General features: G+C 36.3%; 1 long non-coding RNA gene across 1 annotated transcript; it reads right to left on the minus strand.

The window, feature by feature from the left end:
• Window positions 1-12,356: 12,356 nt before the first annotated feature.
• Window positions 12,357-42,687, minus strand: LOC143382815 (uncharacterized). Its single transcript, XR_013089043.2, has 3 exons — window positions 42,572-42,687; window positions 21,899-22,013; window positions 12,357-12,494 (listed from the first exon to the last, which is right to left on the minus strand). It is a non-coding gene; the product is annotated as an uncharacterized LOC143382815 (long non-coding RNA).
• Window positions 42,688-72,089: the final 29,402 nt, after the last annotated feature.

Here is a 72,089-nt window from a genome sequence, read left to right on the forward strand (position 1 = left end):
AACTTCAAACATGATAAAATCAAGTCAGAATTGCCACTTTGTAGGTTATTGCTTCCGTCTTACTGCTCTTTGAAATAACTATTCTGACTTTAGTGCATGCTCTAAGATGCTTTTTTATCCTTTAATGATACTGTTTAACTAGAATATGCCAAACTCTATGCCAGATCCTGAAAGCATAAGGACAATTATTGTTTTGTGCCTGCTTCTAAGATCTTAAGGAATAATAAGGAGGCGAGACCTATAAACACAGACTTCTTTGTGATATTCTAAAGTCAGAAATCTGCAAAGTGTGCAGTGCAGGTAACAGAAGAATAGCACAGAGCAGCAATGGGAGAGGATGGGATTTGGGGAAGATTCTCTGGGGCAATTGATACTGGAGGTAAATGTTAAAAGAAGAGGAAGTAACTTTTCAGACAAAGGGAATAAGACTGTGGGGAGTGAGTTCCAGGTAGTATAAGTTCCAAAGGGTTCGAAAGGGTGAGTGTATAGTAACCCAGTACTCCCACTCAGTTTTTTTCCTTTTTTTCTTTTTAAGATAAAGTATGAGTTATGAGTGATAGGTAAAGATTCTGGAGAGGCAGAAAGGTCCAAGGGAAGGAAGACCTTGTAAACCATATTAAATATTTGAATGGAAATAGGAAAGTGGTAATCATACCCAAATTCTAGGAAAAAAAATTGTATCATAAAATTAGTAGCATTTGCTAATGGATTGGTTGCAGGAGGAGAGGTCAAATTTGAATCTTTGTTTCCTCCCTTAATCGATTAGGAATATAGAAAGAGAAGAGTATGCTTGAGGTGAGGTAGTACTCTTCAGTTTGAACATGCTGGAGAGGTTCATGAAGCAATGGTGTATGTGGTCATATGTCACTCAGGGGAGGAACTTCCACCAGAAAGTGTTAGAAATGCCATTTGATAAAATATAGGTCGGTAGCATTAGAGAAAAGAAACTGCTCTGACAACTTCACAAAGAAAGTCTGTCTGTTCATTTCCAGGAAGGCATCTTCTTTTTCCTTGGAGTGATAAACTTTGATCTCAGACACCCCCAGGTTTTTTCTCCTTATATTTCTCTCTGAAGTTTTCATTAAATTATTATAGTAAGCTAAGAATATCCATACAGTATGGATTCTTTCTTAAGCAAAGTGAAACTTAGTGAGAATAATCAGGTTCTTTAATCTTAATGAACCTTCTCAGTTAATCTGGAACCACACTAATTGCCACCAGAAAAAAGGAATATGTCAACCAATTGTAAGTGAGACCCAGCTGACATTGTTTTCGTACAACTTTGATTTTAGTGCATTGCATTAGTAGGTTAAAATTAGCCCTGATGGAAGTATTTATACCATAAAAACTGGCTGCAATTGTTTTGCTGTTGTTTTGTCCCCAAGAAAACTCATAGAATGAAAACCTAATCACAAACGCAGCAGTGTTGAGAGGTACAGTTTAACAGGAAGTATTCAGGTCTTAAGCCCTTATGAATGGATTAATGCTACTATAAGGTCTTTCAGAAGTGGGTTGCTTCCCTTCTGGTCTTCTACCATGTTAGGGACAGTGTTCCTCCCTCTTAGAGGATGCAGAGCTTAAGGTACCACCTTGGAAACGAAGACTGGCCCTTATCAAACACCAAATTTTCCTGTACCTTGTTCTTAAGTGTTGCAGCTTCTAGAACTATGATAAATAAATTGCTCTTCATTACAAATTACAAAATCTTGGGTATCTAGTTATAGCAGCACTACTCAGATAAGACATTGGCTAATGCCATAAATCAGCACCTGACAATATTTTCCCTAGACAGTCAGTCAGTCAGTCAGTTTTTACCAGCATACTACTGGCTCTCCCATATGGATAGAGAGTTCTCAAAAAAAAAAAAAAAAAAAAAAAAAAAAGACTGTCAAAGGTATCAATGCAAAGAGCAAGAAAAACACTGGAAACAAGTCTAGAAGACCATCATAGTGGGAAAAAAAAGAACCAAGAACCATAGCAAGAATGAGTATATATGGGTTTCCAGTTGGTGGTTTTATAGATTGATTGTCTAAACAGAAAACTCTCTTGACATCTTTATGTCTGAGTATTATTATCTGTCAGGGGAAAATAATGATTTACAAAGAAAATAAATCTTAAGAGGCAAGTGATTATTTGAGAAGTTTGACATGCTAGGAACATGTGAGATATTGTTAGTAACTCAAAAATTTGAACATTGACAAATATATTCATTCTTGAAAGTCCTCACTAAATCTTGCCTTTGGCAACATTTGACTTCATTTCAATGCTCTAAACTTCAGTAGTCTACAGGAAGTTAAGTAACTTTCTGTGCTTTCAAATTTTAATATGATCAATCCTTTTGTCTGTCCACATATATTAAGTCACCTCTGTGTTGGAGTTGGCTATCTGATTTATGATTACAAAGAGGAAGGAAATCCTTTCTGATATTTTTGCTTGGGGAATGTAGGATTCTGGATGTAATTATTTTTTAAAAAGGTAAGAGCAGACATTGATGATTTTAGAGTAAAACCAAATTATGTTTAAGTATGTAAACATGAGTGTATTCTTAGGGTCAGTTTTTCTAGTTCAATTTTTAGAGCAGTGTTGTCATGCTTAAATGAGCCAATGGTCAATCCAGATTAAAACATAGGTCTCCTGGACCCTAGGTTCACCCTTTGAAAATAACCTGTTCCACCTTCAATCCTTAAACAGAACATATTTAAAAGCTAAGTTTCAAGTGTTTGTAATCAGAGTTGACTGTTCCTCTTCTCTCCCCTCACCCAAGGTCATGTGCCTTCTAGGTGCAGTTTTAGCCACACCTCCTACAGGTAGTTACTCCAATAATCTCTCCATGTTTCTAGAAACAGCATGGCATTAGCATTTGATTGAATTCTAGCTTGTAGCACATGTGTGAGCCCATCTCCTCAAGAAGAATGCAAATTTCTTGGTAATAATGACATCTCTCCATTTTTCTGCATTTCTCATAATGTGTGGCATAGAATGGGCCAATAATAATTTCTCTGTGAATACTTGCTAATAGGTATAAGTAAATGTGTGCCCAGAAAATCCATACTTAGAGAGAACACATGTTCCATACACATTTGGACAGATAGATGATGAAATTCAAAAACATATGTGGCCCACTCAATATACACATGATGGGATGATGTATTTATAGAAGAGTTTTTCTGAGAGTTAATTTATGTGTACTATATTTGAACCTCTAGTTTCTTAGAAGGCTTTCCCCTGTCGCCTGACGAATATCTAATTAGTATGCTTTAAATTTAGAAAGCATGAATTAATTGCTGAGAACATTTCGTTAGAGAATTGGTACTTAAAAAAAAAATTCCCTGAAATAAACAAGATTTTCAAATGAGTTGTAAAGATGCTTAGCCAGCCCTGTTGCTCATTGTCCTGATAGGAATGTTGTGCATTCTTTTGTTATGAATCCTCTTTTAGTGAGTGTTTTCTTTTTTAAAATCGTCATTATTTGGAGGAACAAAAACTTCCAAACAGCAATTCCTATGGCATTTACCTCACTCCTGTGACTAAACTATTTCAACCAGTCTGAAAAAAATGGCCCAGAAACACATATGGTTTTAAGGACAGGGTGACTACTCTCTGGTGCCTGGAATCTGAGTCATATCCTTACACTTTGATAAAGCAGAAATGTGACTATTATCTTGTCCATGTCCCTAACTACCATCGTCATCCAGAAATTGTATGTATACTTGTATTAGAAATATAAAACAATAGTCATTGAGCAGATCTTCATTAATTTATGAATTTTCAATTATTCATGCATTTATTCAACATTCTCTCTGTATGCATTCTGATATTTCATGTGCATCCCCCATCCCCTGTCTTGGGAGAAAAGTTAAATACCAAATGTAATTTGAATATTATGATCTATTAATTTAAATAGTATCAATTCTGGAACGAAAGTTTTTTTTTCTCTTAGGCAAACTCCTCCTGATGTGTTCCTCAGGATGGAATCCATGGGAATGAGAAAAAGATTGTGTGGTTTGTGTCACCATATGTCCGTGGGATGAGGTCAAGAGAGTCGCTAGGCATGTGCCAGTTCCTGGTGTATCCTCATCTCTCATCTACCATATATTTTTCACCATAATAGGTTCTGATGTTGAAGCCTATGACTGATGAAGCCACGGTGCATTCTTCTGCATAGGACATTGCTTCAGAAAAGCATTCACCTCCTTCTTCCTTGTGAACTCAATGTTTCCTGGGTTCTATGGACTGTAAGTCCCTGAGCCCTTGCTTTGTCTGATCCTGTATCTTCCACTAGGGAGGCACTTCACCTTATAGACAAGGCTCCATTAAAGGCCAACAGTCTTCCAATTTCGTGTTTCTGCCAGCCACAGAGAAAATTAAAACAGCTGTGGAAATAAATGTCAAGCCCTGCATCTGCTTGGTTATGACAAGTTGTCAGGTTGACATGGATGTGGTGTCTCTCCAGGTCTATCTGTGACAGCATTCTCCCAGAGGCACAAACAGGTAGCAGGGCAAGCCCTGAAGCATATTACTGACTCCGAAGTCCTTTCCCCAACCTCCAGAGCTGAGTGATCCTGTCCAGATACACCGAAATGGTCCAGCTATACCAGAGGAGGAAGAGGGGTCTTCTCTGTATTAACAGCTAAGCCCTCCGGGCTAGCCCCTAATATGATGAGTGCAGGAAATTAGGACACTGATGTCATTCCCTCTACAGTGAAAATCATTGCTTTGTTGTTTTTCATGTGAGAAGCTGTGTATTATCTTGATACATCCTTTTACATTTCATCTTTTGCAAAAAATGTTAAATCTGCCACAAACGATACCTGACATGAGACCAGACAAAGATCTGGAACTCAGGCAACTAGAAGAGGAAATCATATTAAAATATTAGTCCCCTTATATAAATAATTAAAAATTATGATAGGTTCTACAGATAGAGGATATTTAATTGAAAGTAAAATCTACCATGTACCATATCTCAACACACTTTCTGTTATGCCTATTATAGCAAATCATCCCAATTGTTCAATCAATCTCATCATCTCAAATGCCTCAGTGAAATCTTATTTAGTGATGCATTGATAATCTGGCTGTTACATGCCTTTGAGCTTCACGGCCTTGTTATACATTCAGTCTCTAAATCAGTCCTCTCTCTGCTTAAGTCATCAGGGACCTCCACTTGCATTTACAAGGAATCAAAATTCTAAACCTTCCTATCTCTTCTCCACATCTCGCCCTGCTCCAATCTGCCTTAATTTCTTCTTGTTTCTTGGTTGGGTCACTGGCCTATCAAAAGCTTTATGTTCTTCCTGCAGCCTGTAATAGACATCTGGCTCATGTCCACAGGATTCACAACCTTGATTCTTTCAGGTGTCTAGTCAAATATCACCTTAACACTCACAATTTTCCGACTCTTGTACCTAAAATAGTCTTTCTGTCTCTTTTCTGTCTATTCTTTATCCCTTCTATGCTTTATTTTTCTTGGTAGCACTATGAAAATCTTGCCATTTATTCTCCTCTTTATCTGGCTATTTTCTCTTCCCCCTTCCCCTTGGCACATGCTATAGTTAGGCAGGGGATATTGTATTGTATTCACTGTTGAATTTTCAGTGACTAGGATAGGGTGTGTCAACACAAAGATGTTGAGTGAATCAATAGTGGAGAAAGCAGTTTATTCCAAGTTCCCTCTAAGTTGCAAATATAGCCATTCATGCATACATACATGCATACATACATACATGCACACATACATTATGCATACACATTTATGCCACAACTTGCTGCTTTAGGGAATCAGGGAATTGATGACAGAATAAAAAACCTCCCCACTCAAAAGGAGGGAACACTGTACAAAAGTAGATTGTCATCAGCTGGGCACGGTAGTGCACGCCTGTCATCCCAACAGCTAGTGAGGCCGAGACAGGAGGATCACAAGTTCAAAGCCAGTCTCAGCAAAAGTGAGATGGTAAACAACTCAGGGAGACCCTGTCTATAAATAAAATACAAAATAGGGCTGGAGATGTGGCTCAATGGTCCAGTGCCCCTGAGTTCAATCCCTGGTACCTACCCACCCCCCACCAAAAAAACAAACATAAAAGTAGATTGTCATCACAGTTGAGGGTCATGAAGAATCTAGTTATGTTTTTTGCTTAGTTTAAATGGAACACAGATAATTAAAATGTAAGCAACAATGGTGAACTACATGAATCCTCAATGCAAGGAAGAACGATCATTAGTTCAGTGTCCACTTCTCATATCTTGAAGGAAGAGAAAGTTCAACTCAAGGCAGAAGACAAAGAAAAGTTATAGAGATTAACATGTTGTTATAATTACATTATAAAGACAGGATTATAGGAGATAAACAAAAAAAGCACATGGAAAATGCCACAATTTAATTATTTAAAATAAAATTTCATGGTAAAACCAACTAGATAGACTTTCATATTGCTGAGTATTACATAGTTATGTTAGAGTACTTTTTATACTAACATTTTTATTCTGATAATATTCAAATATATATAAAAACAGAATAAATACTATAAAGAAACCCTCTGTATCCAATATTCAGTGTTAACAATTGCCAACATCCTGCACTATCATAGTACATTTTGATATTCTTTGGGCATACAAAAATTAATAACAGTTTTCTTTGCATTATTTACATGACAGTGAGAAAATGTTCATACATGTTCAAAATTTCCCCAAAATGTTTACTTATATTCCCTAAATACCTAGAACACTCACTGTATGTTTAAATTATATGGAAACAATTCAAGAAGAGGTCAAGTTTACTAGGTAATTGTTATTACCCCTATTTTTGAAGATTAAAATGAGCATTGGGTTTTGGAGACATGTGTTCAAAGTTATAAAATCAATGATAGATATTTGAAATAATATCTTTTAACTCTATGCCTAAAGTTTTCTTCAGTTAAACAGGAGAGTGAATGGAAGTTTGATTCCTGCTTTGTTCATAGAATTTTTCCTCATTAAATCTACCTTTACACTTTCTTGAACTACTTTGCACATTTTGTTGACTTTGGACATATAAACTGACTACATTTAACTCTATATAAGTTTTGTTTATTCTGTGTTCAACATAATTTACACCAGGGGAAGTCTTGTGTCTTATGTTGTTCCCTTTAACAAATGTAGGAGCTAGAAAATAGTGCATTTCAAATGCATATTTACAATCCCAAATTATTATTTTCTAAACAAATACTACTCCAAAAATTATCACATAAAGAATTAGTTTTAATAAAATAACTTACTACTATCATGAAAGTTAGGAGAAAGCCATTTGTTTGGACAAAAACTAACCACTAGTATATCTTCAAGATGTAACTCAATATACTGAAGGGTGGACTATGCATAGATTCCTTCCAATAAAAGTGGCCAACCATGTTACAAGTGTCCAGATTAATAAGTCTAAAAACTCTATCATTATTCAGTAGTTTTAATATTTTAGCCTTGGACAATGCAAAAAAATTATTCTAAAGAACCTGTTTATATAAAATGTGGGAATGTCAAATTAGACAATATAGACATAAATTTGTTAAAAACAATGAATTGTATTCATACTTTCTGTTGATTTCACTCAAACAGAATTAGAATGTGACTAAGAAATTTTAAAAAGTTTGAATAAAAATAGAAAACCAATTGCCCAGGGGATGACTCAATTTCCATATTTGAAGGATATAATGAATTAGTAACTATATAAGTCCTGCTCTTATGGTCACAGTGTTGTCCCCACAAAATCCACATATTGAAGGCTTATCCCAATTACCTCAAAATATGATTGTATTTAGAGATAGAGCTTTTAATTGAGGCAGCTAAGCTAAAATGAAACCTTAGGGTAGACCCCAATCCAATCTGACTGTGGCCTTATTAAAAGAAAATTTGAACATACAGAGACCATAGATGAACACACAAAGACCATGTAAAGACCCAGTAAAAAGATAAGTCAAGGAGATAGGTCTTAGAAGAAACCTAATATATCCATACCTTGACCTTTGACTTCTAGCATCCAGAACTGTGAGAAAACAAATTTCTGTAGCTTACATTCAGTTTGTATTATTTTGCAGACTAGCAAAATGACATTGTACTACACTTTGGATCTGGAATATTCCCAAAAGACTCATGTGTTGAAGGCTTGGAGCCAAAATAAGTCAATGTTCAGAGGTGGGGCTCTTGGGAAGTGATTGGATCATAAAAGATCTGATTAACAGATTAGTCCAATGAAGGATTCATAATTTGAATGAACTTTTGAGAGGTAGTGGAATGTGAAGAGTTGGGGCATAGTAGGAGAAATTAGGTCCCTGGAGGCATTCCCAGAAAGGGTACTTCTTAATCCGTGCCTTGTCTCCCCTCCTCTCCCTTCCATTCTTCTCTCTTCCCCTCCCCTCCCTTTCCTTCTTCTCCCCTCCAATTCCTTCTCATTTCCTTCCCTTCCCTTTCACCGTCCCCTACTCTGCTTCTTAGCTGCTAGGAGTTCAGCAGATTTGATCCTCCATACCATTCCAACATGATAATGTGAGACTCAAAACAATAGAGCTAGCCAGTCATGGACTGCAACTTCTGGAACCAAGAGTGAAAATAAGTCTTTTCTCCTTTATGTTGTATTTCTCATATATTTGTCACAGTAATGAAAAAGTTGACTAACACACCTACTCACTACTTATGACAGTCATATAACTTCGACATATCAGACACTGGACAAGAATCCTATTCTGCCAATGAAGTATGGGTTTAGTGGTGAATATTTAATTGCTAATTCTCAGGGTATTTTTCTTTTCAGTTTAGCATTATCAGATACACATGCAGACGTTTCTTTCTCATGCGGTCTTGCACTACCTACCCAAATCTATATTCACTTTTCTAGAATTGACTTGTGTCTTATGTGAGGGTCTGCTTGGGATATATTATTGATTACATAGGATAATCAGAAAGATTTAACTCGGGTCAGGCTCAAGGATGTTAACATAGGGAGAGTACCATCGGGCATCAGTGGGAGAAACAAGTTGTCTTGTCTATGAGGAAAGGAATGGGAGGTCTATAGGTATTGGAAACTGGAGTCCACATCATTATTCCAGGATCAACCAGGACTTTTCAGGACTTATCCTTCTTTGTTCTTTGCTATCTTCTTAGTGGAACCTTCCATGTTCTATTTCCAAATTCTCATTTAATGAATTTTCCCCAAGGCTACTCTTTCATTACACATTTTCTGAAACTCTTTACTACTTTTCTTTGGAACGTTCTCATTGGATTTTATGGAACCTACTGAATCCAGAGTCTGGATCATCAGCAACCACATCATTTGAGGACACAAAGGAGTAACCTCTTAACCCCCAGAGGTAATGAAATATATCCTTGGATTTCATTCTTCTAAAGCAGCATGGAGACAGGGAAGAACAATCAAGTTTATTCATCAAAGCAAACTTATCATTGAAATTCAGAGCTAGTTTTTGCTTATGTAGTATAATTACAGGAAGGACAGAACCCTTCCCCCCACCCCACCCCCCAAAAAAAAACTTCTCTTACATGTTTTTTTTCCACAGTGGTATGAAATGATTTCATTTAAAATATTTTCCTTTTTATTGTTGTTTTTAACACAGGATTTATTGGAGAAGAAAGGAGGAGAAAAAGGATAGAAGAGTCAGCCACTGTATTTCTAATATCACAGTGGTAATGAATTCCTCTGAAGAGGTGCTTATAAAGAGGAATAATCCATCATGAAGCTTGACTTTCCCTCCATCTCACACACACACATACACACACACACACACACACACACACACACCCCTACACACCTTTCCACATACCATAGGATCCTGAGTGAATAAGGTCTTCGGAGATAAAAACAAATAAATCACTTATCTGGGAAACCTTGAACTTTAGAGTTAACACATTCACAATAACATCTACTCACCATGTAGTTTGTGGTATAAAGTTTATATGACTTATAATAGCAGAATCTGTTAATATCTTGACTTCTTCAACCATTAGGTGTGAAAACCTCAAGAAAGTGTACCATAAGATTCAAGCAATAATATTACTAAATCACTGCCCTCTACTTACAACTTGTTGCCTACCATTGAACAGTCACATAGAATAGCATGGATAGTGAGCTATCCTAACTGAGGCCAATCATTTGCTCATTCAATAATGAGGACCTACTAGGTGATAGACACTGCTATTGACTGTTATTGAGAATTTCAGTAATAAGTAATGTTCCTGGTTGACTTGAAGGAGACAGACAAGACTACCTAAGTTTAGTAACTATAAAGAAGTTATATTGTGATATAACTATATTTTATATATATATATATATATATATATATATATATATATATATATATATATATAAAAGTATGTGATACTAGAAAAATTCTGAAATATCCTAAGTTTAATTAAAGGGGCTGGAGCATAGAGGCAAAGAGAGATAAGAGAAGTTAATCAGTTAATACCTGTCAGCCAAACCAATGAAAGAGTGCTCCACATTTCTGAATATATATTTAAACTAAAACCCAAACATCTGCTTCACTACTTGCCATTATATCCTGTTCAGAACCCTAAACAATCCAAAAGCAACAAGGACTTCTCATGGATTTTCCTCCTATCCCCAAACGTTGCCTGTTTTATCTTATCTCATCCTTCTTCCTATATTCAGTATAAGCAACTATGCTTTTCTTCCTCAAATTGTCTTTATAAAAATTCTCTTAGCAGTTGAAAATATGTCATGTAGACCTAAAGCTATGTAGCCCTCCTGCTGATATTTGTGGGAACTTGTCCCATGACATGGTGCTTTTCTAAGATCTGTCAGTCTCAAAAGAGTTTTGGTTTAACATATCCAATGAAAATACATGTACAATATTTTGACAAATCTAAGACCCATTTGACTTGCCTGATATCAGATGATATTTTACAATGAATTATTTTAGACTTTATTAAATATGAGAAGTGTTTAAAGAAAAATAAACTAAAACGAGGTGACAGGCAGGGCATGGGGGATAGCACTTTAGACAGGAAGTTTAAGGAAGGTCTCACCAATAAGACACCAATTAGAAAAGTCTAGATGCATCTAAGGACTCAAGACACATTACCACTAAGTACTTTAACTAAAGGAGATTGGGATGCTATCAGAAGCAGAAAGGTCACTATAAACATTCCCTGCCTGTGTGAGAGCAGAAATACTCTGACCTATCACCTCCAAATGTAGGTCATAGGACCCTCACGTGACAGATTCCCCCTGTATCCATAGGAAAGAAACACTACACAGAGAAGTCGAAAAGAACCTGAACTGGATTTCTCTGCCCCCTCTGCCCAATATATGACTTTGCTTCAGTTGTGTTTCTCTACAACTTCTTACATCTTTTATTAGACATAGATCTATTTTCATTCCTTAATATTCAATTATAGCATTACACTAAATTTATCTTATTCTTTCATCATTGATGAACATTTGGATTGGGACTAGATGTTGGCTATTATAAAACAGTCTTTTCTGAGTATCAATGTATCAAGTTTTAAGTAAATATCTTGGTTACATTTCATAATATGGCAACATTTTGGCTTATCTTTTGAGGAAATTCGAGGAAATTTTCCAAGGGGATTGAACCATTTACATTCCCTTAGCAATGAATAAATTCCGGTGTGTCCACATCTTCACCAACATTGTTACAAACTGTGCTTTTTGTTACAGCCATGTAATGAGCGAGAAGTACTATCTCATTTTGGTATTCAGTTTCACTCCCCTCATGTTTTATTATTCGTATTTGTATATAGTATTCATGTGGTTATTTGGACATCTTTCCTCTTTTGTGAAATGTGTATTCAAATTTTTTAGTTTTTCAAAAAATGTTTATTTTTTCAAAGAAAAATGGCAATAGCCAATGTGAACGAACTTATTCTTCAACTCCAGTTTTGTTTTCTTTTAATTTAGAAGTGACTTACTGATTTACAATTTTAAACAATCCTCCTCTCCCCTTTAAATCTTTACTATCTATTCATGTTGAATCCTTCCAAGGAGATTGTTCCAGTATCTATCTCCAGGTCTTTGCTTTGCTCCTTTTACCAAAAAATTCAAAACACAATTCCATCATGCATCTTAAGGGCTCCAAACATCAATAATAGGGAAAAAAATCTGTTGAATCGCCAGTTAAGTTGAATAAAAAAATCCACATGAATATTTTACCATTTTAATTGGAAAATATTAATTTATTAAATATTAAATCATTTAGTTATAAACATATTAATTTTATTATTGGGTTTTAAGAGTTATAATTTTGGTGTTTGAACAGAGTTTAATATTCTGTTGCAATAAAGATAAAAGTATTAGACTAACATTTTTGCAACAAAACGTTCCCCTGACTTTTTGTCTTCCCTTTTTTGACCAAGTTCTTGAGCTTGTGTCCTACTATGGGAGTCTCTGAATATCTCCAAGAACAGGACAGGAGGGTCAGGGCTCAGGGTCAGCTCAGTCCACCTCACTTCAGAATCTTGACTTGTCCCTGAAATAAAGTCAACATTTTGGGGTCATTATTTCAGTAGATTTTCGCAAAGATGACCTGAGTGTTAGTGAAGGGTCAGCATGTTTACCTTGATGAAAACATAAATCCAGTCTTGAATAATTAATTGAACTCTTCATAATGCATGGCAAAAGTATGAATCTCCAGGAAGACCCAGAGTTTCCCTGCAGCTCTCCTGGGCAATGCCCATCTCATGCTGGGATTTATGTAAATAAAGGAGAAACCACCCCATAACAAAACAACACTCTCTACTTAGAATCCAGTTGCTTATGAACTCATTGTTCTGTTCTTAGAAATTCAAAAAGGAGCCCTAATTTTTTTTTTCTTTAAATGTATGTCTATTTTTAATATTTCATGGTACTGGGGATCAAACGCAGGATCCCACTGATTCAAGACAAGTGCTCTATCACTGAGCTACATTCCCTGCTCAATCTCATAGTCCTAAAACACAAATTCAGTAGTGAGAAATGTAAACCCTTTGAAGATAGGATGTCTTTTCAAGAGTCCTAGTTTCAGTGAGATCCCAAAGTATTATTGAAAGAAGAGGCATGAACACTCTAATAAAGAAATGGGGTCATTTTGGGGTATCTGGGTGTTGTTTTAAGGGAAAGAAAAATAAGACAGTGTGATGTGTGTCTCAATCTGCCTAAGGGGCCTGAAAATTTAAATCAATCCATTTGGTTAAAGAGTAAATGTGATAATTTGTATATTTGTTTTACATTCGTTCTCTTGATTCATAGCCAGATGAATGGAATAACAAAACTTGTGACAATTTGAGTGATTCCTCATTATAAATAAATGTAAAACTAATCAGGAAAAACATTAAAAGAAGAAATAAAGGAAAGACAGAAGGAAGAAGAGTGAGGAAGAGTTAGAGAGGAGGAAGGAGGCAAGCAGCCATGAGGAAGATCATCCCAGGAATCGGCAGAGAGGGAAAACTACAACATTTGCAGATGTGTCATCTCCTTGAAGCTTCAAACCGTCCTTGCAGGTGGATCTTATTGACACAATTTAGAGACAACAAAGCTCAAGTTCAGAGAGGTTAAGTAACTTGATTCAAGTTCACTGCTAATAAGTACCCAGGTCTCATTGTCCCATGAGAAGAACGGAGGGTCGATGAACTGTGACCACCAATCCAGGTGAAGCACAACAAGCATTGATTTTCCTAAGTGCTGCGTGCCCAGTGACCACTCTGCCTGCTGAGATGTCACACTGAGGCAGAAATACAGCCATTGCAGGGCCTCTTCTACACTGTAAACATATTTTCTATTTTGATCTGCTCTCTTTGATATGTAATGGCAAACCATACTCTGATTTCCATATTTGCCTGCCTCATATCTGTACTTTCAAATTATCTGATGGCAAATTTAGGTGTGACAAAATAATTTGTATGAGTTCATTTGTATGAGTATTTATATGGAGAAATACCTCCAGTATCAACTTTCTTCACTGTTTTACAGAATTTTCCAGTTGAAACAAAGCATAGTTGTTAAGAACATAGAATTTGGGGCATAAAACTGTGTGAATCCCTCCTTCAGGTTTATTATCTCTCTAATCTGGGCATTTATTTACCTTCTCAGCATTTAGTTTAATCACCTATAAAATGTAGGAATATCAGTGAAGATTGGAAAATGTGAGGATAATGATGGACACATAACAGGACCTACATAGTGTTGTAGATCTACTGCATGTTCAATTGCAATGGATATTTTTCTCATTTATTCGACTGCATTCTGGCTTTCTCCAAATACTCCTCCACATGACAGCATTCTCTTTAAGTAAAATCATTTAAAAGATAAGGCTGCATTCCTTTTATATATCCTCAAATGTTTTGTATTTTCATGATCAGGACATATCTATCTTGACTCATATTAAACAGTTCCTCTTTCTCTCCCCAACAGACCTTCTGACTATCTCTACTTCTTTAGTAGCTTTATTTGTTGATGTTTTCCAAGAACAAAAACAAAAACAAAACAGAAATAATAATTCATTGTAGACAGATAGATAGATACATACACACATATGAAAAATATTATTATGAAAGATGGGTTCATTTGATTAAGGAGTCTTAGAAATCCCACACGCTGAAGCTTGAAAGATATGGGTGGAGAAAAACAAGTTGGGGTAGTCCCAGTCTCAATCTGAAACCTGAGAAATAGGGACCCAATTCTACAAGTCTTGGTAGAAATCTGAAGGCCTCAAATTGAGGCAAGCTGATATCTGAGTAAGGAGAAGATGAATATTCCAGTTCAAGAAGAGAGAGTGATTTTACTCTTCCTCCACCTCTTGCTGTATGTACATTCTCCATTCATTAGATGATGCCAGCCCATCATGGTGGCAGTGATATTCATTCACTCTACTGATTTAAATAGTAATATCTTTCAGAAACCCACCCAATGATACACCCCAAAATAATATTTTACCAGCTATCTCGGCATCCCTTATGTTGATGCATAAAAGTATCCATCCTAATACTGCTTTCTACATGTTCTATATCCTACCCAGAAAGTTCTCTACCTTCATTGCATAGGAATGTCCTACTGACATTTCAGAATCCAGTAGCATAAGAGTCCCTTCCTCAGAGAAGACTTTGTTTACCATTTTTATTTGGAAAGATTTCTCTTTCCCTGTTTTCCACAGCACCTTATATTCCTTCTATGTAAAAATCTCCGCCATTACAATTTTGTGTTTATTGAACACAATTAATTGTATAATGGCTGTATCCCTCATTAGATCACAAACTGCATGAGGGCCAGGGCCATCTCAGTTTTTGCTCACGAGTGTATCCTAGATGCCAAGTGACAGACATTCAGTAAGTAATTGTTGAAAGAGAACAGAGAGGAAAGAGAGAGAGAAGGAGGGAAAGAGAAGAGGGATGGAGAAAAGGAAATGGGAAATGAAAGGGTTAGTAAAGGAAAAGAGTTTTTGGAGTTAAGATGTTAGATTCTCAGCAGGATTGAATAAAGAACTCCAGGGGAGGGCAGATTTGGTTGCAGCTCAGAGTACAAGATGAGAATACTGGTATTGAGACTAGAGGAGGAAAGAGTAGGTGAGGGGAAAAAAAAAGTCAGGGTGAGAGTAGAGAAAGCCTCAGATAAACTTCATTTACCTCAGAGTCCAAACTGATGTGGGAATGATATGCAAACCACTTACCATATTGAGTAGGATGAAGGGATGAGTTGCAATGTTTTCTTGGCCATTTTCTGCAAATCAAACCTAGATTTTCAGTTTCTTCCCAAGAAGCCTGAGGTCCGGCCTAGGCCCCTTTGCTACTCTGTTTTCACAGTGGTCTTGCCGCCTTTCTACTCGACATCTAACAGCTCAGTCATTCTGAGTTAGGAGCGGGTTGGCAGTAGATGGTTTCCTAAACCAATGTGTTAGTTTTATAACAGGCTCTCAACACAGTTTCCATCTGTTTCAGGACAGAATGATCTGATCTGATTTATTCTGATTTTTCTCCAAAAAATAACTTCAACCAGGAGAAAATTTTAGTTTTGCTAATCTCTAAAGGATAAACATAAAAAGAATATTAAAATGAGAGCAAAATATATACATGTATTTTACATATAAAAAAAATCTCAAACCCAGAAATGTGAATTTGCTAAATGTCCCACAGCTAATCATAGCAAGTCTCCTAACGTCTAGTCCAAAACCAGATCCTATGCTCCAAAATAACTCTCTTAGCAATTTAAGGACAAGTAAAGGCTTATTATACTGGTTCTCATTTATGCTCAATCTTGATACCTTAAACATGTAAAAAAAAATTCTAAAAGCGGATCCTCTGATCTATGAGTCTCTGTTGGACGTATGTGTTCTAGATGAAGGTCTGCAAACTTTTTCTTTAAAGTCGGAGAATAAATAGTTTTGCTTTGTGAGCCATAGAATACTTATGAGTACTCGTGTTGCTAATTCTCCAATTTATTGTCAACAGCAATATGTAAACTGATAAACTTTCACTTACTGTTAAAAGATAATTCCCTTTAAAAGGATAAACTAATTACTCTCATGAAGATACAAAATGAACATGGATTAAAGATTTTATTTCACTCCTATGAGGAAACCAAACAGGTATCACGACCATTCAAAGGAGGAGTTAAATAGATTCATTTGTAGATCAACAATATTGAAATGAATCTGTGAACTGGCCTTCCCACAGGAAGCAAGGAGGTTTGTCTTTCCATTGATAGGCTCTGTATTCATGTCTGTCCACAAGAGTTATTTTTGTTTTGTTCTCAGTTTCTTACACCCTTGTAAAATAGCTCCCTCAGAATCCAGAATCAGGAGAATATACTACAGACAGTGCTGTTTTTCCCTGAAGCACCCTACATCACAAAATCATGGAGGATTGGAGACCCCCATTGTCTACCTGTATACTGAATGAACTAACGGAAAATACAGAAATAATGGCTTTTCCTCACTTAATTATCTGAAAAGGAATAGAGGAAAGCATGATTACTGGTTAATATTGTAGGAAACTAATTTATAATCAAAACCACTTTAGAGTGGACTCTGTTTAGGGTTCAGCTGTGGATAACTGTGGATGCTATAACCTTCCCACATCATGCATGCCACTTCAAAGTTGCAATCCTGATCACCTCATGCATAAGGGAGAGGGTAGCTACTTATTTTAAATCCCTTGAGTTTCCTGAAGATCCAACCAGACAGTAGATATAAAAAGCTTGGAAATTAATAAAGCACCAGAATAATTATGCAAAGGACCCACACACATAAAGCTCTGATTTAAATTGCTGGGCTAGTGACTGATGGCTTCAAGCTTCTTGTTCTAGCTTCAATTCAATTTGTTCCCCATCAGTGCCTGCCACCTAGGTAATTTGGGAGCAGATGGTGAGAGGAATGGAGGATGTTCCATTCAGAACTGCCGCCTACCTGCCTCTCACTCTGGGCCATAGGATCCTCCCTGTGTACTCTCTAATCCCTCATCACCAGCCCAGAAAAATGATCTTTATTGCTCATGATATAGTCCTTATTGCCTAATTAGAGGCACTGGGAAGAAGTGGGAGATGACTTCACTTGAGTTCATTAGGAAATAATATATCAGGTCTTGTTTAATTATAACTGAATTACTACCACCTATTATAGAGCAGAACCTTGCTGGAATGATAGAGGGTGGCAGAACTTGAGTCTTCCATTATTCGAAGGCCAGCATTAGCTCAGTGGGAAAGGGAAGATTGCTCATGTGAGTTGGAGTTGCAACACACTCATTGGCACAGGGTTTTATCTAATTGTGACCCTTTTAATCACCAGATAATATAATCAGTGTCACATGCCATTCAGCAAGGCACTTTTTGCAGCTGCTGAGCATTCCACTAGAAGGAAAATGCTAATTCCCATTGCTTGCAATTGCTTCTGAATGGCACAGAAAAATACCTCACTTATTGTCTCTAACTGCTTAATTGCTGGGCATAATGTCTTGCATTTGGAGGGAGGACAGAATGGATTAAACAAGAACATAACCTCCTTGCAGGTATAAAGCAAAATTAGGATACTCCCTTAGTTAGTCCACCTCCTACTTAGTAGAATAACTTGTGCTTACTTAATGCTATGATCATACATTTGACAATTTATCATTTCACGTCTGCTCTGTGGTCACCTCCATTTTAATCTTTGTCAGGGATACAGAGTTCAATAAGACCTATGCACAAGTAGCTCACTCTCAAAATAAGGAGATGCTACACATATATAAGTATATGTCATGTGAGGTAAACAGAGAGGTTTAAAAGAGCATTGAAGATGATGAAATTTTTACTGGAAACTTGTAATTTACATTACTATTAATTAAAGAATGGATAGAATTTAGTGAGTGGTTGGCTAAAAGTCATTGCAAATAAAATTGACATTGCAAGCAAAAACATACAGATCTCATAACATTATGAATCAGAAAATGTTTTCATGCAGTTTTAAATTATATAAAGTATGGTGAAGAGTAAGTTAGATATGACACAATAATTTTAATGGACTTTGGTTCTTCATTTTTGCTTTGTTCAGGTATCTTTAACCCTGTTCTAATCACATATTGATTTCCCTCTGCAAAATACTGATTATATATAAACCAGTGGGAATGTATATAAATCAAGGGACATTGTTTTCCCCTAGCCAAAAGATGTTGCCCTCCTTGAGCTGTGGTATTAATCTAAGTTGGCTAAATCAATCTTCTTTCTCAAATCTTTAAGTCTTGAGCAGAATGACAAAGAACTAAAATGGTACCCAATCATGACAGGTTGACCCTGACTTCTAACTACAATTATCATGTTTTCAAGGCTGGACTTTCTGGAAGCTGTTCATTTTGGAACCAGCCTTTATCTTGATTTACTGCATTACCTTTGTAATTAAATTATCCACATATTATTTATAGAGAGTTTATGCATTATTATAATCCATATAGATCCTAAATACTATTTTATAGAAGATGGGCATCGCTATACATTCACACCATCAAAATTTTGAGCAATTTTCTCAATTTGCATTTTTGTCATGCAGTTCTCTTACCACATATTCCTGTATTTCTACTATAGCTAGTGGTACGATCATTCTACTTACTTGTACAATTTTGTCTCAAATATAATCAATTTATATTATATTTATTTTAAAATCAATACAACTTCAATGTCTACATTTTTCTCCAATCCACTGAAGTAGAATGAGTGACCATTTCACCTCCCTGTCCATTTTTCACAAAGTTACAAAATGATCATGCTGGTCTTCCCCCCAGAGACTCCCCAAAACCCATGGCTGCTCTATCAGACCCCAAAATTCTTATTGTGGATTTAAGTTAATAAAGGAATGTAGATCAGAGGTTAATGGTGTTCAATGTGGACTCATTCTGCCTTAACTGCTAATCTAGGCCCTGGGTTTCTGATTTTTTCTAACAAATGAATCCTATAAATGAGTAAGGAATCTATGGTCTAGATGTGATGGATTGAGAGAAAACTGAGGAAATATTACATGGGTGCAAAAAACAATCTATTAAGCATCTGATTCTGTGTCTGAGAATCAATGAGAAAAACTAACCTGATATAAGCGCATTAGGAATGACTGATAGACACACAGACACAGAGAGAGGCAGAGATTCAGTTCACAGGATTACATGTGTACTCCATCATGCTTGGCCAGGTTCCTTATCTCTCTTAACAGTTGAAATGTTTTTGACAACTCTATTGAGATTTTCATATCATAAATTCATCTTTTTAAGCATAGTGATGAGCAACCATCACTATGATCGATTTTAGAAAAATTTTATTGCCTCAATAAGATTCTCCATATCCATTTGTAGCTAATCTCCATCCCCAGCCCCAGCCAGAGCCCTAGACAATCACCAGTCTATTTTGTATCTTTGTAAATTGTCCTCTTCTGGACCTTTCATATAAATGGAATTATTATACGTATGTGGGTTTTGTGCCTGGCTCCTTTCACTTAGCATAGTGTTTTTGAGGCTCATCTCTGCATCCATAGTTCATTCCTTTTTATTGCTGAATAACATCCTATTGTGAGAAGGATGTGTCATACTTTTCTAGGCTATTCTCTAGCCAATGTATAATTAGGTTGTTTCCATTTGGGAGTTGTTATGAATAGTGCTGCCATGAATATGAACCTGAAAAAAATTCTATTTTATTGAAAATGTGTTTTCATTTGGGTCCATACCCAGAAACAGAATTGCTGATCTGTATGGTAAGTTTATATTGTCTTTTCAATACACTGTCTTGCTTTTTACAAAGTGGGTGAACCATTGTATGTCAGTTGAATTTTATCATAAAAACAAGCATGCAAACACACACACAACTCCTTTTACTCAAAGGCATTAAAGTGGGGGACAAAGAAAATTCATACTTCTTTTATTTTAAAACAACATTGATTCAGAAAAGTGGCTGTTGAGCTAATGAAAAGTTTGGTGGATGTAGGTGGGGGAAGTAGCAGAAGAGACAAATTATTTCTGTCATTACCTAATACTAGAAACTTCAATTTTTGAAAAATCAATACTTATTAGAATCAAGGATTAGTTGTAAGTCTCAAAATTTGTCACTGGCTCTTGGTGCCTGCTTTCTTTTATTGAGAAAGATTCTGCATCTAGATCTTTGTGTGGACTCAATGTGGAAGATACTAATTGACAAGGAATACCCTGGTCTGAAGGTAAGGAGTATAGCTTATTATCTGAGCCACTTATTTGCTTTTCTATATTGAGGATTGTTATGTTTCCTCTTAGAAAAAGATGAATTAAGTGAAAACTAACTTTAAAAACTTATTAAACAACATATAATTCCACGTTCCACAGGAATGAACAATGTTTTTTAGCCAGCTTTGTCACAGCTGTGACTAAAAGACATAATAAGAACAATTTTAGAGGAGGAAAATTTTACTTTTGGGCTACAGTTTCAGGGGGCTCAGTCCACAGAGCTGGCTCTGTTCCTCAGGGCTCAAGGGAAGGCAGAACATCATCATGGAAGACTGTGGCAGAGGGCAATGGCTCACATGATGATCAGAAAGCAGAGAGAGAGAAAGAGACTCCACTTGCCAGATACAAAATATATATTCCAAAGGCACACCCCCAATGCCCACCTCCTCCAGCCACACCCCACCCACCTTCAGTTTCCAGTCAGTCAGTCCCATCAGGGGATTAATTCGTTAATTGGGTTAAGGTTTTTATACCCAATCATCTCTCCTCTAAACTTTCTTGCATTGTCTCACACATGAGCTTTTGGGGGACACCTAAAATCTAAACTGCAAGGGATTTAATTTATTAATTAAATTAATTAATCCAAAATGCAAGGGGTCTAATTTGAGGCAACACTATTGCAGTGTTGGACCCAAGTCTCCTTAAAACTATTGGATGCTTCACATCCAATCATATATGGCAACATTTTTCTAGTTTTAGGTCTTGCTTTTGACCAATGTAATGTGTGATTTTTTTTTTTTATCCACAGATATGTGGTTTTCTGTTTGTCTTCCACTTGAATCTGCAGTATCTATCTGCCAGCTTTTTTCTGCTTAGCCTTTTCATGACAGCATTAACCAAAGGGAAGGGGGTTATGAGGACAGTTTGCTTGTGCAATCTTTTTGTTGTTGTTGTTGTGGTGGTGGTGGTGGTAGATGGAAAGTCAGCCCAAATCACAGATTTCTAGTCTTACACAAGAGGAGATTTGTAGTTTGACCAGTTCTTCCTACCCTCTGTGGTGAGCTGTCTTTTTTTACAATCATCAGTATTCTCAAGGCAGCTGAGTATGAGTCTGTAATTACAAAGGAAACAATGGCTCCAGGGCAGGAAATGTGCATGAAATATAATGCCCCTGAGAGCCGCATTACATGGAAGTGCACTAATGCTTCAGAACTTACCAGGTGGTAAGCTATCTTTCTGGAGTTTCGTTTCCACTCACCATTTGCAGGTGACCCTCACCCAGTCACTTTCCTTCCCAAGGTGCTGCTCCAGAAGGGATAATATGCTTGCTCATTTGCTCACCGGGCAGAGAACTCTCCCAGCTGTATGTGTTCCTGTAGACAAAGATTGCAGAAAATGGTAAGCCTTCATTTTAAGAGCAAAAACAGCCAAAGTGGGAAGAAGTGTCTATGAGCAGAGAAAGAGAGGGTTGTTAGATGATTCCCTATCTCTGTATATCACCAATAGCACAGCTTTTGTCAGTGCCAAAAATTGATGCAGTTAAATCATGTCTCTGCTAAAAAGCATGAATAATGTGTAACAGGAGGAAAACCATTTTTAAAGTCCCCTCAGCACTTTTCCAACTTTAATGTGCATGTGAATCACCTGCATAGTTTGATAAAATGCAGATTGCAATTCAGTGGGTCTGGCCTGAAATTCTCCATTTCTAACAAACTCCAAGGTATTGCCAGTGCTGCAGGTCCTAGGACCAGATTTTGAACAGAAGGTTTCTACCATACAATGCACTTTCCATTTTTTTTTTTTTGTAATGTGGAGAAGTGGAACCCAAAATGCTATGTGCAAGTGATTTAGTCAAGAAGTCCTAGATACCTCAGTGGTAAAGTGAGTGTAGGCCCAGATCTCCTTGAGATCCTTTCTTAAGCAAGCTCTCTTCACAGGAGCCACATGAAGGGACTGAAGGAGCACTCATAGGAAGTGAACATAGGGCTCAATAGATACAGGGCCCAATGGAACGTGATTTCAGCAAACTTGAGTTCAGCAAAGTGGGGCAGAGTGAGGATTAGATTGTATGTTTCATCAAACATTCATTCTGCAGGGAGATGTCCAAAAGAGAGATACTTGTTTGCCTTGAGCTGGGCATTCTACCTTCAATCAGCAACAGATTTTGAGTAAATAATTCTACTTGTTTGTTGCCATCACACTCAGCTTTATAGGAGGTAGGTCTAGAATGATCTGACAATTGCTTCTAGCTCTGACATTTTGTACTTCTCTAAGGAATTCAAATCTGCCAGAACTGGGTGGTTAGTTAGTCACTTGATTTTTGTTTTCTTTCTTTCTTTTTTCCTACTTCTTGTTCTTCTTCCTTTCCCACTCCAGGGTGTATAATATCTGACAGAGTGAGGGGGCGGAAAAAAAAGACTTAGGGCAGGGCCAACACTTTTCAAAAATATGTATTTCTTGCTTAAGTGTTGTCTATTCTCTACATTTCCAGAAAAGTATGGCAAAGATGCCTAGCAGAGATATTAATCAATAAGCTTAGGGTCAAATTATCAATATGACCAGTTTAAATAAAGGCTTGAACAACTTTACCCAAAGATTGCAATTAGGTGATATTATCTTTATACAGGACATTTTGCATTGCTATTGAATATGTACATCATAAAAATGCCAATATCAACATGCCCTTATTACGATACACCATATTTTCATACTTGCATTCAAAACTCTAGTAAGACTGCAGACTCTACTATAACATGTAGAAAAGTGTTTTCCCTGTATTTTATAAGTACTCTTCTTATTCTTGGGCTATCACTGACTGAAGTCATATTTTTTTTCTCACTAAAAGAGGAAAGTTACACAAATCTATTATCAACAGTTTCCCGTTTCATTTTATTATCATTGTATTTTAATGCCTGGTTTAGTTAATGAGATTTGAAAGTCTTATAATGAGAGCATTTGAAATAGAATTCATTAGCAGAGATTTCTCTACCACATTCAGAAAATTACATGCTAATAAAATAAGAATATGATTTGAAAAATTTCTAATACAAATTGATTTTTATATTAATAATTTCAATATCCAATGCTGGGAAAGGAGAAAAACTATTTCAGTATGTAGGTTAAATGTGAATGAAAATAAGTAGTTTTCTGGGACCCTGTTCCCCATACAACCCCTTATTAGATAATAACGTAAAATGTGGTTCCTGCCTGCTCAGGACTCACTGTCTAGTTAGGAAGATGACTCATGTACATGAGGAAAATTATAGTTAAATTAGTGCTATGTTGTGTTGTCACTTCATCTAGAGATCTACAAAAGCAGTGGCATTCAAAAAACTTAACACCAAGAAAACAAATAACCCAATCAATAAATGGGCAAAGGAACTGAGCAGATAATTCACAGAAGAAAAAATATGATTGGTCCATAAACATGAAAAAAAAATGTTGAACATCAGTAGCAATTAGAGAAATGCAAATTTGCTGCAGTCTGGCTGGGCACAAAAATCAGGAGCCACTCAAACAGGAACAAATTTTATTTTTGAAACTCCCGCCAATGGCCTGTAAGCTCCGGGGGAAAAATGCCGACCCACACACGCAGCTTTCTCCCTGACACCAACAGCAAATCCCTCCTCCGGAATTCCCTCCTACCGCACTTCCCCAACCAATGGGAACTCTCCAGGAGTCCCTTAGCAGGTTGAGGTTGACAGCAGGGGTCTAATATCCATATGAATGCAGATTTTAACATAATCATATCATCTCAATGACTTGCTGGCATCACCTTTCAACCAAAAATGCCATGCATCATACTACTTGGCTATGGCTCTTAGCACAAATTAAAACTACACTGAGATTTCATCTCACTCTAGTCAGAATGGCAATTATCAAGAATACAAGTCACAATGTTGGTGAGGATGTGCAGGAAAAGCCACACTCATACATTGCTTGCAGGACTTGCAAATTAGTGCAACCACTCTGAAAAGCAGTATGAAGATTCCTCAGAACACTTGGAATGGAACCACAAGTTGACCCAATTACCCCCTCCTCAGCATATGCACAGAAGACTTAAAATCAGCGTATGATAGTGATGCAGCCACATTAATGTTTATGACACTTCAATGCACAAAAGCTAAGCTATGAAACCAACCTAGGTGCCCTTCAACAGGTGAATGGATAAAGAAAATGTGGTACAAATGCCCCATGGAATATTACTCAGCCATTTAGAGAAATGAAATTATGGCATTTGCAGGTAAATGAATGAACCTGGAGACTATCATGCTAAATGAAATAAGCCAATCCCCCAAAGCAAAAGGCTGAACTTTTTCTCTGGTATGCATATACTGACTCACAATAGGTGGGAGGTTGGGCAATCTGGGGTGGAGGTTCACCAGATTGGACAGGGTAGAGTTGGAGGAATGGAGGTGGGATGGAAATGGGAAAGATAGTAACATGAATTAGACATAATTTTCCTATGTTCATATATGAAGACACGATCAGTGTAACTCCCCATCATGTACAACCACAAAAACGGGAATTTATACTCCATGTATGTATGATATGTCAAAGTCTATTCATTCTACTGTCATGTATAACTAAAAATAACAAATAAAAAAATAGCATTGGACTAATAGCAGTTTCAATGATCTGATTCTCTCCAGTTACACAGTTTTGTTTGTCTTTTGTTCGCATGAAAATCGACTCCTCATGGTTGTTACCAATATTTAGAGAAATAAATTGAGTATCAGAACACCTGGACTCAAGTCCAGGTTTCTGCTATGCAAAAAAATTGCACCTAGCATGAAACTGAGAGAACCAAAGCCCTCAAGAAAGAAAGAACCAATAATTATGAGCTTGCTTCCACTGAAATAAACAAACATTTTCTTTTGGTTGGCCAAGAAGAGAGTCATTTTTGAGGACAGTACATTATCTGTCATTAGATTTATTTACTGTCCAGAACCATTGTGATTTATGTCTGAATATTGTGTTGTATCAGAAGGCTGTACGCAAAGTTCTGAAAAGCTATTTCGTTTCCTAGAGTCTTTGCTAGAGTCTGTAAGACATTGGGATGTGGGCAGTGCTACTTTGATATCTCTTAAAGAGACAGTCCTATTTTAAAAAGAAATAAATTAAATTAGTTCTATATTGTGTTGTCACTTTATCTGGAGATCTACAAAAGCAGTGGCACTCAAAAAACTTAACACCAAGAAAACAAATAACTCAATAAATAAATGGGCAAAGGAAATGACTTCCAGATACCAGTTCCTAGTTACTATGGGCTCTGGTGGAGGAAGGTACTTCTGGAAGACAAAGCAGTAACTGGACAATGTTCTGAGAGAGGTTCCAGTCCCTAATAGACAATGGAACCTAGTGGATCTATCAGTAATCAACAATCGAAGGCCATAGAGGAAAGACATAGCTAGTGCCACACAGTGACCAACTGGACAGCTTACTAGACTAGTGAGCAGATACAAATGCACAGGAGATAACCTAGAGTTTTCTTAGGTTAGTTAAAAGTGGAAGCATTGTATGATGAGTTTGAAGAAAAAAGAGAAGTAGATGAAAAACCACCGTGAAATCTGCATTATTAGTTGAAGCCCCAGATTCATAAATGAGGTCTACAGCAACCAAGAATGTGTACAGTGTCCTGGTGCTAGATATCCATCTTGTTAAAGGTTCCTAAACTGTTGGAAAATGATTGTTTTGAACTTTTATTTACTTGTATTTGTGTTTATTCTTTCAGATTTGGGGTGTATTTCCTCATTTTCTTAATCATTTTACCAGTTAGTACAGAGGACCACCTAAAGCATCATTTATTAATATCATAGGATCATATATGCATATATGCATATATATATATATGTATGTATATATATATATATATATATATATATATATATATATAAAGATAAAGATATAAGGATATATCCTTATATCTTTATATACTTTATCCAATTATTGGGAGATACTTTGGTGGTTCTTCTTTGTCTCAATGCAATATCCCTTTCAGTTTAAGGTGGGGATTATAACATGACTGTCACTCCTGTGGTCCTACATTTTTACCATTTAATTTCACTTTGAGGGCAGTTTGTGTCATCCTTTGGTTTAAGTTCCCCAGAATGATTGCCCCATCAGTTTTATGAAGACTTTCCTTTGTTTAAGGGAGAGAAGACTATCCCATTTTTGCAATTGTAAATGATTCAAGTGAGACTTTGGGAGGTTGTTTGAACAGTGGAGTATGAGAGAGAGAAAAAACCTATTACTTCTCAGGTCACAAGTATAAAGAGATAGGAATGTAGTTTTCTGTGGCCGTTTTACAGCACACAAAGAAGAAATGAACTCAAGAGAAGTGAGAGAAAGAGACAGAGAGACAAAGAGAACTGGCAACCTCTAGAACATGCTTTTAGTTCTGGTGCACCCTAATAGCCTGGTTCCTTAATTTCTTCTGTCCTGTCTTTTAGCTTCTCCAAAATTTATTGAAAAACAGCAACAATAACAACAACATTGTCTCAGTTAAAACCACTTTGAGATGAGGTTTTGTCTCCTGTATGTTTGTACCTGCCCATAAGTCTAATAAACTGTCCACTTAGGTACCACACTTAAATATGATTGAGACATTGATAGAATTCTGTCATTTTTCTACTCTCATTCTCTTATTTTTTTCCCATGGCAAGTGATACCAAGAATGTCACTAATTCTAAAAGAATACTTCCTGCACTTCCCATTTGTTGAATAATAATAGATATAATAATAAACATTTCTCTGCCAATATAGGTTTGGTCCTGTCTTCATTCTTACTTTTTTTTTCCTATCTAGAATTGCCATGATTACTCTCGTTTTATTTAGATAAGAGCTTGAGGTTTCATTCCAACATAGACAATATGACTTAAAATTTTTAAATATCTGCTATACATTCATGGATATTTTTCAAGGTAAGGTGATGTCTTTGTTATACATCCATTAAACATGCTGCTGAATTTCTATGATTTTCTCCTAGTAATAAAGACAACTTTTTGATATACTTTGAAGGAAAAGAATGTTGGTTTAACTGTCATCATCACTGTCTTTAGAACATTTTCCTATTATATTATTATAAATAGTTTTGGTATTTAGTCATTTGGATGATAAAAATTCATTTTCTTTTTACATTTCCATAAAGAACATGCATTACTTTTATAATCAGAATATAAAATATCATTACAAAGATAAAGAACCTTCCTTTATCATTTTATATGGTATCCATATAAATAGGCTTAATAGCATTTTACTCTTTTTGTCTTGCAATTTGCTTTGTCTGCCTGACACTTATTAGCTGCACAGGTACAAGTCACTTAACCTCACTGGATCTCAATTTCCTCATCTTTAAAGTATGAATATTAAGATTATCTTCATATGAGCTGTTTAGGAGTGCAAAATGAGAATGTTTCAGTCTGAATATAAGGTCAATTCAAGGCAGGGAAAGCTTTACATTCACAGGAATATTTAAATATCTGTCACTTTTCTGTAGTCCTCCTGAACACAACGCTTCCTCAACCCCAAACTACACAAATTCCAAGTCAAAGCAGATTATTTTATTTCTTTGGACTCAGATAAACCAGAAATATCTATCTAAACTTCAGATCATTACTATTGGTGTTCTTCCAGTCTCTAAACCTTCCCTTCCCTAAACCTTGTTTCAATTACCTGATTTTGAGAATCTTGATGTGATTCATGTGAGGCTTCAGTACTCCATTGGTGGATGCTAATGACAATTAGAGATATTAATGTAAAATATTGAATCTTTGATTGACATAGAGTGAGTGCTCAGGACTTGTGCAAGTGGCTGTCTCTGGGACTCTTCTGTGACTTAGAAGCCTGGACATAGTAGAAGGTCAGGTTCTCCAAGGCCTATGCCAAACAGAGCTGTATAATCTTAGGAAAATCACTTAATATTTCTGATACTTTGTTTTTTTCTAATAAATTTATATTAGATATTTTTCCCAACTACCTTATCTGGTTTATGAAGACAATGTGGTCTGATGAATCCAAGGAAGCTTTTCAATTGCCTACTTCACAACTCACAGAAATGTCCTTGGAGTGTTTCTATTCCTTAGCTAATTGAGATCTTCCATGATCTGCATCTGTTCACTGTGATTAGATTTCTCCTATATTTTTCCTCAAATCTTTCTCCACATTACTTCAGGTTTCCCCAAAGTCATCATTTTTGTCTAATAGGTTTCCCCTCTGTAAGAAGTACTCCTCCCAGGGAACTCTCTCCAAACCCTTTGTCATAATCTTTTGGAAACTTAGGCCAAAACCCACATGTTACCTCAAGCTACAAAGGACCTTCAGTTTCCAAGGATGAATCCCATTATGTTGTTTTCATTTACATCACCTGCACTTATTTATCTCTGTATTTATTATACCCCTCAGAAATTTGAGTACTGTTTTCCCAGACTCTGTCCTGAAATAAATTTACTTAAAATGACTTCAGCTATTCCCTGACTACATAAAATAATAAAACATATATATATATATATATATATATACACATATATATATATATCCCCAAATAATTTTTACTTAAATTTATTAGTTTAAATAATTTAAAATTATTATTTTAAACATAAATTGTGAGGAATTGGATGCGTAGAGTAAATAAAGCCTGTGAGAGACAGAGAATGCCACAATCTACACTGTAAAAAGATAGTGTTTAAAATTATAAATTGTTAAATGAATGCTTTCATCAAGTAAAAGAACCAAAAAGTCTTATCATCCTAACAATATAATAAGAGCTATATTTTGGGCCAGTAGTCTTTCAAAGAAACACTTAATATTAAAAAAAAGGGGGGAGGGGGCTGTGCAGAGGTCAAAGATCAAAGATGCTATGCACCTCTTTTCTAGCATTTCTGGTGCTAGAGGAAATTCTTTCATTTGACTTTACTGCCATCTGTTGTTCAAAGAAATAAATACATCTCTATTATTTTCCAAAGAATGACCTTAAATCACCTGCTCATCAAACTGTTGACTACTGTGGACCCCAAGCTACAAATCTACCAAATCTACCAAACCTGTTGTAGTGGGGCCTGTGGGACCTAAGTTTTCAGTGACTGTGTTCAGGAAGAGAGGAAAATGCTTGGCAGGGGAGTTCACATGCACACGCACAGTCACTGTTTACTTTGTGCTAAATACATCCAAGTGTTACCTGGAATGATCATGGTGTGATGGGATAAAAGAAGAAAAAACTGACTTGGGAAATGAAAACAAAAGCAGTGAGCCCAGTCAGGATGAGGCAGCTGCTGCATATTTCTAGCTTAAGCTACGATGAAGGCTGCTGGAACGAAAGCCCAAGTTTAAGAAATAGAAGTAAACATGATCAGTGATCTATACAGGATGGAGATAGGGTGAAGGAAGTCAGAAGAGTCAATGACAGTCATTAGGTTCACACTCTAGTTGCCAAGGGTCTGAAAATGCTGTTCACTAAAATTTGGAATGCATGTGTCCTTATTCAAACTCAAATGCATGCACTCATACACAAAAAAGTTTTGGAGAATAAGCTCAGTTGGAGGAAAATTGAGTTGGTGATATAGGTTTTAGGTAAAAATAGAAATGCACTATCATAATAAACAATGGGAATACCAGTTTAGAATTTGGAGAGAAATCTGAAATAAAGACCTAGATTTGAAAGACACTCATGAGCAGGTAAACACAAGAAAAACAAGATCAACTAAGGAAAGTGCATGGGGTATGAGAGAACTGTCAGAAACCAAGACAGAGGCTTCACTTGGTGGGTAGGAAAGAGTTTTGAAGTTAGAAAGTATGTCTAATGGTGACGTAGAAATAGAGGCTTAATATTTAAATAAAAGGCCCTTGGGGTTGGGGTTGTAGCTCAGTGGTTGAGCGCTTACCTCCCATGCATGAGGCACTAGGTTCAGTTCGCAGCACCGCATAAAAAAATAAATAAAATAAAGATATTGTGTCCATCTACAACTAAAAAAAAAAAGGCCCTTGACCAGTGTGTAGAATCTTTCCCTAAGGAGAAGATAATACTGTCCATTCAAACTATCCTTCGGACACTGTGTGGTCCAATATTACTTTTCTCCAGAAACAAGGTACTACATAAACTTTCCCAATAACCAGGAGATTTTCTAGTTATATCCCTTTACTGGTTTATTATCAGCCTGTTTTCATCCAAATCTGCTTGTGTAGAAACCATGAAAAGAGAGATACTATAACAACAATTGAGCAGCTGTCACATCCTGATAACTGTCTCTGTTACTTTGTATGGATGGATCATCTCGTAAAATTTCTCATCATCATTCTATATTATGGGTAACTCGTTTTAAGATTAAAAGTTAAGGATCGGAGAAAACAAATCTTTTTTTTTTTTTTTTTGATCAATAGCCTTGTAAACAATATTTCTGATTCCAAAGCCTTTCCATTTTCCTTTATAAAATATTTCCAGAAACTTCTATTGCAATAACTGGTAGTACTATTGTCCATGGCTTGAAGAATTGAAAACTCATTTTAGCCAGAGAATTCTGGAATTATGAGATATTGACAGCAGAGTAGCTGGTCTTTGAGCTACTTGTTTCTCCTATCTTCCAAAACCAAAATCCACACCCTGCACCTTATTAATGTGAATAATCTCACTGTAAGTACTCAGAAATTAACATGAATAGAAATACCAGGAGGATGAATATTATCATTCATGAATTCAGTGTCTGTTCTATTGCTTCAAATTCAAAGCCCTTTATAAGTTAGCTCATATCTACCTTTACGATTAATCTCTCATAATAGTTTGTCAAAGCCTATCCTTTCTAAACATGGGACTTTATTTATTATATTCCAGATTATCTTCTTTTAAGATCACTTTTGTTGTTTTTTTGTTTGTTTGTTTTGCTATTAATCTTGTAGCTCCTACTGCCTCACCATCCTTATTTTCTAACTTTCTTGTTTTCAAAATGCCTCAGTTTTGTACTTCATCTCTTCTAAGAAGTCCTTCCCTCGTACTATATTTACATAGCACCATTGTCTTGCAGATATAAAGTATTTCCGCTAATTGGTTATTTTTTGTTGTACATGAAATCATAGATATTTCAATGTTACTTTTTTTAATATTTATTTTTTAGTTGTAGTTGGCCACAATACCTTTATTTCATCCATTTATTTTTATATGGCGCTGAGGATGGAACCCAGGGTCTCACATGTGCAAGGCAAGCGCTCTATCACTGAGCCACATCCCCAGCCCTCAATGTTACCTGTAATTTTATTGATACATATTTTAACTATAATAAAATGCTGAGATGGTCAGTGTTATGGTTTGGATATGAGTTATTCCTGAAAGCTCATGTGTGAGACAATGCAGTAGTGTTCACAGGTAAAATGATTATGATAAGTGTAGCCAGATCTGAGAGTTTATCCATTCAATGGATTAGTACAATGAGAGGATTACCATACTGGGTGATAACTGTAGGCAGATAGGGTGGTGTGTCTGGGGAAAGTAGGTCACTGGGGGCATGCTCTTGGGGATTATGTCTTATCCCTCTGGCTCCTAACTTGCTCTCTGTTTCCCTGCAGCATGAGCTGAGAGCTTTTCTCCTCCATGGTCTTCTTTCTCACCTCTGACACAGAGTAATGGAGTAGGCTGACCACAGGCTGAACCTCTGAAACTGTGAGCCCAAAATATACTCTTCCTCCTCTAAGCTGTTCTTGTCAGTTATCTCAGTCACAATGGAGAAAAGGTGAGCAACACAGTGAGGGGACAGTTTGAAGAATTTTGGAAAATGGAATATACCCTTGACACTGTCACTAAATCCAGAAAAAAAGCATCTTCTCCTTCCAAAAATTTCTCTTTTGATCTTTTTCAATCACCGAGGCCACCTCTGTTCACATTTCTATTACCATCAATTATCTCTGCTACCACAGTGATTATAATTCAAATGCAATAAAATGCTGAGATCTCAAGTATAATTTGATGAGAGCTATTTTGACAAACACTTGGAGGACATACATTTTTCAAGCTATGGGACAATGCTTTCATTGAGAAAGTATTTGTAAGAAAAAAATGAAACATTTTTTTTTAAATGGCTGTAAATATTTTTTTCACATACATCAGCAAAGTCTGAGGTTTTGTTTGCTTCACATCCTTTCCAACATTAATTGTTGTTACTCTTTTATTTGTCATTTTAGAAGGAGAGTACTGATATCATACTGTGGTTTTGATTTGCACTGTCTTGAAGACTAAATTTGTTTCCTGGATTGCTATAACACACTACCATGAACTCGGTAAATTAAACAACAGAATTACTCCCTCCATTAATTACTCCCTCATTAAATCTCTTCATTAATTTTCATCTCTTTTAACTTCTCTCAGCAATATTTTTATAAAATTGAGATTAGATATCTGACACATCAGTTGTCTGTTTTATCACTAAACATTTCATATTGTTGTTATTATTAAAAATATCATTCTTTTTATTTCAATTTTTATTCACTCATTGTTAGATTGCAGATATAAAACTGATCTTTATATATCAGTCCTCTGTCCTATAAAATTACTTCTGTTAATTTTAGTAGCTTTACTATAAATTTCATTTTCAGATTTTCCCACAAATGATCTTGTCATCCAGAAGTAAAGAGGTTTTACTTTTCAAAAACTATGAATGGCTTTAATTTCCTTTATTTTCCTGCTTTGTGTTCTTATTAAGTTCAAAATAGTTTCTAATTTCCCAGTAATATATTCCTTCTTACTCATTTGTTATTAAGAAGTGTGTTATTAGTTTCTACAGACTTGGGAATTTTTCCAGATGTCTTCTAATTGTTATTTACTTATCTCCATTGTGCTTTGGAATATAAATTTTATGAAAAAATCAGCTTAAATTTATCAAAATGTTTTGTATCCTAGAATGTGCACTGACTTCCTAATAAGTGTTATTCTATTGAATGAAATAGTTGATACACGTCAGTTAGGGTCAGGTTGGTTGATAGTGTCGTTAATATTGTTTATGTCCTTATTGCGTTTGTTTCCACTTGTTCTAACAATTATTGAGAGATGAGTATGTCAATCTCTACTTGTGGATTCAACAATTTCTCCTCGGTTATATGACTTATTGTTTCCTGTATTTTCAAGCTTTATATTTAGGAACATAAATGTTTTGCATACTGTTATATTCCCTTCATGAATTCTCCTTATCATTATGAAATAAAGTGATTTGCCACTGACAATGATTTTAACCCTGAAAGATATTTTGGAGTCAGAGATGCTATGATTGTGCCACAAGATTGACCTAAGAAATATTTTGACTCATGTTCACAGAAGTCACTTCAGATGTTATGGTTTAGAAATGAGGTGTTTCCCAAACGTTCATTGTGAGACAATGCAAGAAAGTTGAGAGGTGACATGATTATGTTATGAGAGCCTTAACCTAACCAGTACATTCATCCCCTGAGAGGGATTACTGAAAGCAGGTAGGGTGTGGCTGGAGAAGGTGGGTTAATGGGGCCAGTCTTGTGGTTTATATTGTATCTTTGGTGAGGGGAGCTGTCTCTCTCTCTTGGCTTCTTGGAGGCTACATACTGAACAACTTTCCTTCACCACACTCTTTCGCATAATACTCTGCCTTCACCTCTGACCCAGAACAATAGAATCAGTCATCTATGGGCTGGTTTTCGAAACTATAAGCGACAGATAAACATTTCCTCTTCAAAAATAGTTTTTGTCAGGTCTTTGGGTCACACCAGCAAAGAGCTAACTAAAACATCAGACTTTTTCTGAATAGTGTTAGCTTGGTTCAATATTTTTCATCCTATTGTTTTTAACCTATATTCATCTTTAAATTTAAAGTGGGTTTTTTGTGCAGCATACTTGGGGGTTATGTCTTTAAAACTGTAACAATCTCTGCCTTTTAGTGGGTAGACCATTCATATTTATGTGAGCACTTATTTCATTCATTTGATCTACTATATTTCAATTTATTTTCTATTTGTTACAATTTTCTTTGATCCTTTTCCTCTTTTGTTTCTGCACACTTTCAAAATAATAGGGTAATTTTTAAGACTTCATTTCAGATTCTTGTTAATTTGAGTTATAACTTTCTTCCTTTCATTTTCTTCCCTTTCTTTTCCTTTCCTCTCCTCTCCTCTCCTTTCTATCCCTTTTCCTTTCCTTTCTATTATCATGGCAGAGCCTCACACGTGCTAGGTAAGTACTCTACTAGAGAGGTACATGTTGAGGGCCACAGACAAGTCAAGATGGCACCTGGCACTTTGCCAGGAGGAGTGGTTTGAGAAGTAACGCCAGCGAGCCATTAAGATGATGGAGATTCCTTAATGACTGACTGCTGAATCTAGATGATGTTAATTAAGTTAAGCTGTGTGTAATTATTAAGATGATGAGGATTCCTTAATGACTAATTGATGTATCTAGATGATGTTAATTGAAACAAGCTGTGTATAATGAGTTAGGTGTAAATACCTCTGCTGTCCTACAATAAAGTGGCTCCCGCTGTTTCAACCTTCACAAGTTGCTTGTCACCCCCCAACACCACCCCACCTACCCCCACCCCCGGTTATTTTGCCCAACCAGACTGCGGCACGTACATCCCCAATACTTTTTTACAATTTCACTTTGAGACCACGTCTTGCTAAGTTGGTCAGGCTGCTCATAAACTTCAATCCTCCTGCTTCAGCCTCCTGATTAGCTGTAAATCTTCATTCTGTTATTCTAGTGGATGCTTTACAGTTTACAGTACCTATCTTGAATATGTCACAACCTACATTCAAATGATATTATAGCACTCTATTTATAATAGCAGCATCTTTATAGATTTATATCTATGTACTTCAATTTTCTACTGCCATATTGAAACCATTCATTTTAGTTTTGTACGTGTTAAGTCCCACCATCCACTTATATTATTTGTAAGCACTCAATAATCTTTTAGATAAATGTAAATAATAATTTAAAGGTTTCATGTATTTACCTATATAGTTACTCTTTCTGGTGATCTTTCATTTCTTTGTGGAGATTCAGATTCTCATACAGTGTAATTTCCCCTCTTCCTAAAGGATTTATTTCAATGTCTTTATCATTGTTTAGGTATGAGGTGTTTTATTTATTCAAATATATTTGAATAAAAAATATGGGCTTCTATAACAGAGTAAAATCTTCCCAAAGCTCCTGTTTTAATATAGGAATATTCAAAGATGAAACAATTAGATTATGAGAACTATAATCTATAATTTAATAACTCCATCCTAGTTTGAATGAACTGAGTGGTAGCTGTGGGCGGGTGGAGCATAGCTGAAGAAGCATATTACTAGGGATGTGCTCTGGAAAGGTGCACCTGCCATCAGTCCTCTTTCCTCTGCTGCTGCCCTTCCGCCATGATGCTCTACCTTACCCTAGGTCCCAAGAGTTGGACTCAGTTGCCCATTGGCCAACCCCTCTGAAATGTGAGCTGAAATAAACTTTTCCTCCTTGGAACTGGTCTTATAGGGTATTTTGGTCACAGAGACATAAAACTGACTAAGGGGCTTATGTGGTTTATTGGTGATTCTATCAGCTTTGGTATTTATAGAAAATGTCTTATGATAGATATTTTCAGTGGAAATATTTCCATGTTTCAGCTTTTCTCTTTTTCTTTTTTTTAGCACTTTATAGTCAGGGTTTTCCCGGCCTGCATGTTTTTACCATCTTCCATGAGAAGTGTGCTTCCATATTTATCTTGGTTCTTCTGTATGTAATTTAATTTTTTTCAGGATGAATTTAAGATTATTTTTATTATTAGCTTTGAAAAAGTCTATTACAGCAGGACTTTGTATTATTTTTGTGTTTTCTGTATTTGGAATTCATTGAGATTTCTGGTTCTGTAGACTCAACTTTGAAAATTATTTGACCATTATTTTCAATCATTCTCTTTTCCTCTATTTTGGGTACTCTCCTTATACATATATTAATGTGCTTGAAATTTTCCCAAAATTCACTGCTGTGTTGTTAATTAGTTTTCTAGTGTTTTTACCTCCTATGCTTCATTTTCAATATCTCCTGCTGTGTGGCAGTTTGGAAAGTGAACCTCAGGCAAAAATCCATCATAGAGGTGCAACTCACCTCCTGTGGCATCCTTCTCCCAAGGATCACAATTCTGTGATACCTATTGTTTAACACCTAAAACAGTTGCTTAACATATTCTGTTCTGTTTGATTTTTTTATGATGTCAGGATAAGTTTATTAGCTAAAACTTCATAATGACTAGAACTAAAAGTATTCTTGATATATAAATATATTTGAATAAAAACCATGGGCTTCTAAAACAGAGTAAAATCTTCCTAGAACCTGGGGTCGTGTATTAAATGTCTTTATAAATAGAATGTACTCTTTAAATAAAATAACAGCAAGTAAATACCTCTTAATAATTTGATGTTTTTAATTTTATTTTTACTTAAAAGTGAAATAGATAACCAGAGACAGGACCAATTTGAACAATCATTTTAATTATAAGCTACTGGCAAATGTGTTTCTAGGACTCTATTGTACTCTATAATAAATTTCAGAGACACACAGAGTACAGAGTATACAAGCATAGAAGTAGAGGTTTCACTTTCAAGTAACTGTATCAAAAAAGATCACTGATATCCTACAATATTTTTAAATTTGGAAAACACAAGGATAATGGGTGACACTCTGCTTGCCTGGTTAATAACTGCCTACAGCTGAGATTGTCTGTGTCCACTGGTAAAGTGTTAAGAAGAGCACCTGACCTGAAAGGTAGAGAGACGATATTTGAAAATGCAAAATACATTTGCATTTTTGAGCAAACTGAAGAATATACCCAGCTCTCACCAAGTCCAGGAATTTTTCACTAAAATTTCCATCAAAGAAATCTTATGTATAGGCTGGGATTGTGGCTCAGTGGTAGAGCGCTTGCCTAGCGTAGGCAGGACCCAGGTTTGATCCTCAGCACCACATAAAAAAAAAAGGCATTGTGTTGTGTCCATCTACACCTAAAAAGATAAATATATAAAAAAAAGAAATGTTATGTAAAATATTACATGATAAAAATTCTATGACTGTATATTGCTGTAGCAATGACAATTATACAGTTTTCTCTTTGCCACTGTTAGGTTTTTATTAGGGCATTTGCAAACCAGTAAAAATACTGGGAGAGTTCTATTTTTTGAGCCTATTGTTAAAGAGTTGCCACTAGATGGCAACCTGTACCCACTCGATGTTTAAATACAAGCAGTGGCCAATTGAAGCTGCCCACCTGAATCCTGGGCTCCAGTGATTGAGGAGTCTGATAACGTACTCAGTAATTCTAGAGCATCTGCTATGAGCTACCACAATATTAGGGACACAAAGATGAATAGGACACAGTTCCTGTCCTGAAAGTGTTCAAGATTTCTGAGGGGAGAAACAAAATAAGGAACTCATCAATTAGAATTCAAATTTATAAGTTTTGTGAAGGAAAGGTCTGAAACTTCCTCAATGGAGATCACCTGAAATATATAATGCCTTTTTTTTCTGCTTGTCCCTGGAACTGAATTTTAAAATGAAGCAATCCAAACAAACTAGGAGCAGCTTTATAATAGGAGTCTTGACATTTTAAAAAGAATATAATGCCATAATTATTTATTAAGTATCTGATATATATGTGCAAAACAAGATATTTCTATTTCTACCATAGAAAACAAATGACCCTGTCGTTCATTCACTTACTTCTTAAGAAGCTTAAAACATCAGATGGATGATTTGAAACAAGTGCACTTGTTATATAGTTATAGATAACTATAATATGTAGATTACTATAAGATGAAGCTGTGAAGTTTCTGAGTTGGGAAGATTAACTCCTAGCTGGAGGGATCAAGATCTTTATCTGAGAAGAATTATGTAAAGAATCTTAGTAGATAAAGTTCCAATGAGGAAAAATGCCTGAAAACCTCACTGCACCCAGAAAAAACAGATGGAAGGAAAAGTCCCATCCAGACAAAGCCCTATACTACTTCCAGGGCTTTCTGTAATTTTCCCGACACTATTAACTGACCAGCTCTGCACCTTGGGCTTGTCATTTCATATTGTGAATAGTTATTTCCTTTTCTATCAATGAGTTGGCTAGAGATACAAATTCCTTATAAAGATATTTAGTGGAATATTGTGTGTGTGTGTGTGTGTGTGTGTGTGTGTGTGTGTGGTGGGATAAGAATCCTGCATTTCTTTCTGAAGTGCAAAGTCTGGTTAGAGATCGCTGTGGCCTGAATTGCACCCCAGAATCACCATCAAATTCATATGTTGAAATTGCAATCCTTAGAACTTCAGTATGTTACTGTACTTAGAGATTTAAAGAGGCAATTAATTGAAAATGAGGTCATTTATGTGGTGCTAACCGGGTATGTCTGGTGTCCTTATATGTAGAGGAATTTTGGACTCACAAAGAGACACCAGAGGTATATCTGCAACAGAAAAAAAAAAAATGTGCAAAAACGCATTTAGGAGGTGATATTCTGCCATCCAGGATGAGAAGCCTCAGTAGAGATTCAACCTGCTAACAACTTGGTCTTGAACTTTCAGTCTCCAAAAGTATGAGAAAATACATTTATGTTGCTTAAACCATTCAGTCTTAGATATTTTGTTAGGGCAGCCCTAGTAAGTGAATATAAAGGCTGTTGTAAACGAGGCCTGCAAAAAATCATCTAGGACAATTCTATGATATTCCTGAAAACAGATATAGAAAATATGTATTTGATCTGCTTTCAAATAAAAATTATCAAAAATTATGAGCACCAAAAAGCGAGGTTCTTGCCATCCCTCAATCAACAGCTTGAGCCTTTGAGAGTGAAGCCCAGGCAAGAAAAGAGGAGAAGTTGGGAAGACTTTTTGAAAAACATTTGAAAAGAAAATGAAATGAATATGGCTGAGAAGAGACCCGTAGCCAAGAGGTTACATCCTATTGTTGTTGCACGGCTTGAGGTCTTGGGGGGAATTTTGAAAAAGTCCTTGCCCTCATGGGGTTGTAGCTTCATTCTCTAGTGCACAGAAATATTACCACTGCTCATTCTCCTTCCATGAGATGCATGCTGGTCAAGTAAGAAAGTGCTTTAGCAACTACAGGTAGACATGGACTCTACACTCTCATATTAGAGAACAGAAGACCATAGAATCTAGTCTCCTAAGTAACAGTTGTCAGACAAAGGTATGGAATTATTGTATTGAAAACAGTAAATGTATATTTACACAGCTTTCCTGATCTCTAACTAAATAGAGTAGAATCATTTTTATTAGTACTTTCTCTTACAATTCGAACAATTTCCCGAATTAAGTTGACATACCCTTGGGAAAAAAAAGTCACTTAATTCAAGTACCCATGAAACACTAGAATTTCTTTAAATCAAAATTTAGCTACATAATCTTAGGCAAACAACTTATTCCTGCATGTGTGTGTTTAATAATGGAAGGTGTTAGAGAAGAGAACATTTTGTGCATGTTTTTGTGGTTCCAGGTACTTAACCTAGGAGTGGTCTACCAAAGGGATCTACCCCTAGCCTTTAATTAATTAATTAATTAATTTTTAAATTTTGAGACAGGGTCTTGCTAAATTGCTGAAGCTGGCCTTAGACTTGTGATCTTCCTGTCTCAGCCTCCCAAGTCACTGATATTACAGTATGTGCCACTGTGTCCAGCAGGTCATAAGATAGGTGATGTTGTTATATGTGTAATGGGTAATGATAACAGCAAGTTCTTGTCAGATTAAATTCTAAGAATGGTTAAGAGCTCAACCATTACATTTTTCACTTTCACAGCTCAATTTTGCCTTTCTCTGATTTCTAACCATAGTGTCCTCTCTCCTTCTTCTCACTTTCATTTTACTTTTCAAAAAATAAATGTCTTCACTCTTGTAAATTGATATTCACTTGATTATTTGATATCAATCTTCACATTCCTTGTAAGATTACATGATTCAGCTCAAATGTCCCATTGCCTAAAATGTTCATTGCCTCAAACCATACATATAATTGGCTCTTCTCTCCTAGCCCTTTTCTTTAGGTCTTTTATTTCCTTGATGAGTGGTACCTATAAGTTTACACAATAATTTAGCTGTGAATGGCCATTGTTGGATGATTTTGAAAAAATCTTCATCTTGTCTCTATATTTTCTAGTTTTCATTCCTCACATGTGCCCTTCACAGAGTAGACATTTAATCAATAATTTTAATTTTTAGGATGACTTGAATTTACATTTTAGGTTTAAATCAGCGTTTTAGGTAACCATGTCCTTTTGCTGGCTCTTCTGTACTTCAGTAAACTCAAATCTAACATCAAAGGGGTGAGTTAAAATAGTATAGACAAGAAATACATAAAGGGTTAAGTCTAATCAGTCCCCTTTGTGATAAAAAGAAAATTAAGACTTTTAGTGGGCATAACTAAAATTCAGTAATAATGGCAACGTTAATTTTGACTTATATCATTTACAGAGAGTCAATTTACAGAGAGTTCATATCACAGGGCACAAAACTGTGTTGACTTGCAGCACAGCTGTGAGATATCAAGTGCATCTTTACACGTGTATAATTTTTGCATTTTCGCAGTGATGATGAAATGTTCACAGTATGACTGAAAAAAGAACAGGGGAAACCCAAAGCCTAAAAATTATTCTCTCCCATCCTCTTCCCTCAGCTTCTCAGAGATATCCTGGCTTCAATTCTTTGTATGTGAAGCTGTCAATCAAACTAGGTGTTCTTGGTGCTGAGATGCCACTCAAGATGGACACTGTACAGTGAAACTGCCATTCAAAATGGCTGCCTGGCAAATGGAGCTGTCAGTCAACTTGAACAGTTCAGTCTGTTGCCCTGTCAATAAAAACGAGCTGGTATACACTGATAGCTACTTCATCAGTTTCAAAAACCCTTGATTAACTCCCCAGTCTCTAGTTCCCCAAACTCATTTTCTTTCTATTGGAGAAGCTTTGCATCATTATCTTTATTTTTTTTTCCCCAAACCTAATTGATGACCAACAACTGAAACAGGAGTGGAGCAGAGAGGAAAAAACATTTAGGATCCAAATTCTAATGAATCTAGATAAGGAGTGAGGTTGGATGCCTACTCAACTTGTCATCATCCAATTAAAGCATTATACAAGTTCTTTCATTCATTCACTATAGAGATATCTGTAGTAGGTCTACTGGGAACCAGGGAATATTAAAGTAAGATGTTAACATATACAGAGAGAAATGCAGGACTCTAGAAGCCTCATTTACCAACAAGCTTAAATAGCATATGCTACCCCATGGGGCTCCGAGTTTGCTGGCTCCTTTGCCTTTATTGGCACAGTTTCATTCCTGCAATGAAATCTCTTCATTCTTCCCCTGCTGTGTTGCCACAAGTGATGCTTTTCCCTTAATCAATAACTGAGTGGCTTCAATTGACCAAACGTAGTTTACTTTTAAAATATAATAGCCCAGGTGTTAGATTTGGGAATATTACTTGAAGTTGCATCTGCAAAGTGTCAATTATAAAAATAACTTAAGCTAATGAAGTCAATATCTGACCTTTCAAACATCTACTTTCAGAAAAATAAGACAACAATCTGTAGTTTCAGCTGCAGATAATTCCCCAGAAAATTCCACCTCCAAGTTGACAGAAAATGCATCTTGTTTTTAGCTACCGGTTAGAAACCAGCATCGTGCTTAATATAAATGTTATGGTTCAGATATGAAGTGTCCCAAAAAAACCTCGGGTATGAGACAATCCAAGAATTTTCAGAGGTGAAATGGTTAGACTATAACAAGCAGGGAGTCTAATTGGTGGATTAACCCACTGATATGGATTCACTGGGCAATAATTGTATGCAGGTAAGGCATCACTGAAGAAAGCAGGTCACTGGGGTGTGCCTTTGGGGCTATATTTAGTCTCATATGAGCAGAACTCTCCTTTCTGCTTTCTGAATGCTGTGTCCTGAGTCACTTACCTCTGCCACAACCTTCTACCATGACTGGTTGGCTTTGGTCCCAGGTTCTGTATACTCTCCTGTGTTGTCCCACACTCAAAATTTAGACTGTTGTCCTCTTTCTTTTTAGGGAGGTGGTGGTGGTGGGTCTGGAGCATAGTCAGCTCCGGGGACTCAAGTCTTACATTGCACCAATAAAATCAGGAGTTTAATATGCTGATTCATCTCAGTAGTCCTTCTGCCTAAAAATAGAGGCAGCTGTGCCATTCAAGACTGAGTAAGAAGCCTGATTATGAGTATTAATATCTCTGCTGCTTATATTATATCAATGTCCAAAGTTGCAGCTCTTTGGATATCTGTTAATGTACCAGTTTATGACATTTTGGCCCCTGTTGAATGACAACTTGCCATCCCCAACAATCCAGTTTAGCCCTGGGTTTCCTCTGCCTAGTTCTTCCCCAATTGCTGCCATGTCTCTTAGACAAGTTCCATTAGAACAGAACAGGCAACTTCTCACTATTTTGTTTTAGCCAACCATATAAATGCCAATCATCTTCATTTTTTAAAAACAAATTCTATAAAAATTGCTACATATACATTCATAGATTTCAAGTTGTGTTCTTTCTTTTGCTTATGTTAGTTATTTCTTCTAGCTGTGTTTTATCTTTTAAAATTTATCCTATGCTTCTTAAAAGAATATTAGGCAAACGTGAGAAGCATTTTATTGGGAAGAAAGGGGACTGCTTTCTGATGAATCCATTGCTAATTTATTGGCTAAATTTTGTGGAAAAATGTGCATTAAATTATTTTTTTTGAGTTCACTTCCAGCTCTAGGTTTATCCAATTTTATATCAATGAGTAGCAAAAAGAAGGAATGCAGGAAGCATCTTTTTCCTAGGAGATGGAATGGAATGTGGACTTAGGATGTGTGAATTAGGAGTGACAAATTTCTGTCCAGCTAATTGCAGTGTGACTCAGTGGGGAGGTTCAGATGAAGGACATTTCATGTGAATACAATAAATAGGATAACTCATCCAGGATCTGAGGAGTTGGTTGAAGGTAGCTTTAATGTTTCTGACTGTACTTTACTTCATAGACACCAGGTGGCATAAGGATTTGCTTTTGAACATGGTCACAGGCCTACATCTTGGGGGGTGGGTGGGAACATGTTATTAACACAGTTACCTTGGGATTCATTCAAATAATAAGGCCTTGCTTTAAGAATTACATAGGCTATTCCATCAGTTCAATTACCAGAAAAAAAGTGTCTTTACTGTTAAACGATATTTATAATGAAAAGCCTGTCAAATTTACAAAACCAGAAAGGGCTTTAGACAGCAGAGAAGAAGGGAAAAGTTAGAACCCTAAAATTTTAGCACAAGAAAGACAGAAGGGAAAGTCCCACAGATAGAAGGGGAAAAGTAATATGAAAAATGAGACTGGAAGGAAGAATGAAAGAATGAGAAAAGCAATTGGGAGGAAAGAAAAATAAGAATAGCTCCGAAAATTCCATAGAGGAAGACAAAAGATAGAATGCTCTTCCAGATGTAAAGGAAGGGTGAGAGTTTCAGTCAGTATTGGGGTAAGTGACAGAACTTACTTAGTATTAGATTCATTGTCTCAGTATTTCTTTTGTTTAACACATCTTTAAAAATTTTGAATAGAGCTGTATACATACTGACTCTGGCACAGTTCTAGATCCATAAAATTAGTAGGTGGATTTCTTTGCTTATTTATAACAAAATTGAGGCAAAAAAAAAGCAAAGATCTACAAGCTGCATTCTTTGGTTGAGGTTCAAATGACTTCCTTAATAAAAATGGCTTTGGATGACATCAACATTCTTACATAGTGCCAGGATAAATATTGCTGGACACTAGGAATAGAGCCTTTCACCAATCCTCATGCCCTAGGTCTGACACTGACTTAGTCAATCATAATTCTTAATAAAAAAGCAAAGTGGTAGAAAGATTTCTGACTTATATAAGTTTGACCTCAGATTGGAAAAGCAGATCTTTGTATAGAAGAATGACTTTGAGAGACTCTCTAGCCAATTTGTCCATGGCCATGGGTAAATAATACTGAGGATTATAAATAACCTCTAAATCAGAAGAGCAGGTCTCTGGGTCATTGAATTCATTTGGAAGTGGGTGCATTTTGAACTCTGTCCAGTGTAATATCTTAAAACTACTCTACAGTAGCCAGAGAATGATCCTTTGGAATGGAACCCTAACTCAACAGTGTACGAGTTTTAGAATAAAGCTTGGCATATTAATTAGATATTTTTGGTTGGAATTTGTTATGGACTGCATGCATATGTGTTCCCCAAAACCATATGTTGAAACCTTAATGACCAATGGGATGGGAGTAAGGAGCTGTGCCTTTGGGAGGTAATTACTCCTGAGAGTGGGGTCCTTTTCTTAGGATTACTACCTTTATAAGAAAAGACAATAAGGAGTTTGTTCTTTCCTCTCTCCTTTCCACCATGCAAGGACACAATGAGAAGACAGTAATCTGTCTTCACCAGATAGTGATCTGCCAGTACCTGGATCTTAGGTTTCTCAGTCTCCAGAAATGTGAAAAGTACATGATGATCATCTGTCCTACCCAATCTTTGGTAATTTGTTAGAGCTACCTGAGAAAACTTGCTTTAAGACAGTAGTTGCTAAGTTTGGATCTGGAGTTTCCCACAAAGGTCGAGGTGGATAAGTCAGTTCAAGGTGTTGCTATTGGGAGACTCTGGAGCTTTAAGGAGGTAGGTTCTTGAGAGGTCCTTAGATAACTGGACTAATGCCCTTAAAGGCAATTGTGGCTACAGCTCCCTCTTTAGTCTCTTGCTTCCTAGCCATGAGGGGAGCATCCACCTCTGACATTGCCCTCATCAGAAGCCTGTAAACAATGGATCTTTTTTACTATGGCCGGGAATCTTCAAATTGTGAGCCAAAATAAGCCTCCTCTCTTTACAAATTGATCTTCTCTGGTATTTGCTGTGTATTCTTGATTGAATGAATTTTCTCTTGGATTCAGGGATGAAGAAATGTTATTTGGGTTCATTCCCCCTGCCTCTATTTAGGATCTGTTTGGTTTTATCCTAAGTATTTTCTCTGCCTTCAAAACATGAAACTTGACCATATAATTTTATATTCATGTTTTTCTAAAAGTCATCACCTCTTGTGAAAAAAGCTTCCCATATTAACAGCTATTGTAGTATGTTTCTGGGGATGACTCTGACTTAGCTGGTGTAAATCATCTGCCCATTCTTTCAATTCTTTCATAACTATAGCCAGAAAATGGGATTCTCTGATTTATTATAGCCAATGATGAATGTCCATAGCTGTAGGAGATGATGTGGGACCAATATCTTCTTATGATTGCCATATAGGTAAGTTTCTACTGCAAAGAGAAAGATAGATAGATAGATGATAGATGATAGATAAATAAAGAAGGAAGGCAATGCTTTGTCAACAAGAACCATTGATGTCAATTATATAACGCCCAGCAATCTAGTTCACAAAAAGAGTTGGGATGATGATGACAGCAATTGGTCAGTACTCTGACCAATCAAGAAAACCAGAACAACACATTTATCTGTATAATTACATGCTATGCCCAACATTTTATAAGTATCTGTGAGGTCAACCCTATCATCAAGTGTCTTGTGTCAACTTTAGAAGATTCAATTTCTGATTATTTCACTATTGCCTAAATGAGTAAAAACAACTTCCTGAATCATTGCACTGAAGAACTTTCAACTACTTATGGGCAATACATTTAGTGCTTAGAAGTTAAGGTACTTAGAAATTTTCACAAAATAAAAATTAGGAACATATTGAGAACACTCTAAGACCCCTGTTATGTCCAGTTTATTTTCATTACCTGGTATATGAAATGTACTCACAATCTATTTTTATATGAATGGATGAATATTAACAACCCTTGACAGAAGAATCTGTAAGACATGGAAAGGATCAACTGTAATAATCTGAGTTGAACTGTATTTTTTTTAATAAAGCTTCAGCACAAACTCTTGATGAAGAATATTTGGGGGCTATATTGCCTTAACTAGGTGTTTCTTATTTCGATTTGATATGCATGTGCATTCTTGTCTAAAAAAATTGACTGTTCATTTTTAAAACTTATTTCATTCTGTACTTTCTCCTTCAAAGGAGATATTAATCTTGATAACTCAAATTTATAAAAATCATTTATCATAATTCATTGTGTTCAGATATAGTTGTGGGAAATACGTTAATACTATGACTAATCACATAGTAGAAAATCTGAAAATTACATAGATTATATCTATGTAATATTCTGTCCTGATATAGGGCGGCTAAGAAGTATTTATTATTTAAAAACCTTAAGCAATCAATAGTTCCAAGTAGGATCAATTAAAAAATAACTAGATATTTTATTGAACTTCTTTGTGCTTATCCTTACAAGATACTACAAAGAATAATAGAAATTACAAAACTGTGCTATTCTTTAGAAACATATTAGGAAGTAGGCTAGTCCACTTTTAATCATTGTTACCAAATACCTGACAAGAACAACTCAGAGGAGAAAAGTTCTAGTTTTGGTCACAGTTTCAGAGGATTCAATCCATGGTCAGCATGTTCCAAGACAAAAACACTATGCAGAATAGCAGGACGGAGGAAAGCTGATCGGCTCCTGATAGCCAGAAGCAGAGAGAGATGGGAAGGGATCAGGGACAGAAATGGCCCCAAAGTCATTCCCCCAATGACTAACTTCCTCCAGCCATACTCCACCTGCCTATAGTTATCACCCAGTAGTCCTTTCAAATTATTAATCCACCAAATGGATTAATCCACTGAGTAGGTTGCATACCTCATGATACAATCACTTAACCTCTGATCATGGCTGCATTGCCTAATATATGAGATTTTGGGGAATAGTTCAGATACAACCATAGAGGGAAGCTTCTGAACTATGGGGTACCCATAACTTAAAATGAATCAAGAAAAAAGATCTTAAAAATAAGAGGTAATGAAAAGCACATTCCCAAACAGGGATACAGTCAGGAGAAAAAGTGAGTGATCAAGGCAGGTCTGCAAAGAATGTGAACTAAATTTGAACTAAATCTGTAAGATGGGTAAGGTCAAAAAAGTTTGAATACGTATCTTCTATACATTATGACCTTTTTTTTTTTCATCCAATTCTGGCTACATATCTCCTGAAACGGTTCTGAGCCAACCTGAGTCCTCTGGGCTCAGGATCCCAGGGCATAAAGCTAGGCAAGGGCAAACTTCATACTGGAGATGACCAAGAACAGAATAGCAGCAGAAGTAGCCACATCCATGAAAAGGTAAAAGTGTGTGAATCTAAACACTATAAAAGTCAAGTGGTGGAAGTAGATAATGAAGTAATGGGTAATTTAGTCAAAGTCAAGGTATTTGGGAAAAGGGAAAAAAATGAATCAGAATTATAGTATACTGAGAATAAATGTCCAAATATTCTGAGAAGTTGCTATGAAAACATTTCACTACTGTCCTTCTGTATTTAGCTGACATATCAGACAGGCTGATTGATATGTCTTACCAAAGCAGAAATGGTACGAATAGATTTGGATACAGGAATAACGGACTCTCTAAATTGGAAGAAGCTTTAGTGGTGAATTACTCTAATTCTATTAGAATGGGAAATGAAGAACTCAAAGGTAATGTAAAGTGTCTGAGCCCATATGACTGAGTAATGCATTTTTATACTTCAAGCTATTCAGAAATGCCGAACAAGATTCATCACTGAGACAGCCAATTTGTTTTTATTGACTTTTAGGGTGGACAATTAAAGAAAAAATTATTTACTTCTGAGCAATCATTCACATCCATTTTTAAGTCAATATATTAAGTGAAGTTGATTATGTAGCAGAACCAGCCATTTCAGCCATGTGTATTAGAGATTCTTGTCCATCAAAGGCAAATTTGGTAATCAAAGTAGACATCGTTTTAGCTTGGTGACTTTAATGTCCTGATTACAAAGATTTTTTCATTTTTGAAACTCATTTTCTTTCACTATCATTCATTCATTTCTATGCCTTTTATTTGGGTGCTAATAAAATAGAAACAGCATTTTTTTTAAAGAGAGAGTAGAGAGAGGAGAGAGAGAGAGAGAATTTATATATATATATATATATATATATATATATATACTTTTTTTTTTTTTTTTTTTTTTTTTTTAGTTATTGGCGGATACAACATCTTTGTTTTGTATGTGGTGCTGAGGATCGAACCCAGGCCGCACGCATGCCAGGCAATCGCGCTACCGCTTGAGCCACATCCCCAGCCCCAACAGCATTTTATTTCAACAACAACAACAACAACAAAAATTCACCAAGGCCAGGTGGGGTAACCACAGAGTTTATGATTCAATCTGAGACCCTATCAGAAACAGTGTTATTAGAGTTTAACTAACATATTGTGAAATACAAGTTTAAAGTGCACTTTTGACAAGTCTTGCCATAGATGTACTCCTGAAACCATCATCACAATCACCATAAAGAACACATCACCTGAGAAACTTCCTCATGCCCCTTCCTAATCCTTAGGCCTGCCTTCCCCACTCCAAACTTCTTAGGCATACAGTGATCTTCTTTGGTCACTATAAGTTATTTTGCATTTTGTAGAGGTTTAGATAAATGGAATAATCAAATATGTAATTTTTTTGTTTTAACTTATTTGACTTAGCATACTTATTTAAGAGCTCTCCATTTTATATTAATTGTTTGCTCCTTTTATTTTTGAGCATTATTCCAAAGTATGAATATACAGCATGATATTTATTCTCCTGTTTATGAGCACTTGGGTTGTTGCTAGATTTTAACTGTGATGTATAAATCCTGGTGTGAAATTTTATGAATGAGCCTTTGTGTGCTTTCTTTTGTGTTGGTAAATACCTATTGGCAGCATGACTAGATTTGGGGAACTTTTAGGTACAAAAGAACTAGGCAAGATACCACACAAGTAGGCATGAACCAGTATATCCTGGGAAAACCCAGGTGTTAGTCACCTTAAGGTCAGGCTACCAAAAGACTGCTTTCCTGTTGAGAATAATTGGTCTAACAAAAGGCAATTTTGAATTCTACTTCTGTTCTGTTTGCAATAGCATGGTATCAGAAAACACTGGCTCTTTTTCAATATCAGTTTTGTCATCTTTTAAAGCATGTGTTGGCAAACTGTGCCCCTGGGGTCATATTCAATCCACCAAATACCATACTCATTCACTTATATATTGTTTATGGCTACTTTTGAATTATAATAATTCCTTGTGATGGAGACTATATGACCTGCAAAGCCTAAATTATTTATTAATTGGCCCTCTATAGAAACTATTTGCTGATTCATTTTCTAAAGTATTAGGATATCAATTTTTTTTGCTGGGCCACATGATTACCTAGAATAAAACCTATTCTGTAATTTTTTTTGAAATTAAATTCCAGCTCATTAGATATAAGGAGAAGTAGTATTGGGAACTTTCAAAGATTATCTGTTAAAAAAGGAGTCTGGCCCTTCTCCTGTTACCAGCTATCCCCACTTTGTACATATTATAATGTGTACATATGTTGTACATACTTTGTACATATTATAATATGTACATTTGCACATATTGTAGATCCTGCAGCATCTTAGACAATGAAGTGAATTTGAGAATAAAAGGTATGTATGGTGAAGCCACAAGATAGAAGGAACCACTGTTTCCAAAATCACGGATTATGATACCCAACCTAGACCTGAGTTCAAGTTGGATATATGGATAAGAAGAAAATACATTTCTTTCTTAAGTTACTTTGTTTGTGTTTGTTGGTGTAACGAATAGGTTTGTTGCTTATGGCAAATGTAATCTAAAAAATATAATATTTCATATTTGTGGTTTCTCAGCTTTTTATACCTGATTCAAATACCTAAGAAAATCAACCTAGAGGAGGAAAGATTTATTTTGGCTCATGGTTTCAGAGGTTTCAATCCATAGTTTTTGGTCCCATCATGATGTGCTGGTGGTGAGGGAGAGCAGCATGGTGTAAGGCTGTGGTGGAGAAAAGTTTCTCACCTCACAGCCACCAGGAAGAAGTGAGTCAGAGAAAGTGAGAACAAGAAAGAGTCTGGGGACAAGATATCTCTCTCCAGGTCTCACTCCCAATGACCCACTTCCTCCAACAAGGCCCCACCCCTCCCAGTACTGTCATCACAATAGGAGTCTATCAATTGATTAATTCATTTATGAAATCAGAGCCTTCATGCTCCAATCACTTACCAAAGTTTCACCTCTGAACCAACCCTGAGCCTTTTGCAGACATTTCCAATCCAAACCATAAGAATATTTTAACCAAATTTCATAATGTACAACATTCATAGAGTCATCAATGTTGTGGAAACTTGGATATGTTCATCTTTGGAGACCCAGTAATTTCATCTGTCAAGGAGGCCAGTAAACATGGTCTTCCCTGAAAGCTGGGATTAAACTCAGCTTCCCACTCAAATTCTTAAGCCTTACTCATAATCATCATCTCTATATGTGTGTCACCAAACCTGTGTGCTCATCTTATACTGAAATGCATTCAATCCCTCACTGAGAATGCTGGCATTAGTTTTCTAGGGATTGTTCATTATTCATTGTGGGAAATTGAATCATTGTGCTATTTCATTGATGCAATTTTGATAGATAAGAAAAAAAAATTGATGTCAATATAAATATTTCAATAATAAGAAAAATCCAAAACACTTGCTCACACCATACACTTATGTAATTCATGTCAGGTGAATGAAATCGTACATGTTTGTATGGGTAGACAACATGACTACCACAAGTAAATCCAAGAGTCATTTATAGTCAAGATTCATATACTGAAGCAAGAGTTTGAATTTTAATAGTAATATTTTCTAAATGAGAATTTTTATAAGGATATCATTCTTGTTTTCATATAGCCATAAATTGAAAAATGCTTCTCAAATTTTTCTACTATTATATTGGCATCAATATTTGTAGAAACAAGTCAGTTAAAATAAAAACATTAATTTATTTGAAGAAATTGCTCAAAGGAAAAAAAAAGCAAAAATACCAGTGATTGTCATCACAGAAGTTGTTATTACTGCTGTTGCTGCTTTGTTGATGATGCTGTTCCTATTTGCAGATCTCCTGGCTACCACTGGAATTACTTCCACCCTGGGCAGCAAGCTACTATTGTAGAGGAAGTAGGGGTGACCCATACTAACAAAGCAGGTGGGTTTAAGAAATCACTTTTCCCCCACTTTCTGTAAATTATATTATAAGTTTCAATCTTCCTGGCTGGTTGGAAATACAGTTAGGCTGGAGGTTCCCTGCTCCTAAGATTATGGAATCACCTAAGCCTGGAAAGATCTGCTTGGTCATTGCTGTTCAAAGTCTCAAGTGACTATAAGCCACTGGTGTCTCAGAACAGTTTTTAGGCTGTGGAACTAGAGCCTAGATTCCAGGCTCTCCATCCACGTGGAAAAATCTCTCCCCCTTTCTCTGTCTTTCTACAGGCTCCATATGCAATATTCTCTGTCTCTTTCTAGCTCTCCCCATCTCAATATTGATTCTTCACTGACCCCATACTTTGACAAAATGAAGAAGAACCCATTGAATGACTTACTTTTGTTTCCAGATTAGTCAAAATTTTGGATGAAAAATGGGAAGAGAAGAGCACTATTGGTCAGCTTTTGCAAGGTGATTTAAACCAGCTCCAACACACCAGACTGTAATGTATCACCAAGGCAGCAGCTACAGGAAGCAGCTAGGACTGATAAAATAGTTTCTAGATGAAATTGCAATTATAAAAATTTAGAAGAGTAAGAAGAGACCCTCTAATTTCACATTGCCTGGTTAGTGCTGACATCTTTGGTCTCCCAAAGACTTTATGGGGCTCTGACAAAGTCTCTGACACCATCAACAACTGGTTGATGTTGGTATCTCTTAGAGTGTACAATAAAGCTGGTTCTACAAATATTAGAACAAACAAGAATTGGATTCAGCTGCTGCCACTAGAAGGAATTACTGCTGCTGTAATGAAGGAGGGTTGCTATGGTGATACTGGTAGAAAAATCCAAGCAGTCAGACAGGAAACAATCTCATCTTGCTCCTCCAGCCTCCAAATCTCCCTGAAGTACTAACCCAACAGGAATCACTGGCAGAGCAGAGGTGGGGTTTGTAGGGTTTCAACCCCAGCATCCCAAAACAGAAACTGTAAAGTTTGGTACAAATCTAAGAGAAGATGAATTAAATAATTGGCACAGATACATACTGAGGTATGAGTCTGCTTATGTAATTAACAAATATCAAATATCTAAGATTAATTCATATTTTAAACTTGAACTCAAGTTAGTCTGATGTCATATAGTGTGTTCTTAATTGATCCATGATATTATTAGCATTTTTTCTCTCTTGATTTTGATCTCTAACTTGCTTGCCAATGCATTACAATTTTTATCTATGTTGGTAATACTTTTCATTTAAATTTATAGCATGATCTTTGTCTCTTCTTGGAAACAAATGCACCAAAAATGAATTAAAATAGGAACTTGACTTAATAAAAATGGTTGGGAATCTAGCTTCTGAAAGAACATTCTTGGTATAAGTCCTCAGTATATTCACGTATTCACAACCTGACCAAAGTCTCAATAGAAAAGTACTTCATGGGATTCAAGGCTTTCAAATTCCTAAACATAATTTTAATTTTCTTTCAGATATCTAGAAAAAATATCTTATAGAACTGCCACACACAAAAAATTCAGAGATTCCTTTCCCATTATACAAATCATTCATTGAATGGAAATGGAGAGTATAGAGAATGCTTAGTTGCTTAGTTCAATGGTACACTCATGCGCATACATAAACCCACACACTTGAGATGTAGAAATGCTATGTAGAAGAGAAAATACAGAACTTGGTAAAATTTTAGATGCCATTAATTTTAAGATACTCCATTAACTTATTTACAAGAAATGAAAAAAAAAGCCTGCCACTTATATTATGAAATATTCATGCTTGTAAAATACATCACAACTTCATAGATATGAAGGAGGCACTTTTACCTTAGACTCTATGAAATATAGTACAAATAAACAATAAAATAAATTAGGTATATGGGTTAGTGATGACATGTTAAGTTATAGAGATTCTGTACAAGTGAGAAAAAAGAAAACTTTCAAATTATATATTATATAATATGTTATAGAATACTCCTATGGGTTTTTTCTCCATCTTTCTAAATGATAAACTAGAGGGACATTTATTATTATTAATATTTTTGCTAGTATGTAAAATTATAACTTAAGAACTTACGAAAGGCTTTTTCACAGTAAGTTGCACTGGTTTGTGTCCTTTAAGAGGGAGACAGCAGAATAGGATTAGAAATGACAGAAGTATATATTGGGGCACAGAGCAAGGGAAGAAGGGGAAGCATCTATACTGTGATACAGTTATGACATCAATGGAAGGAGAGGGAAGGAAGCAGAACTGGGATAGAAAGAGTACCAATCACAGTCCAGTTCCAACAAAGGTTGGTCAAGGGCAATGGGAAATGCAAGCCCAAGTCACATGTTTTGCAATGCTTAGTCATTATCTCTGAGCAGGTTCAGAAAGAATGGGCTTATTGAAAATGTGGTCTCTCCAGAAGGACAGCTGCTGGAGCTGTCCATTACACTCCGCAGCAGGAGAACTGAGTATTTTCACAAGCACCGTACAATTCCCAGTAAACACCAGAGGAAAGCTGAGGATTTTGCTCAATAATATGTGAAAATAAAATGTAGTCTAATCTTTTGAAATGAGATTCATTCTAGAGGCAGGGGACAAAGCTTATGAACTATTTTAGTCGTTCTCAACACTGCAATTTCATTACTACACGAATCTATATTGTGATCTACGATTGATGAAACTTTCAGAGCAAAAATCACAGCTGGAAATGAAAAGCATTTATATCGCAAAGACTGTTATTGAGGATGTACCAGATGATGATGTAGAAGCAATATTTAGAAGTCTACAGATGATGCCGAATTAAGTGAAATGGCAATAATGAGCACAGTGTATTCATACACAGAATGACTCCAGTCATTTAATTACTGTGCTGGGCTAACATGATAAATGCACCTGGACACAAATCAATGGTAAATGGTTCCCAGAAAAAAAGCATTTAAGAAAGTCATGTACACTAAACAGAATAGTGTTTGCAATATGCAGCCAGAAATAATTCTAACATTAAGGCTTAGAGTTGAGGCAGCAGAATTCTAATTTTATATTGAAAGTGGCTCTGGTAGATGAGTGAGCTACTTTCTGTTATAAATGTGCTATTCTGGCAGGAGCTATTAGGCTTGGAAGTGATTTTTTTTTTTGTCCTGGCATTGAAAGAAAACTGCTTACCCTCTCCTTTTATTGTACCTGTACTCATACCAAACACTCACATTCATTGCAGTTAGAAATCCTAACAGGTAATCCCATGATTTTCTCTTTCTAAAACTGTTTCACCGAGAGAAATAGGTATGACACCAGAGGGAAAGAGGTCTTTCATATACAGAGAGCACTACATGATTCCAATGCCATTTCCAATGAACTGTACCAGTGACAACTTCTCTTTGTTCACTAGTCCTAAGATAGAGGTAGCAGGTGAGGGCTCTTGTCCACTTTTATTTTGGGAATAACTAAATGAAACATATTTATAGCAAAGGGTTGAGATAGCTATAATATATTTAATTATTTATAAACATATTATTAAATTAACAAATAACTTCACTAAAGTATAACTTTTTAAAATATTGATCTTTGGAGTTCTATATCTTTTTCTCACTGTCTTAAAAAACAATCACATGTTTTAATTATAGTCTTATAAGAAGATTTAATTCCCCTCTGACCTATGATTACAAAGATTTGTCACATAAATTTGTAAATTTAGGGGCAATAAACCATTCTTCCCTTAATATGGATAGTAAGAATCTGAGAGAATGGAGAATCAATAGAAGTCAAAATGGTGGGTGTTTGTTGCCTTTTGAGCTATAAGACATCCAATTTTATACTTTCAGAGACAGTTCCCATGTCTGTTTAGGGCTCCTTGGGCCCTCCTTCACTCTCAGGATGGTAAATCCTGAGAAGCTGATTATAATCCTACCCCAACATGGGGTATGTGAGCAATGTCCATGAATCAGTCAGCTAATTCTATCCCCAACACTAGAAGACTTGATGATGGGTCTGTGCATGCTTCCTACCAAGCTACAGTTTACAAAACTTCAATGCAAGTACTTTTGTTTGAGTCACTGGGCAAGTGGATCCACTCTCTCCCACTGAATGTGAGCTTGAATAGTTATATGAGCTGGACCTGTTTCTATCATTTTGCTACCAGGTTGGTCCTAAGACTGAAGCCAGCACAGCAGAGGGCAGATCCCAATATAGGGAATAAATTGAGCCCTAAAAACATCTGAATCCACAACAAAGTGATGCTGGAGCCTTTGTCTCCTTAGACATTCTGCTTTTGTGATCCAATCATTTCCCTCTTTGGGGGGTAAATTTGAGTCAAAATTTGTACCTGCAACCAGCAATGTTCTGACTTTTCAGTTACCCAATAGTGGGATATAGGTAGAGTGGGCAGACTACATTTAAATGATAAAGTAATTAGAAGTGAACCTGAAACTCACTGTGTTTAACATATCATGTTAACAATTCTTCCCTTGTAAGTATAATAATAATTATTGAATGGTCCAGGAATGCTGACAGTGGTTGAGAAGAATTGGAATGTACTAACTCTGCCAAGTCTGAGTGAACATTATCAACTTAAAGAATTATTTGGATTTTTTTCAGGAAGGAGGGAAATGTGGCAAAAATATATTAAAGAAGATTAATGCATGGGGGAAATGCAAAGCTGATCATCCCCAAGAGATGTGTATAAGTCAGTGTAAACTATCTGAGATGCGAAAAATAGTAAGCCAAATAAGAACATGGGGAGCTCATTAGGATATGAAATCTAGGTAGTCAAATCCAGGAGAGATGTTTAGGTAATAGGTCAGAATTAGATTCCTGTTTGCATATGGGAGAGAGGCAGGGGAGGGGGCAGGGACAGAGAGATGCTTAAAGTTGTGCTCAGTTTTCTGGTTTGCAAAAAAAAATGGGGATTTTGTTTTCAAAGTTATTGAAATTAGAAAGTAGTTTTGAGAAATGCAAGAGAGCATTCATTTCGTTTTGTCAGACAGACATTGAGGCATCTGGAGATGAACAGTGGGGAGATTTAGTAGTCAAATAGATATATGAATCTAGTTTTCAGAAGATGGATAGAATAGTAACAAGGTATTTGTTTAAAAATATGAAAATAAAATGCAGATCAAGATCAATCAAAGAAGCTATGGAAAGACGAAATCACCTATGAAGAAACCATGGAATAAAAGTTCTTTCTGGGATTCTTACCTAATTCACTTTCCTCTATCAGACCTTTAAATATTGACTTTCCTTTAGGACTCCTTCTTAGGTCATTAAGAATGGAAACAAGATGTGTTTTTACAGAAAGCAAGAAGAGAGGACATCTTAAAGTGAAGGAATGGTTAACAGTGTCAATGTCTACTTAGAGGTCAATACGATTTAGAGTAACATCTACTTTGTTTTATGAAGGTTATGAGTAACTATATTAATTGCTGTGTCAATGAGTGTAATAAATGTAAATGTTGAATTGTTCTCTTAAAGATCAGTCCAGTTCTCAGGTCTTAATGTATCACACTCTGATTTTCACCCCAATGATGAGCACATGCAGAGATGATTCATCATGAATCCTGATGGAACATGTTCCTTGAGGTGTAACTGGAATGTAAATAATACTTTTACAGTTTTGAAGTGATGTTGGCCTAGAAATAGGATCTGAACAGAAGTTGTTTCCAAATGTAGACAGCAACCTAGTATTTTCTTTGCATCCAACTTTCGCCTAGCACAAATTTTATTTCAATTAAACAATCACAACATTTGCAGACAAAAACAAAAGGGGCTTGCAACTAAATAAAGCAGGTCTATACCACCATCAGAGACAAGTTAGTCTGTTTGCTGATTCAGAAGGAAAAAAAAAATCAGTCAAGACCTGTTTGAATAGAACCTCCTAAATGAATAGGAGCTGAGGGACTGGGTTGAGCTGTCTATTTAAGTTGCCCCATGAGATTATTTGAAGCTAGCGGTTCACAGTCCGGAGAAAGAAAGATGTGTTCTATGACCCTTTATCCTCAGCTACTTTCTCAGTCAATAATTCCCTGAAAGCATTCTGTTAAAGAAAATGTAGTATTTACAAAGTCGAGATGAGATCATTACTTAGCTTGACAGGATTTATTTAAATATGATTCTCTGTGAGAGTGAGAGATGAAACAGGCCAAACCTTTAATATTCACTGTCAGGTGCCACTGCACCCACACAAGCTGTTCTTGGAGACATCTGAAGGAACAGAGCAAGTGTCACTTTCTCAGATCAAGTTTCTGTCTTAAATTTTAGGGACAGCTGCTTCTATTTAGAAAATGACAAGATGAGTATATATTTCAAAACATGTGCTACAAATACCTTTCAGAAATAACAATTCCAATACCAGGAGACACTGATCATATATTTTTTTCTTCTTTCCCTGAATATTGCTGTTAAAAATGGCTCCTTCATTCAAAAAAGCACCTATTGAGCACATACTCTTTGGTAAAACAGTGGGATATCCCTTACTGCAAAATATGTATGTTGTGTTAGACCAGGTATACACAAAGGTATATTACAAATTGAATAATGGTATGTGGTGTAACAAAAGTATAAGAAAACAAATATGAAAACTCTCAGCCAGAGCAGAGAGAAGAGATATTCATCTTATTCATTGTGGAACATCTAGATCTGAGCTTGAAGGAGTACATTATTAACAGGAAGAACTAACAAGATGGTTTATGATGGACAGAACTGCTTTCAAGAAGTTAACACATGGGAAGAACTTAAAGATGTATATTCAATTCTTTACTATTAATAAAATTCAGGATAGAATAAAGAATGAAGAAAGAAAAATTCCTATACTAAAGCTAGGAGAAATATTAAGGGGGAGTATATTCTACTTTTTGGAGCAGAACTTCAGAGGTAGAATATCTGGGTGCTGATTGAATACCTGCATTTATATTCGTTGTGACCTTAGGCAAGTTCCTAACCTTTCTGAACCTTAGTTGTTACTCTCTAAAATGGACATAACAGAATTATTCCCTTGATAGGGTGTTTTTTTTTTTATCAATTCAGTTGGTAGAAAGAAAACATGTAGTGATTCTACATAATGTTCAGTAGTGATTCTACATAATGTTCAGTCTTTATTTTTATCCAAAAAGCCTCATCTATTAACTCTTGACAGATTACTGCTTAACATGTTTAGTTATTATTAATTTATGAAGTCTCACATTGTGGTTTTATAAATATAAGCACCAAAGGTGAAAAAATAGTATTTTTTTTCTCTTATGGTTTTCTGTTCACTATTCCCACAGGAAAGTAGGTGTTTACTCTGTACCTTTTTTTTTTTGAAGGGAAGTAGGTTGTGGCAAAATAGAAAGTTAAAGTTCCTTGTTTTGGGTTTAGAAAAGACAAAAACCTATAAAGAAAACAATCTATTCCCAGGTGTTGGCAGACCCCATGCAATAACCTGAAGGGATTATTTCCCATGGTTTCCAAGAGACATCTCGGGCTAGCAGGGCTGGATGAGGGAAATTCTGTTCTCTTTGTCATGGTGACTCTGCTGAGAATAACCACAGAAGAAAGGAACTAAGAAGATAATCTGAAGCCAAGAGTTGGCCCAGTCTTAGCAAATGTAAGTCTGAGGATCCCACAGCTTGGAAGGGGGCTGACTTTGAGGCAACCTGATTCTCTGTACACAACTATATCCAGTACCTCCTGGAAGCTGGGTTAGATCCCAATGGAGTGAGAAACCAGAAAATTCCTGAAATGTCTGAGGTCCTTTACGTCCCATTCAGTTAATGGGATGATTGTGTAGAATTCTTAATATAGGAAAGGCAGCAGAATACAACAGACCCTAGTATGGCAATATATAAATCAATGGAAGTGTAACTGATGTGATTCTGCAATTTGTATACGGGGTAAAAATGGGAGTTCATAACCCACTTGAATCAAAGTGTGAAATATGATATATCAAGAACTATGTAATGTTTTGAACAACCAACAATAAAAATAAATAAATAAATAAATAAAAGAATATTATAAAAAATAAAATATTGTGACTTGTTCACTTGTGTTAATGGCTTCTTCAGGCAAAACTGAATATAAAGAATTTTAGACAAATCCAGATCGTTATTCTTCTTTCACTATTCTGTTTTACATTTTGCTATACAGTACAAACATTGGGTTGACCTTGGAACTCTCAAACTGGTCTTGATCTTGGTTGTAAGAACTTCATAGCGATAATTATCATTGTTACCTTAGTTGAAACTGAAATCCATTGTTATGATTATTTTAATGTTCTGATTGTACCATGGTGAGCCAGTGGGAGCCCCTTCCAGTTGGCTCTTGTGTCTTTTGACCTGTCCCCAACATTCTTTAAGCATCTGTCACAACAAGATATTCTGGACTCATTTGTCCTTTCCCACTTACAGCTCTAGAACTTCGGCATTTTTTAAAAAATGGATTTTTAAATAATTCTGATGACATTTAGAAAGGAAAACCTGGGTTCTGGCTGTCTTCAGCTCTAGTGGAGTGCAGTCACTTTCATTACCACCTTCTAGGTCTTTTAGAAAAGGGATGTATATAGGTACACTTCACATACACACAATTCAAACTATGTGTGCATACATGTAAAACATAGATTCAAGCCCACAACTCTAATTCTAATTCTGAACAATTAGAGGACACTCTTTCCTCCTCTCTCGATATTTTTAAGTACTTTCTCTGATGAGAAACCTGGCTTTGGCTATCTTTGGTGTACATTGTATTTACTTATTTTCTGGGCATAACTAATCTCCCAACTGATGCAGCATTTTCTCTGCCTCCTCACTCACCCCTGTGGTGTGCTGTATCCTCAGCTGCCCCCTGGCTTCCTGTAGCTTTTCTTGCCCTGCAGGGCTGTGTCACTGGATGCCGATTCACCAGAACTCTCCTGTGTCACCTCCTACCCTACCAGTATCCCACACAGCTGGGCACAGGCAGGCACACTGTATACTGTGCCCCAGAATGCCTTCTCACCTCACTTCTCATTTCAAGAACTTCCTAGCCACTCTGCACAGGGAGATAAAGGAAGGGCCATGGGAAGGACAGATGTAAGGAGGATGGAGGATCACACTGGCCCTTTTTACTTGGCTGTCTGTGCCACTTTCTCCTGTCAATATTGCTTCTTTTTCTGTAGCACTTCCCCAACTCTGTGCATTTGATATTTATATTATCAGTTCACTAAAGACACTTGGTTTCTCTGTGCTTTAACTTTCTTACCTGCATTATGAGATGACAACAAGGCAGGATTCATAAAGTCATTATGAGGATTAAATGTGCTTGGAATATTATCTATCAAAGAGCAAGCACTGAATAGACCCTACCAACTACTTCCTCTCTGCGGACAAGTGAATGATGAAGCCCTATTTCAGCTTAGGAGTCTTGTGCTTTCAGCCTGGTGAAGGTCGTATTCCCTGCCACCCTGTTGAGAGTTGGAAGATCTGACATGAGGAGTGTGTTAGCTTTTTTAAAATCTCATTCATAAAGAAACAGGCCATAGAGGTGGAAGATTTTTTGTTGTGGTCAAAACAATATCAGGACAGGAGGTAATGGGACTCACAGATGCAATCCCTTCCACAAATAGAGTGTGAAAATCTCCAGTGGGCTAAAAGTAGCAGGGGAAAAATGACTATAGGAATGCAATTCTTTAAACTCACACCTTTCTTGTCCTCCTACTTCCTTCTCCGGCTCAACAAACGTCATTAGTATTGTTGGGTTTCATTGTATCACTGGTCTTGAAATGTGCTCCATGCATAGGTCAGCTTGAATAAGTTCTCCTTTCTGCATTGGAATTTTTTGTCTATTTGTCTCCCAGGAATGAACATGAAGCCTTTAAATACAGATTTAGGAGGATGCAATCACTCCTAGCCCTTCTGCCATTCCGTGAGTCTGACTCTATTTGTAGCAAATATCCTACTGTTACTTCAGTGGTGTCAGGCTATCAGTGGAAATGGCAACAATCTGTCCCAGATGTGAAGATGTATAGCAGAAAATGACGCTAAATTGTGGCCCTGGTAACCCAGTTCATCCTCCGGAACGGATAGGATGATCATTTACCAGCCTATCAAGAAGGTAGTTTTGATTTACATTGTCTCAGTGACTATTGTTCATGCTACAGATAACCAGAGAAAAGATTCCATACAGAATGTACACCACTTTCTTTATTGGAATGTCCCCAGTGTCACCCTATTGTAACAGGGTCATTCTTTCTTCTGAGATAGATAACAAAGCATGCGCATCCTCAAATAACATTGACTAACTCCCACAAATCCCTGACCGGGCCATTCATCTCCTGAGATACATTTTTAGCAGTTTCAAAACAAAGAAATCCAGCATATGGCAGTTAATTTGGATCCTAGCGACTCCCTACTTTGAGAAGACAAATGATCAGCAAGCTGTTTCAAACCTTAACCTACAACTTGAGAGGAATAATTTATTATCCAAACAAAAATCCCTTAATTAATCAAAACTTAACATTAAAATCAGAATTAAGTTATGTTACCAAAGCCATCTGTTGTCAGGTACACACACATTCTCTCCCTCTACTCATACAATATTGAGTCTTACGGAAGTTGAGAAACAGGTTTTTGTTTTTTTAAGTTAATTAATCTCAGGGAATGTTTTGCTCATGGAACATATTTCAGTGACTTCTAATCAAGAGGTGGCTGGAATATAAAGCTAGTAAAACATTCTGTGAAAGAAAAGGGTAGTGGATAATGAAGAGTATAGCAAAATAAATAGCTGTCAATTTATCAGGCAGCGAATGACAGGAAAGTGAAAGTTTTCCTTACTGGCAATGATGACAAAATCTACCTAATTTGTCATGAAATCATGATCCAAGCTTTCATTATTTGATTTCAATTTAGTTATCTTGCAACTTTTAAAACACAAAATATAAATAATTCCAGAAAAGGAAATCTGAATGATTTACAATTGAACAAAAAGTAAAAGTTCCAAACATGTGTTAAGAAATATCTCCCTCATTCTATGGTTCCCAATTTATTAATGGAACTACAAAATTATGCCTACTAACAAGAAGACAGAATATTAAATAAACAGTCAAAGAGAATGATAAAATGTGCATGTGGTTATTTCCTGCAGTGAGATATCACTTATATAGTTCATTAGATTCCAAAATCTTTGTTACAGTATAATTAAAAGAAATAAATAATGGCTCAGGAATAATGTTAAATTATACCTACTATCCATAATTTTAAGAAAGTAATTTAATATGCTTTGTACCTAATTTCAAGTAAATTTAAGTTTAAAATAATTTAGGTGCATTCATAAAACAGATTTGATTGAACAATTTGTTCACTTAGTATTCGAGTTTTAGAAAAATCCCTTCACTATTCTGGTTCAAAGTTAATTTGACCTAAGAATTTTAAAGAACATTCAGGGTAGAATACGTACTTAATTAGATAAACTAGATTTATAAAATCCTCCATGTCAGGTCAATGAATGATAACTTTATGCAGAATGTAGAACTGATATTTCTAGAAATCTCTTTTATAAGTTGTGAAGACAATTTGAGGAATCCTGCAAATGTCTGCAATAATTAATAAAATCTATCCATCATAAAACAGGTAATTTTAAGTAATGGATATTAAGCAGGTTTTTCTATTTGTAATTATGTTCAAATGCTAACAAATGTAACTTATTAGTAGTATTATGTCTTCTACTCATTATTCAAAACTTACTGAAATTCCATGGAATATTTATGGTATCCCTGAAGATCTGAGCATCTTTATAACTGTAGTCAGAGCTCTGTAGACTAGAAATCTCACTGACTTCACTATCCTTTGAATTGACCTTCGCTCATTTTGGGGAGATCCTTAGAATATCACTTCCATTTGTTCAGTAAGAGAGATTTGGCACTTCTTTTCTGTTTCTTCAGCATGTTGACATGCAGCTGCCTCTGCAGTCGATGACTGTTTAAAGCAGCTAGACAGATGAGAACAACTGAAGTTACCCATCACCAGCTCCTTTTACAGAAATGGGGACAGTATAATTGGTACAGCATTGCTCTGAGCTTGGTTCTAAGCCCAACAGCAGGCTCATAGTTATTGACCTTGGTAAGAATTTAGAAAATTTATTCCTGGGAATGGAAGTTCAAAAGAAAAAAATAATTTGTGTCTAATATCTGTTTTAGGCAGGATTCTGGCCCTGTTGAAATCACCAGGGCTGCCCACCTAGCAGCAACACACACACACACACACACACACATTTCACACATTTTCTGTACCTGAAGTAACTTAATCCTACTCTTATGTCAATCAAACATTTGTTGGAAAGATTTCTTCTTCAGTCTCACATTTCTAAATTCTCACTCTTTGGTCCAGTGTTTACTTCTTCCCAAGATGCCTGACAGTTGTATAATCCATCCTTTACAGAAGAAAACACTCCTCTCACTTTCAGTTGTGTGTTCTTGTTCTATGTTACCCACAGAATAATCCCAAACTATTCAAGGAAAAGTTTGGTTCTGGGTTCATTCACATGACTGCCAACTCTGGATAATGTGGGCTAAATTTCAGACTTACTAACATAAGATATCAGATCATGGGATATCACCCATTCAAAACTAGTGTAGAACAGGTTCCTATGAAAGAAAAAGTGGGCTGAGAATGTCCAGTTGAGATGAGGAGCTCTCAGAGATCAGAGAATTTCACACATATGTATGTCCAAGAAGACGAGGAATGTGGTAGCTGAATGTGTGAATAGCAAAGAGGACTGAAGGGTTGCTGTAAATAAAATCAATCAGTGCTGTCAATAAAATAAATCAGACCTGTCAATAAAGTCAATCAGTGCTGCTGGGTCCAATATAGCATGCTCTGCTGGAGCCTCCAAATCAACAGGGAAGGGTTAGATGTGCAATTAAAAAACAAAATAAGATACCATAGCCTCCAAAGACTCAACATGTCACAGGATATATCTTTTTTTGGTGAGAATTTTCTGAAAAATAACTTGAGATATGAAAACCTCAACTAGATTTTTCCCACATATTCATTCTAATATTCTCATTCAGTACATAAGAGACTATAACCTATATGGATAAAGCCCCAGAGAAATCTCCCTACTAATCCAACAACATAAAGTTATTATTTCAGAGCCCTGGTATGAAGCTTATCATTGGTCACCTATTTCTTTCCTTATTTCATTTTCCCTCTGCCACATTCTAACCAAATATGTAGCTGGATAATCTTTGCAGTGTAGGTGTGTAGCTGAAGAAGGGACATGAACGAGACAGACAGGAACACTGACAAGGTGTGGAATCTTCTCTTTAATCAAAACTCTGATTTTAAGTTGTGTGTTTGGGATTAATTTTAAATCCCTCAGTCTCTGTCCCCCCCCCCCCGCCACTGATTTTCTTCTTTCTTCCCTCACTTTGTTTTTTCCCCCCTTTTCCCAATTCCTCCATTCTTCTGTTCTGTCTCCTTTTACTCTTTCTCTCTTTCTCCTTCCTCCTTCTTTTTCTTAATCTTCAATCTTTCTTTCTCTACTCATTTTTTCTTCTTTTTTTTACTGTGCAATTTAGTCTTCTTTCTCATTAAAATGTCAATGTTGCTTTTCAAGTAATTTATGAATAATGATTATCTATTGTGTTTATGAAGATATTTATTCTGTTTTTTTTTTCAGGAACATCTGATTGATGGAATAATACTTAATGTTACAACACAAAGAAAAGATTACGTGCCTCTAATCATGAAATTGAATAGAAATGGTGTCTGTCAGTGAATATAGAAGAGCTATCTTATTCACTAACATTTTAATTCTCGAATAAGATTCTATAAAATTATGTTGATGAGACAAATGGTCTTCCCTTTTCATTGTATTTATGTGTTCATGTTTCATTGTTAATGTTTTTAAAAGTTCTCATTGGTTAAATAGACATGTTTTATTCAGCCAACTCAAGATTCAACTCCTGTAGAGCCTCTGACACTTCTTAATAGAGATATTCAGAGCTTTTTCAGTATCTGGGAAGAAATGAATTGTTGCTAGTTAATAGGAATTTCTGGAGTTTCAGTTTGGTTGCTACAGGATCCACTGAAGCAAATATTTTGTATTTCATCACACTGCTTTGGCAATCAGCTGCCACGTGTTAATTTTCCAGTGACTCTGCTGCACATGTGGCATGATGATGGTTTTTGATTGATATAAGTAGAGATGCTTGATGCAGTCTCCTTTTTCTGCCAAACCTCAGACTCCAATTGTGGATGCTCCAAGGAAGTGGTTACATTTTTAAATTTAAGCTATCCTTTTTTTAGTATATGTTAATTCAATACATTGGTTTTCAGCAGATTCATTAAAATTCTGGTCTTTTGGCCCACTATGGTATGATATGAGACAGGATCTTTATCTCCGCTTCCTCATCTATATTTACATACAATAAAAATACTTGTCTGTGATTTAAATAGGGGTGGTTTATAAGAGAGTATTTTAGTTAGTTTTTTAATTCTTTAACAAAAAGACCCAACAAGAACAATTGTAGAGGAAAGGTTCATTCGAGGGTTCTTGGTTTCAGAGATCTCAGCCCATAGAAGTCCAGCACCATTCCTTGGGGCTCCAGGTAAGGCTAAACATCGTGGCAGATAAGTGTGACAGAGGGAAGCAGCTCACATGATGATCAGAAAGCAGAGACAGAGACTCCACTCCCCAGATATATATCCCAATGCCATGCCCCTGATGTCCTACCTCCTCCAGATATCACTCAGTTAATCCCATAAGGGGATGATTATCACAACCCAATCATTGCTTCTCTGAACTTTCTTGCATTGTCTCACACAATGCAACATGGGGGATATCTCACATCCAAACCATAAAGGAGAAAATTAGTGTGAGGTGTTTTATCTAGTGCTATGTTAAATAAAGCGTGTGTCATATGCTCATAATGAGAGCTATGATATAATTCATATTATTCTAAAGACTGACATTTAGAAACATATTGCTAGAGTTTGGATCTGAAATGTCCCACAAAGACTCATATTAATGGCTTGGTCCTCAGCTTGATTCCACTGGGAGATGAAAGTACCTTGGAGAGGTGGGAGCCACCAGAGGGAAGTTAGGTCCTCTGGGGTATGACCCGAAGCAAGTATTGGAACACTGGCCCTTTCTTGTTGTTGCCCTCTCTCTGTTTCCAGCTGCCATGAGGTGAACCGTTTGCTAAACCATGTGCTTCTGGCTGTGATGTGCTGCCTTTCCACAGGCCCAACCAATGGGGCCTAGTGACCATGAACTGAGCCAAAATAAATCCTCCCTTCTTAAAAATTAGTAACATGCATTGAAGAGGGAAAAAGCCATATTAGGAGCTTTCCCCTATCACAAGAAGCAGTCTTGCCAGGGAATTAACTGAGCCATATCTTTGAGTCTCTTCATCTCCACTTCCTTGCAATTGTGAAATTCCCTTGGACATTTTTCTTGTGAGAATTTAATTGTTCTTGACTTGTGAAAGCATAGACTTTTAGCTCTTTTTTCTGCTCTGATACATTTTCATCTTGTCTCAAACCGATTAACTAGATCATTTTTAACTCATCCATATTAATAGACCTTTCATTACAGGTGAAGTCATTATGATTTGACATGGGCCACATGCTTTTATAAAATGTTAATTTTCTATTATTCTTTATGCAAGTAGAAAGGATGAGTCCCCATGGAGGAATGTGTATTTTGAAGAAACACAAGGAGAATTTGTTTTAAGTCATGCATGTTCAGGTCTTCATGACACACACTTGGCCCCTTGTGTGCATATTATTTGTATGAGACTTCCATTCCTCATGTGATTTTTTATTAAAGCACATGTTGTCTCTATCATTTGTCTGTGTGTCTTTAACTGCATATTTTAAACTCATGCTCCCCAAGGTGGGATGCAAGTAAGGGTTATGCTAACTTTAATAAATAGCATTCATCTGAATTTCATTTCATCTGGAAGGCAGCTTCTCTCCCCCTAAATCCTTCCAAGCATTCTGGAGATCTCCAGAGTGGCTTTTGTCATTATTTTTCTTTCTAGTTGTGAACTTGATGGGTCCCAGGGACATCTTAACCTGAAGAGCTGTGAACGCTTTCCATACCATGACCTGAGTCGTCCCAAGCAAGCTGTCCCCAACAGACTGCTGCTGAGCATGAGATCACTCCACTGTTCCAGCCTGGATGCTGCTCATGTCCTGGGACCCTTGGTACTCACCAGAGAGCTCAGACGTGCCTAAGATAACTGTGTTTTTGCAAGAATCACAAAGATGTCATGTCACAGGCAGCCAGGCATTATTTTACTTGTTCCCCAATGTTGCAGAAACTATCTACAAGCATATTAAATTTTCTTAAAGATATTTTTATCCATAATACTTGACCACTAGACCTGGGGGCAATGCATGTGAAAGATAAGCAGGATGCTGTCCAAGGCAACTGTGTTATTCTCGAGCCAAAGTTTTCTTTGACATCCTTTCCCATCAGGATTTTTTTTCTCAAATTCTCTTTGTTGTTTACTTATTCAAATAATTCCTTCTGGTCTTTTTCCCTACTATGACAGATATCTTGAGAGGTGTCTCAATCTTAGTTACTGCCATAAGCTAGATACAAGCTGGCATGCCCATATATGTATAATGTTTACATGCCTGTCTCCTCCCCACGACATGTAACATGTCCTATTTATCTCTATGTTGTCAGCAGTGTGTCTGGCACCTACAAGTTGCCTAATTCTTATTTGATTATTTGAGTAAATCTTGTCCCCACCAGTTGGTAGAATGACATCCACCACTCTTTTTATTTAATCAAGTAGCTAATTCTCTTCTCAAGTTCACTAACTGATTTGGTGTATAGAAAAATGGGAAGGTTCTTGAATGCATGAAAAGAGGTCCTGGTTTTATTTCTGCAAAATATTTGCTATGCATTTTTCCTTTCTTGGAACTGTTCATTTCCATTTTTTGTTAAAAGAGGAGATGGAACAAAATAATGTATGAAGTCTTTTCTGGTTCTACTATCTTACAATCTACATTGTTTTTATCTATCATGTTCTTTTTGAAGATCTGATAGAACTTGCTTGACCAATTCTTTCCCTGGAATAAAATTGCCTTGGGTTAAAATTTAAAGTCTCTAATATTCTGTCCTATAAAATACAGAACAGAAAATAAAAATGAATTGGTATGATTTGGGTCTCAAATCTGTGTCTGTCTGATTTATTGAATTTATCTAAGTGGAAAGGGTGCACATTTTAGCAATCCAGTCATGAATTCCCTTTTTTCCCTTTTCAACTATACCTAGCTAGGTCAGCAGTGGTGGCTGGAGATAGGCAGCATTTCATCCACATGTCACCAGGAGTCCTGGGCTCCTCTCTTTCTCCAGACCTTCATCCATCTACACTGCTTCTCTTGTTACTTTTCCCTTCCTGTTATTATGCTCAGCCTCACCTCCTTTTCAAATCTCCTTCTGAAACAGTTGTTAGTATCTCCAGCTTTGGAAGAGGCTAATTGTCTTTTTATATATATTTATAAAATTTGAATACATTTATACATGACTTCACTTTGAAGTATGTTTGATGGATTTGTTTGCAGCATAAAACAAATTATTCTCTAACTGTTGTAGAGAGCAGAAGACACAAACCAGCCTCACTAGCTCATGTAAATGAGTTGTTAGGGCACATTTCTTCTGCAGGCTCTGAAAGGTGAATCCAGGGAATTGAGCTCTTCAGCCTCCAGAATGCAACTGCACTCCCTCACTCCTCACCCTTCATTGTTTCCTTCTAGCCTCTGGCTTCTGTTATTGTATCTCATGCTGCCTACTATGAAAATAGTGGGTTTTTGTTTGTTTGTTGTACTGGGGATTGAACCCAGGATTACTGTACCACTGCTCTTATTTTACTTTTTATTTTGAGGCACAGTCTCTCTAAGTTGCAGAGGGTCCTGTTGATGAGGTTGGCTTTCGATCCTCCTGCCTCAGCCTCCTGAGTCACTGGAATCACAGGCATGCACCACCATGCCCAGCTAAAAGTTCAAATGGTTTAAGACATCTTCTGTATCAACATATTCCCAGCTCATTGAGGTAATAGTGTTTACTGAACAAACATTTCTGAACAGCACATATGCAGTCTTGAAACTTTATCAACTCTAACTCAGTTTGCTCTGAAACATTTTTAAAATCACCCCCAGTCCTGGATTCTGTTATTACACTTTTTTTTTTTTCCAGCATCTTACTTTGTCTTTTAGTTTAGGAGCATGTCTTTTCCCTTTCTTGAATTTCACATGCATTTACACTATTTGACAAAGAGGGAAAGAAAGATTAAGAGAAAAGATCTCTTCCTTTTCCCCTTTCCTTAGCATCCAGCTCAGAGAGAAACATCTGCAGCAGCAGACAACCCAGTTCCTGCCTCCCTTCCTGGCCTCTTCTTTCTCTTCTTTCACAATTTGTCCCATCCTTCAGGCTGACTTAGGGCCACTGGGTCATCCTGCTTGGTCACAATTTTGGGGTTTATAAGGTGTCCCTTTCATTACCTTGGCCTGATGTCCTCTCATGCTCCACCCAGGCCCCTCAGTAAGCCTCCACACCCACACCCAGGCACACTGACACCCACCACACACACACTCCCCACTTTCCCCCAAACAGATGAACATACACACACACAAATCCACACACATAGACACACACACCACCCACACCCAAATATTCACCCCTGCACATGAACTTCCCTACCCCCACTTTTAAATATGAACACACACAAACCAATATGCATTCTTCAAATACACGTACACACATTGCACCCTCATAAATGCTGTAGTCCGGCTGGGCTAAATAACTGAGAGGTGACAAGCAACTTGAAGGTTCAAGCGGGAACTACTTTATTGTGAGTGAACTCAACAGGAACTGAGCGAGAACTCAAAGTAGCAGGCACCTGAAATAGCAGGAGCCACTTTATTGCAGGACAGCAGAGGTATATATACCCAACTGATTACACACAGCTTGACTCAATTAACATCATCTAGATACAGCAGTCAGCCAATAAGGAATCCTCACCATCTTAATGGCTCGCTGGCATTACTTCACAAACCACTCCTCCTGGCAAGCTGCCAGGCGCCATCTTGACTTGTTTACATCCCCAACACATAGACACCCACCTACTTATCTGCACTCACCTGCAACCACACACAAATACCTACAAACACTCTGACTACTATATCCATGCATGTGTCACCTCTCCACAGACACATCTATTCTTCCAATAACACAGAAGTTCACAACTCTTCCACTCCCATTACATTCAAGCATATGCATACATGCATTTACACACATACACACAGATACATATGTGTATATCAGCCACAAAACATACAGTCATACATAGACACAAACACCCCATGAACACATGAACAATCAAGTTAAACATGCACATCACATACTTATCCACTCAAAGAAAACCTCCCACTCTCACATGCAGACTCCTACAAGAATGCACATAGGCATACATACACAGAAAGATAGACACTTCCTCTGTAAACTCACACATTTGCACACACACACACACACACACACACACACAGACTCATGCACAACATCCCCTGCCCATAACACATGCATGCCCCCCGTCCCTCACACACACATCCATATACACATGCATCCACACAGGCACCTACACACACATGCACCCAGACCCCACAACCAACATTGTCACTATCTTATATAAAAAAAGGTGAATGTTCTCCCATTATCACACCAAAATTCACATAAACTACAAAAGCACAATGTATTTGAATAGCAACAACAATAGAACTTTAGCCTTTTTATTATTAAACATAAACATTTTCTATATATAAATTTGGTGAAAGGAGTAAGAAATGAGAGAATAGCAAACTGTTTTAAACAAATAATAAAAGTGAAAGCTCCACGTATCAAAATTTATAGAATTTCAGTAAAGCAACGTCCAGAGGGAAATTAACTACTATATAATACATAATTATTGTAAAATTATTCACAAAAGAAAAAATATTAAACTTAAAATTCAGTATAATCAATTAGAAACGTTATAGAAAAACAGAAATATTAGAGATGAAAACAATAAAAATAGCAGAAACTAGATAATTATTAAAATATGTCTAATTTGTAAATTTAAAATCTTGCTCCTAAAGACATCTAATAAATTATGTAAACATCTAATAAAATAATTCAAGAAAAAATAAACTATTTTAAAAATTATAATAAATATAATGAATTATATATATAAACATGTTATAATATTCAATGAAATGGGGAATTTTCAACAGGATATTATAGACCAAAATTAAAATTAAAAATGTTGGAAATATAAAGGATTAAGTTATTGGAAAGTAAATTCTAATATATTATTCTTTACAA

The sequence above is a fragment of the Callospermophilus lateralis genome, chromosome 17 (assembly GCF_048772815.1).
Source record: "Callospermophilus lateralis isolate mCalLat2 chromosome 17, mCalLat2.hap1, whole genome shotgun sequence".
Taxonomy (NCBI): domain Eukaryota; kingdom Metazoa; phylum Chordata; class Mammalia; order Rodentia; family Sciuridae; genus Callospermophilus; species Callospermophilus lateralis.